General features: G+C 42.7%; 2 protein-coding genes across 2 annotated transcripts; both read right to left on the reverse strand.

The window, feature by feature from the left end:
• Positions 1-6962: 6962 nt before the first annotated feature.
• rasgef1ba (RasGEF domain family, member 1Ba) lies at positions 6963-45187 on the reverse strand. Its single transcript, XM_084054748.1, has 14 exons — positions 44921-45187; positions 34738-34935; positions 34276-34398; positions 33784-33921; positions 25300-25515; positions 24166-24240; positions 21454-21549; positions 21148-21250; positions 17929-18008; positions 16108-16203; positions 12185-12280; positions 11534-11657; positions 9710-9782; positions 6963-9407 (listed from the first exon to the last, which is right to left on the reverse strand). Exons 2-14 carry the CDS (start codon positions 34927-34929, stop codon positions 9383-9385), a joined length of 1437 nt encoding a protein of 478 aa, XP_083910874.1. The 5' UTR covers positions 34930-34935; positions 44921-45187; the 3' UTR covers positions 6963-9382.
• A 3731-nt stretch (positions 45188-48918) lies between these two features.
• LOC311043387 (uncharacterized protein) lies at positions 48919-58458 on the reverse strand. Its single transcript, XM_084054614.1, has 5 exons — positions 58312-58458; positions 55301-55506; positions 54008-54467; positions 53091-53436; positions 48919-51689 (listed from the first exon to the last, which is right to left on the reverse strand). The coding sequence occupies exons 1-5, from the start codon at positions 58370-58372 to the stop codon at positions 51494-51496; spliced, it is 1269 nt and encodes a 422-aa protein (XP_083910740.1). The 5' UTR covers positions 58373-58458; the 3' UTR covers positions 48919-51493.
• Positions 58459-72089: the final 13631 nt, after the last annotated feature.

Consider the following 72089-nt stretch of genomic DNA (forward strand, 5'->3'; position numbering starts at 1 on the left):
CAACGGATAAATTGACTGGTATCCTTAGTGATGCTTCCCTTTGCAGACTAACTTCTAGAAAAACAAGTTAATTCTAGAAAAACAAGTTAAAACCACCAGGAAACCTTTAACTCTCAGCCAACAGCATAGCTCAACTGGTAGAGCGTCTGACGGAGTGGGGCCCAGAGTTGGCTGAGAGTTACAGGTTTCCTGGTGGTTTTAACTTGTTTTTCTAGAATTAACTTGTTTTTCTAGAAGTTAGTCTGCAAAGGGAAGCATCACTAAGGATACCAGTCAATTTATCCGTTGCCCCAAGTTACCGGGGACACTTGACTCGAGTGGGAATCGAACCCACTCAAGTCAAGTCAAGTCATGTTATTGGACAGACGCTCTACCAGTTGAGCTATGTTGTTGGCTGAGAGTTACAGGTTTCCTGGTGGTTTTAACTTGTTTTTCTAGAATTAACTTGTTTTTCTAGAAGTTAGTCTGCAAAGGGAAGCATCACTAAGGATATCAGTCAATTTATCCGTTGCCCCAAGTTACCGGGGACACTTGACTCGAGTGGGAATCGAACCCAGTCAAGTCAAGTCAAGTCAAGTCATGTTATTGGACAGACGCTCTACCAGTTGAGCTATGCTGTTGGCTGAGTTACAGGTTTCCTGGTGGTTTTAACTTGTTTTTCTAGAAGTTAGTCTGCAAAGGGAAGCATCACTAAGGATACCAGTCAATTTATCCATTGCCCCAAGTTACCGGGGACACTTGACTCGAGTGGGAATCTAACTCACTCAAGTCAAGTCATGTTATTGGACAGACGCTCTACCAGTTGAGCTAAGCTGTTGGCTGAGAGTTAAAGGTTTCCTGGTGGTTTTAACTTTTTTTTCTAGAAGTTAGTCTGCAAAGGGAAGCATCACTAAGGATATCAATCAATTTATCCGTTGCCCCAAGTTACCGGGGACACTTGACTTGAGTGGGAATCGAACCCACTCAAGTCAAGTCATGTCATTGGACATATACTCTACCAGTTGAGCTAAGCTGTTGGCTGAGAGTTACAGGTTTCCTGGTGGTTTTAACTTGTTTTTCTAGAGGTTAGTCTGCAAAGGGAAGCATCACAGTAAAGACACCAGTGGGATTTGAACTCATGGCCTCTGGATCATGAATACTGCGTCTCAACCCATTGAGCTAACTGTTGGCCAAGAAATACAGCCTTCCTGGTGCTTTGACTTGAACAACAAACAAGACAAATACATTCATTTTTTCACCATTGTGTCACTAGACAATTTAGAGTTGATTGGTAATTTTCGTTTCGGTAAAATGTATTTTACCGAAACGAAAATTACCAATCAACTCTAAATTGCCTGAAACGTACTCCTAACAGGTTTTTGGGGGGACGATTTTGGCCTCCACACTTAGTGATTTTTTCGGATTTAACTTTCGTTTCGGTATTGACAAACTTTCGTTTCAGTATTGATACAATGGTGAAAAAATAAATTTACTAAGTCCAGAGCTCGATGACTGTTAGGGACCAAAAAAAGTCACTACAAAGTACTACCAATCAACTCTAAATTGCCTAAAACATACTCCTAACAGGTTTTTGGGGGGACGATTTTGGCCTGCACACTTAGTGATTTTTTCGGATTTAACTTTCGTTTCGGTAAAATAAATTTTACCGAAACAAAAATTACCAATCAACTCTAAATTGCCTGAAACGTACTCCTAACAGGTTTTTGGGGGGACGATTTTGGCCTCCACACTTAGTGATTTTTTCGGATTTAACTTTCGTTTCGGTAGTGACAAACTTTCGTTTCGGTAGTGACACAATGGTGAAAAAATACATTTACTAAGTCCAGAGCTCGATGAATGTTAGGGACCAAAAAAAGTCACTACAAAGTACTACCAATCAACTCTAAATTGCCTGAAACGTACTCCTAACAGGTTTTTGGGGGGGACGATTTTGGCCTCCACACTTAGTGATTTTTTCGGATTTAACTTTCGTTTCGGTAGTGACAAACTTTCGTTTCGGTACTGACACAATGGTGAAAAAATAAATTTACTAAGTCCAGAGCTCGATGACTGTTAGGGACAAAAAAAGTCACTACAAAGTACTACCAATCAACTCTAAATTGTCTAAAACGTACTCCTAACAGGTTTTTGGGGGGACGATTTTGGCCTGCACACTTAGTGATTTTTTCGGATTTAACTTTCGTTTCGGTAAAATAAATTTTACCGAAACGAAAATTACCAATCAACTCTAAATTGCCTGAAACGTACTCCTAACAGGTTTTTGGGGGGACGATTTTGGCCTCCACACTAGTGATTTTTTTGGATTTAACTTTCGTTTTGGTAAAATAAATTTTACCGAAACGAAAATTACCAATCAACTCTAAATTGCCTGAAACGTACTCCTAACAGGTTTTTGGGGGGACGATTTTGGCCTCCACAATTAGTGATTTTTTCGGATTTAACTTTCGTTTCGGTAGTGACAAACTTTCGTTTCGGTAGTGACACAATGGTGAAAAAATACATTTACTAAGTCCAGAGCTCGATGAATGTTAGGGACCAAAAAAATTCACTACAAAGTACTACCAATCAACTCTAAATTTCCTGAAACGTACTCCTAACAGGTTTTTGGGGGGACGATTTTGGCCTCCACACTTAGTGATTTTTTCGCATTTAACTTCCTAAATTGCCTGAAACGTACTCCTAACAGGTTTTTGGGGGGACGATTTTGGCCTCCACACTTAGTGATTTTTTCGCATTTAACTTTCGTTTCGGTAAAATAAATGTACCAATCAACTCTAAATTGCCTGAAACGTACTCCTAACAGGTTTTTGGGGGGACGATTTTGGCCTCCACACTAGTGATTTTTTTGGATTTAACTTTCGTTTCGGTAAAATAAATTTTACCGAAACGAAAATTACCAATCAACTCTAAATTGCCTGAAACGTACTCCTAACAGGTTTTTGGGGGGACGATTTTGGCCTCCACAATTAGTGATTTTTTTCGGATTTAACTTTCGTTTCGGTAGTGACAAACTTTCGTTTCGGTAGTGACACAATGGTGAAAAAATACATTTACTAAGTCCAGAGCTCGATGAATGTTAGGGACCAAAAAAAGTCACTACAAAGTACTACCAATCAACTCTAAATTTCCTGAAACGTACTCCTAACAGGTTTTTGGGGCGACGATTTTGGCCTCCACACTTAGTGATTTTTTCGGATTTAACTTTCGTTTCGGTAAAATAAATTTTACCGAAACGAAAATTACCAATCAACTCTAAATTGCCTGAAACGTACTCCTTTTTGGGGGGACGATTTTGGCCTCCACACTTAGTGATTTTTTCGCATTTAACTTTCGTTTCGGTAAAATAAATTTTACCGAAACGAAAATTACCAATCAACTCTAAATTGCCCGAAACGTACTCCTAACAGGTTTTTGGGGGGACGATTATGGCCTCCACACTTAGTGATTATTTCGGATTTAACTTTCGTTTTGGTAAAATAAATTTTACCGAAACGAAAATTACCAATCAACTCTAAATTGCCTGAAACGTACTCCTAACAGTTTTTTGGGGGGACGATTTTGGCCTCCACAATTAGTGATTTTTTCGGATTTAACTTTCGTTTCGGTAGTGACAAACTTTCGTTTCGGTAGTGACACAATGGTGAAAAAATACATTTACTAAGTCCAGAGCTCGATGAATGTTAGGGACCAAAAAAAGTCACTACAAAGTACTACCAATCAACTCTAAATTTCCTGAAACGTACTCCTAACAGGTTTTTGGGGGGACGATTTTGGCCTCCACACTTAGTGATTTTTTCGGATTTAACTTTCGTTTCGGTAAAATAAATTTTACCGAAACGAAAATTACCAATCAACTCTAAATTGCCTGAAACGTACTCCTAACAGGTTTTTGGGGGGACGATTTTGGCCTCCACACTTAGTGATTTTTTCTCATTTAACTTTCGTTTCGGTAAAATAAATTTTACCGAAACGAAAATTACCAATCAACTCTAAATTGCCCGAAACGTACTCCTAACAGGTTTTTGGGGGGACGATTTTGGCCTCCACACTTAGTGATTATTTCGGATTTAACTTTCGTTTTGGTAAAATAAATTTTACCGAAACGAAACATTTTCCTGATTTTTTTGGGTAGGCTAGAAAATTGAACTATGAAAAAAAAACTATTTTGAGCTTTTCTCAGTGTCAGTCCCAAATCAAAAGAAGCCAAAATACTAAGCAGAATATCAGAAAAATTGAGCATTTTCCTGATTTTTGGTGGGATAGAAAATTGAAAAAATGAAGCAATACGATACGATACGATACGATACGATACAACTTTATTGTCAGCTTTCACCGAAATTTGCTTTGTGTCCATGACGTCACCGTTCAAGATACAGGCAGGACATACACAATACATTACACAAAGTACATTACAGGACATACATCACAGAAGCAGACAGAAACAAGCAATGTTTTATTTAGGTTCTGAAACGAAAATCAGTAAGATAGACTTCGAATTGAATCTCAGATAAAGAAAAACATCACATGGATGCAACTGGGACGTATCATCAGTGTTGTAGCCTGGGGTCATAGGGTGTTTCGGGTCTCGCAACATACAACATACACCCTCGCCCAGGTGACCCAGCCAGGGTTGATCAAGCCCCGACTTACGTCCCAGTAGCACCCACGGTCAGTCCTATAGGGAAAGACAGGGCAGTCCGCTTCTCTGGAAGTACTCTGCCGGGACTCGGGGAGGCTCTGGCACGTGGAGGGACTAGGCTCTGTGGGTTGTCTCCTGGCCGGGCTCCTCCTTCGTCTCACCAGGTCCAGGACCTGAGCGCTGCGCCAGATCAGGTGCACCGCCCCGATCCAAACATTTCCTTCTGGCGTGATGGTTCCTTGGGCCGATACCACTAGATTGGGCTGTCTAATGGTATTAGCTCTGCTTGCGGTACGCTGGAATGGCCCTCCTAAAGGCCTAACCGCGGGTTTGTTGGGTTTCTTCCTCACGGAAGACACAGCATGGGGCGCTAACCCATACTGCTCCCGGGGTGCCGTCTACATTCCGGCTGTCAACAGTCTCTCCTGTGGTCACCAGACTATTCCTGGTTGTCACGTAGTCAGATTATACTAAGATACCTTCACAGGGGCCCGGGGGATCTTAGTATAATCTGAGCTTCAAATTGGAAGTGAATATTTGAAAAATTGAGCGATATCTAATTTGGGGTCTGAAAGGAAAATCAGTAAAATAATTGTTTAAAAAGTGAATTGGACTGAAATGTGAGATTATACTAAGATCCCCTGACCCATGTCCACAGTAAGGTGGAATTTTTGAACTGTGAATGGAGTTTCTAGGTGAAAGTGTTTTTTTGATGTCCCAAAATCATCCATCGACCTCCATTATAAATCTCTGAACTTTTAAAGGAGTACTATTCTAAAACAATGAAACATTTCAAAGATAACCACTGCTCCACCATGGTTAATACTTTTTTTTGGGGCTCTTGCACGTTCTTCAGTGAAAGATTACATAAAGGTGCAAGAGTCAGGTAAAATTGGAAAAATGTCCTGATTGGTTTTGAACTGGGAACCTTCTGGTTACAAGCCCTGTATCTAAACCACTGCACAACAGTGGTTCTTACTTTATCAGTTCACTTGTGTGGTCTTCAATGAAAGATTAGATAAAGGTAAAAGCCAAAGTTTGTACTTTCCCCCAGTTTAAATGTCCATTGCCATTGACAATGCATTGGGCGCTTAAAGTTAAATATTTCAAAAACTACAGATCATTTTAAAGTAAAACATCTCAAGGATGCATGTCCACAGTAAGGTGGAATCTTTGAACTGTGAATGGAGTTTCTAGGTGAAAGTGTTTTTTCCATCGACCTCCATTATAAATCTCTGACCTTTTTAAAGGAGTACAATTCTAAAACTATGAAACATTTCAAAGATTTGTTTTCAGGCAAACATGTTCACAGTAAGATGAACATTTTAAAGTTTGACTGGGGTTTCTAGGGGGAAGAAGTAGGACTAGTAGCGTGCCAAGGTTTGTCCTTCTTTTTTTTTAATTGCAAGTGAATATGATGCCAATGCCCGAACTCTTTTGCAAAATTGAATGTCCCCCTCTCAGGTATCCAACAATACAGCAATACAGCAGAAGGACAAGACTCAGCGAGTCCAGAGATGTCAACAATGACCACTTAAAATGTATTTCTGTAAAACTTCAGCTGGGAAGAGTTCTCTCAGATATAATTTTAACTGTGAATGGAGTTTCTAGGTTGGTTGTTTTATTCATCAGCTCCTGTTAGGGTTGAGGTGTGAGTTGAGTTCAAACCAACAACTTTGGTCCAGCAAGGTGTGCAACGGAAAGACCAGGGCGCCCCCAGGTAGTGAAACAATGACAACATGACAGGTGCCTAGGAAAGATGTGGCTGTAGAATCAGAAAGCAAATGGCCTGTTTCACACAGTTCTTTGAAAACTTGTGAGAAAAACAGCACATTCACCTACTAATACAGTCCCCCCACCATCACCAGCACCACACACACACGCGCACGCGCACGCACACGCACACGCACACGCACACGCACGGATCTGTCTTTTTTATTACTACTTTATTTCAAATTGGCTTCATAGACAATTAGGTGAAGAGCTGATTGTTCTCTGAAGATGGACATGTTTTGGAGGAGTGGTGGGACGTGGTACATTTACTCAAGTATGCCCATATCATGTTATTGGACTATAAGATATTAATTTGATCAGACACGCCCCCTTCCTATACAAACCCATTGTAAACATGATAGATTTATTGAAAACACATGTCCTTGGTTCTAGTGACTGATATTGTCTATCTAATGCCTGAGAGGGCCGCGTTTTTTCAATTACTTTTCATTTATATACTATACTATACTAAATAAATAAGATAAAACATAGACAACTGTCTTCACTAAAACAAAGAAACAGTCAGTCGGTCAACTTCGGCATTCTTTTATTCAACTTTTGTCTTTCAAAACACAACTAATGCACTTATAAACAGTCTTCATCTAATCCTTATTAAAGTGAAAATACAAAGGAACAAACATATTTACATTGAACCAGAACAGCTGTCTGTGTTGGGGGGGGGGGCAAGCTGGACATCAGTTAAACCATTTAACTTCATAGTGTATGCTGTTACCCTGAACATTAACCACTTAAACCCTCTATTCTTAGTTAAAACGAGTTACAATTGAACTTCTTTCCAGCCTCACACCAGAATAGGGATGATGGGGTTCAAGGGGCCAAACCACTTAAAGAGAAAAGAAAAGGGCGAAAAAACAACAAAACATAGATTTATAAATAAAACAAATAGAGGGGGACAAATCTATATAATCTATATATTTATGACAAAACAAACTTAACATAAAGAGAACATTGTTCGGCACAGGCGTGTGTGTGTGAGTGTGAGTGTGAGTGTGAGTGTGAGTGTGAGTGTGTGTGTGTGTGTGTGTGTGTGGAATCATCTGCAGCCTTCACCATTCACTTCTAGATATCGACCACAAGGTGGCAGTGCCAGCATACGTTTCTGTAGTGGAGCAGACATTGAGGAAAATAGGATACAGCTAGAGATGGTTAAACCAGTGGTTCTCAAAGTGGGGAACGGGGACCCCCAGGGGTCCTTGAGAGGGTTCCACGGGGTCCCCATAAAGACGAAAATTTGTAATAATTAGACATCTCTTGCAAATGGGAGTCCGCCCCCAAATACGTTATCAACGTGGGGGTCCTTGACATGGAAAGGTTTGAGAACCAGTGGGTTAAGTCCCTCAGCAGATGGCTGAAGCCTGAGTGCCTGAACCTCTCGCTGTGCCATCACGACATGGAGCTATTTTAACACTGATTATCACTAACACACAGTGGTGGACAAAGTACTCAATCGCAGTACTTGAGTCAAAGTATAGATACTCCTGGTCAAATATTACTAGAGTTTTTTTTTTTTTACTTGAGTTAAGTATTCAAAAGTAAAAATCACAAAGTACATATTGTTTTTAATATCAATGAGTTGCTATATTGAAATTTAGAAAGCAAGAAAATCTGAAATCTTCGAAAATTGTGAAAATAGCCGATCTACATGCTCACAAAGCGCCACATTACTACACAGTGTGAGCTTGTAGATCAATTCTGTTCACTATTTTTTAAATAGGGAATGGTTCATTCATAATGTACTTTTGTAAGTTTGGGTCCCAGGGGTCCCTTCCTAGCAATGTAGTGGAGTCAAAAGTACAATATTTGTCGTAGTGTAGGCTAATGTAGTGGGAAGGAAACAACTAAGTACTGAAGTACAGATCGTACTCAATACTCAAAACAAAAATGTACTCAAGTACAGTACTCAATCAAGTACGTGTACTTAGCCATTGTCCACCACTGATTATCACCAACACACTATCATCACGCCTCCATTTTAAGCACAAGGCCAAGAGTCCCATTGATAAAGAACAAGGGGTCTGTTTCCTGATGAGGCTTTACACATACATACACCAAAAAAACATGACATCATGTTCAAATGCAGCCAGTGCATTTTACACAGCACAAAATATAACTTCTGCAGAGAAATACAAAGGGTGGCTGACCACCACACACGGGCCAAAGACATTTTCGCCATACATAAACGAGGAGAAATGCATATATAAGAGAAACTACAAAAAGGCTAGCTTTTATAATCGAACAACAGTGTTGCAGGTTAAGGTTTTGACTTTGAGAGGAGTTTCTCGGTTCTGAGAATGCTGGCATTTTGAGACAAAGAGAATCTTTTTTGTTTGTTTGTTTGTTTTTGTTCTACCCGTTCGGAATGAGTTAGCTGACCCGCAGCTAACTTTTAGCTTCAGTGGATAATACATGTTGAAGATGGCCGAGGAACCACTGACCCCCCAGCCATACACTAAACGTCTACTGTAATGCTAAATTTGTATGCGGTCGTATGACGGTATCCTGCGGCAAAAACGGCAGATCTACAAGCTCATAGCGCGTCGCGTCTGCTTTTTTTCCGGCATTGGGACACCAATGTGAGATGACATATAAATCAGACCCACAGCTTTGGAGAAGAAAAATACCTCCCTTGGCTATTACGGTGATGGTCATATAGCACTGTTTTCAAGACTTAATACAAATTCATACAAAGAGATGAAAAAACAGCTGTCCCAAAATATACAGCACAAAAGAGTTAAGTAAAAACTCAGTACGGCTCTATAGAAATCTTGACGCCGGAGGAATGAAAAAACAGAAAAGAAAAAAACAGTCCTCTTCAGCCGGAGTGGAGATTGTCGTTTCCCTTTCAAAACGGGGATACTTCATTTTGGACAAAGACAACAATGACTGGGCACTGGGCGCTTTGCTTGTCTAGAGGATTCAGCTTCACTGTGCTTTCTTCACGTCACTACGTTACACCCTGCTTAGCAGAGTGGACCTGTGGACAGAAGAGGTGGCTATTAGAAACAGAAAGAAGTACTATGATTTGTACTCAACCCATTAAAACTGGGAAAGCATGTGTGTCGTTTAAAATTTGCGTTGGCTATTCAAAAATAGCAGATATACAAGCATTTTGGGAAAATCTTCAAAGTGTGAGAACTATTGATTTATAAGGCATTTCTAGAATTATCATTATTATTTTAGTTTTACATAAACTAATAGAAGTCAAATAAAACTTTCAGTATGTGTAGTCAGCAAGCATATACTATGTAAGACGAGACTGTGAATGAGTCTACACACCTCAGAGACTTCCACCTGTCCTTCTCCATGTTGTTTTCAGGGCCTTCACTCTCATACGATGCCAGGCTCAGCGCTGTGGGGAAGAACACAAGACACAACGCTTAGTTTTTAACCAGGCCGACTGTCGAGAGTCAAAGGAGCACTTCACCTATGTAAGCTTCGTCCTATGCTTGTTGCTAGGACGACACAATTTCTGTCATCTCACTGGTGGGATATGGACAATTCAGACCCAGTGCCTATACATCATCGAAGGGGATTCCAAGCTAATAGAAACTACAGCCTTTCTCTTCCTGGAAAGTTAGCATGCTGAAATAGAAGCCTTTATTCTGGCAGCAATAAAACATACTTTTTAAAAAATCTTCTTTGAAATGTCCAAACCTGCCTACCAATGATGTCACTGGTAGGCATATTTATCGGAACAATAGAAATACTCTGTTACAAGTAAAAGTCCGGAATTCAAAATTTACTTGAGTAAAAGTACAAAAGTCTCGGTATCAAAATCACGACCCATTGTGAGCTTGTAGATCGGCTATTTTCAAATGGCCGAAATGCATTTAGGGCTGAAGTGGTTAATGTAAGTTTTGTAATAATAATCAAAATCCACAAAGTAAATAGTTACTAAAGTTTTCAAATAATTGTAGTGGAGTAAAAGTACAATATTTGCCTCTGAGATGTGGTGGAGTAAAAGTACTGAAAATTGGATATACTCCAGTAAACTAAAGATTCCTCAAAAATTTACAAAGTACAGTACTTGAGTAGATGTACTTAGTTACTTTACACCACTGAGCATAGCAGTAACACAATGGAATGGCTGGGTGATGACATCACCATAATGCAGCAGTGGACAGAGTAAAGTGCAGACCCAGACAGACAGGGTGTGTGCTGTTATTTCTTTAATCTGTGTGTAGCCAGGCCAGGCTAATCTGAATGTGATCCTATCTCTCTATGTCTGAGGAACAGCAGGGTGGTGGAGGCATCTCTCCTGGTGCTTATAGCATCAAGAAGATTACCCACACACCGACCCCAGTCTAGCCCCGCCATACGTTGAGTGACAAGGCCCGGCGGCCAATGGCGGTGCTTTGACGAGGATAAAAAGGGAGTGTCGGTGTGAGATTACATGCTCCTATATGTGCTACTGGTGCCCAAGTATAGGGAGAGGAAAGGGGCGGAGTGTGTGATTTTACTTTTAACTTAAACCCTATTTAAAACTTTCGCCCCCAAAGAATTGCCAATCTACAAGCTCACAGCGTACCAAGTACAAAGCCGTTACCGGTGAACTAAGTATTAGTGTACTAAGTATCGAGAGTTTAAGCTCAGTTTACACTCCATCGAGGAAATAACAGATCTTCAAGCTAACAAAGCGTCACTTCGCAAAGCTTGAGGAGCAGTTCTTGTTGGCAAGCGACGCGTGATGTGCTGCAAATGTTTTTTTAGCTCGAGAAGAGACATTTTATCTCCCCGGGACAGTGAAAATTGCCAATCTGCAAGCTCACAATACGTCACATCGCGACACATTGTGAGCTTGTAGATCAGCTATTTTCAGTGCTTCTTAAACATTTAAAAGAAAATCTACAATTTATGAAATTGCAAACATTTTTTATTTATTTATTATTAATATTTTAAATGTGTTTTTAATTTATTAAATAAATGCAATATTGGGGGGCTTTTTTGAAAATCTTTTGAAATAATAATAATTCAAAACTAAATGTAGGAAACTAAAAATAAAGGGATGTATACTCGCGCTAACCCATGAAAAACGGGTCTGCGACCCACAAAGGGGCCCGAACCACTGCTTAGGAAACACTGCGTTGGGCGCGTACGTACCGTCCTCGCTGAACACGGGAGCGGTCAGCAGGTACTGCAGGATCCGGCGGTCCTTCTCAAAGGGACATTCCACTTTCTTCCAGGTCATGAACTCACTCACTTGCTTGGCCAGCTCCCAGAATTTCTGAAACACGATCAGAGAGAAGATAACATTCAGTCAGTGCCAGGAAACATCCAGCTCTCAATGGAGATACAAGCTCACAATGAGCTTGGGGGCTTGTGAGCTTGTAGGTGGTCGGTTATTTCCAGCGAAGATATTTAGCGTGGAGAGTGAAAACTGAAAAGTCACTAGTACAGAGCCCTGGGGGACTCTACTGAACAAAGTATGGGTTTAAGTGGTTAAGAAATGCGTATAGAAAGTCAAATCACAAAATAAAGGAGGATGAACAGAAATATTTGGAAAATGACAAATTATGAAAAATGTCCATATATTGAGTATTGAATACTGCAATATTTTAATATTACATTATTTAATTTTGAGGATTTTACAGTGTAGATTGGCGTATTATTACATAAAGAATGTATCAACTGAATGGTGTCAAGAGGGCAATTCTTCAAGACCCTTTTGGGAAATACGATCCGGTGCAGCAACTAATAAACAGGTCAGTCGGGAAATGCCTGTGTCCCAAATGTGACATTCCACTGGCTCACCTCAAAGTTGACCTGTCCACTCTGTAGCCGGTTGGTACAGCCCTCGTTGAGGAAGTAGATGTCTTTGATCAAGAGGCTGAAGAACGGGATGACGATCTGCAAGACAAAGCCGGAGACGGAGGGGGGGGGGTTTGATTTAATTGAAACCATAAACGGTATATATGGTGCATTTACATTCACCCATTCACACACACACACACACACACACTCTACAAACCGACAGCAGCTAACCAATGCAAGGCACCGACCTGCTCATTGGGAGCAGTTAGGGGTTTTAAGAAGAGTCTTGCTCAAGGGCACTGTGTGACCCACAGCCAGGAGAAGCCGGGGATCGAACCCGGGAACCTTACGATTTCAGGACTCTTACCTCCTCCGACAACTATAATGAAAAACTCGGCAACTGGTAAAAATCTGTAGTCATGAATCCCTTCATGCACGCACACACAGTCCTCTAGTCTACTCCATTGGTTCTCAAACTTTTTTGTGTCAAGGACCCACAAATTGACACACATTAGCCTGTGGACCCCCATTTGAAAAGATATGCCAGGGACCCCAATAAGAGAAGACTTTTACAGCTATAGTAGTAATTCTCGACCATTTCAATTTCAAGGATCCCTGGTGTGATATGCATGAGGCCATGGACCCCCATTTTCTTTATTATCTCTGGGACCCCCAATCTAAAATCAGTGTTAATGTAACTCTTGAGAGTGTACAAATGGAACCAAATAGAGTTGGTTCCATTTGCACACTCTCAGAGTTACAGACCCATATAGGGTCCATTTGGTTCCTAACTATATATATCATTTAGCTAGGGACCCCCTGGAACCCCCTCAAGCACCCCTAGAGGTCCCCGGACCCCACTTTGATCACCACTGCTCTATTCTAGTCTGCATACAGATAAACAGTCTCCGGAGTGTCCCAACTCTGTCCACAGTAGCTCAGGTCAGAGTTTTAACGGTCGGCATGTCAGACAGAAGGCCCAGCTAGGCTACAGTATGTCTGGAATGTTCCATTCATTATCCAAATGGGCTCCGTTCTGTCAGGAGCAGACAGGAGAAAGCAACTGAATACAACATGTACTGTACTGTAATGGGAACATCTTTGTTTTGGACACTAGCACGCCTAGTTTAGGCTCTGTTCTTACAGAGATAGGATGTACTATTTTCTATCATATCTATGATATGGATGTATAAGTGTGTATATATATTTATATTAGGATATGTATTTTGATATATAATTGAATATAAGTTTTACTTCATCTCACTCACTCCTTTTCGGATATGTTTAGATTACTTTCTCTTTTTTTCTTCTTTTTTGCCTATATTTTAACTGATATTCATTTTATTGTTTTTCTTTGTGATTTCGAATTGAAAAAATGTTTCTGTTTTAATTAACATATTCGAAATAAACATGACTAAACTAAACTAAACTACACTACTTAAGTAAACTTAAGTAAAATTTGTAGGTACCTTTTTTTGCCTTATTTGAGTATCTACAAGATCTACAAGCTCACAATGTGTCACATTGTGAGCTTGAATTTGGGTCCCGGGGAGACACTACATTTTTCTGCGGTTTGGGAGCCCCTGCTCTAAATTGGGAGGTGAAAAGTGTTTGGAAGAAGAACATTTTGCATAAATAGCATGTCCAGTGTCGGGTTCAACCGCTGCTTGGACAAAATAAGACGCCTATCTGCTGGTACGAAGAGAAGATCCATGAACAGTTCCCCCCAGAAAGAAGAGGTCAGAGCGAAAACATTCCAGAATGTCTGGGGAACATTCTGTTTCATGACCCCGTTTTTCTCTGCTTGTTTGCATTAGTGGGCCCGGCCCTCTCCTCACAAAACCACCGACTTGGCGAGATGCAATTCTCACGGTAGACTTTCAGCAAAACACACTCCTATTACACTGTCCTCCACATCATTACACTGAGACACGAGTTGCCAAACTTTTCAATGCGTCGAAGGACACCCGAATAGCCATATCTCGAGCACCGCCCAACCAATCAATTTCAAACTTGAATTCGGTAGGACCAGCGGGCATTGTACCCACCAGCATCGCCCCTAAAAAGCTACAAAAGCTGAGCTTGTCGATGTTTGGACAACAATGACGTGCCTAAATTAGGGAAGCATTTTTGGAAGGAGTTGAACTGGCACAACAATCTTATAAATGTACTGTAATTTAATTTCAATAAAAAGAAATGAAAAAAACAATATGTATACATTATTTATGATTATGATGATTATGATTTTCATCTCCTTTCCAATTCTCCCTCTTGGCACCCTCGGGCAGCCCCCACTTTTGAAAACCACCGCGCTAGACGAATTCAACCTCTAATGTCTGGCTAACCACGGAACTCTGGACCGGAGGAGAAGCGCTCCAGCGCGGTCGGGGGCCCTCGAGGAGCGGCGCAGCACTCTATGTCAGTGGTTTTCAACCCTTTTCATATCAAGGTCCATTATTTATTCGGCATTTGAGCCACGGACCACCGTTTGATGAGATTTAACCTCTCAGACCCAAAATGTAGAATACTTTGTCATCGTTGGATAGGATTTTGTTGATTTGTTAATTTTTTTTGTACTCTCTTGGTGTTTTGATGTATGCGGGGATTATCTTGCGCATGTATCTATTATGAAAGACAAATTGTATCATGAGTAAAACAGTTAGTCCTTGGGCCAGACCAGATATTGGTACCATTTGAGTGGGCAAACCCTTACCTATACTAAATTGTTTATACTATAAACAACATAAACTGTATAGGGTCATTATAAGTCAATTAATTTATGATAGCCTTTCCATAGGAGTAGCTTTTTATATTTTTGGGACATTTTGTTATTTTCCTACATAAGCGGATTTTCCTTATTTCCAGAAAGAACACAAACAGCCAATAGCACATTCAAAGTTATGTAATCCTGAACCTAAACGAGGCAGTGACTAGGGGCGTCGCCAAGTTGAAGTTACTACGATCCGGTGGGAAAGCAGGGGTCGCGTACAGAACATATTTTTGACATGGAGGGGAGGAAACGCGGGCCCTCCTCCTGTCTGCATGTGAAGCAGCGCTCGGCATGCATGACCCACTTTATGACGCCCTGACCTCTGCAGCGCCTAACATCCTCATGCCTGGTTATGCAACGTATTTTGTCCGCTCTCGAAACCAAGGGCCCCTTGAGTCTGCTGTGTACAGCGTAAACAAGAGGGGAACGCCACTCGTGGACGATAACAAGGCCACAAATGAGTGGTTGCACGGAAGGCATGTTTTTGTACCGGGGGGTGGGGGGGGGGGCAATGTTTTTCAAGTAAAGTCCACATCACAAATATGTCCACATCCCACGCTTGTTTCCAGATTGTTCTCTCAATACATGAAAGAGGCCTGGGGCTTTCGATAGTGATCTCGACTTTTTTACATAACTGCTTTTTTTCTTTAATCTGCTTATCTTCTGGTAGTAGGACAGAGCGGTTGGTAAGTGCTGTCAAGTGGACTACAAAGTGCGTCACAAAAAACACTTCAAAAACGGAACTTTTTTCTACACACATGTGAGAGGAACAATCTGGAAGGCAGATGTTGGGCATCTTGCACCGCTTACATAAATTTGAGGTTACCGGACCTCACAGACCACGAGATGCGTTCTCGAGAACATCTTGCACATCAAGTGCTACCGTCTCCACTGCACAAGAAACCCCATAGCTCAGCAAAAAAAGAAATGTAATGCTTTTTTTTGTTAAAAAGCTAAACCTCTATATTCTGATAATAATCATTGCTATATACTGTGTGTGTTCAGTAACAGAGCTCTTTAGTAAACAGAAAATACATGTTCAGGTCAGGATACCAATTGCATCCAATCAGGGAAGAGAACTCATACATGCAGGGTACAGGATAAACAAGTGAAACTGGAGGTGATTTCTCAACGACGGTGGTTTTATCCTCACCTTCTCTCTACTGCTGTTGGCTGTGAGGGACCGCTGGGTGGCTCCCCGCAGCGATGTTCTGTAGTTGTAGAAATTGCTGGAAGGATCCATCTGGTGCTAAAAAACAACAAGAGAGAAAACAACAAAGCGTTGGTTTGGACTGAAGGCGAATTCCTCCACCAACCTGAAGATAGAAGCTCTTCCTGGCTTCACATCCTCAGAGAGGAAAAAAAGCCTGTTTAGATCTATCATGTCATAAACTATGCAAGTGGATTCATATGGGAGTCATGAATATTCATACACGGCTACTGCTAACAGTATCATTATGAGTCATCTGACAGGCGCCCGAGCTTTATTCTACCCCCCAGCACGCACACACGGGGGCGCGCGCACACGCGCACACACACACACACACACACACACACACGCACACACACGCACACTCATGAATAAACAGCTTGAATGAAATTACAAGCGATGCCTTTGGCTGAACCCTTGTGTTTTATGAACAGAAGCAAGGATTGATGCCTTCACTTCCATGAGCTGACAAAGAAAGCCTATTGCCTAATTTATATATACATCAGTGTCTCTGCTGATAAGAGCAGAATTCCAAGCTAAGTTAGCTTGACGTTCTGTTATTTTTGGCAAAGCGAGCATAAATTGGGCTTAATGGGGCTGAGCTGAGGAGAACATCCTAATATCCTGTAACACACTCGCGCGGGGGAGTCAAAGTCATGTCCAAATTAATTCCTCCCACTGCCGTTGTACCCTACTGGCCCATCTTCCGGTGAGGAGCCCCCACCGGGAGGACATAGTTTGTATAGATGCTCGGCCAAACCGGATGCACGGCGGTGGATTTGAACCCCTAGATTAGAAGACCATTGGTTCTCTAAGTGGGGTCCGGGGACCCCCAGGGGTCCCTGAGGGAGCCCCCAGTTAAATGATGGATAGTTAGGAACCAAATGGACCCTTATGGGTCTGTAACTCAGAGAGTGTACAAATGGAACCAAATTAACCCTATCGGGTCCATTTGGTTCCATTTGTACACGCTCAGAGTTAAATTAACATTGATTTTTACAATATAAATTGGGGTCCCAGAGATAGAAATGTCGTTAAATGGGGGTCCGTAGCCTAATGCATGTCAAACTGGGGGTCCTTGAAATTAACATGGTTGAGAATCACTGCTAGAGCCGTAAAAATCTTCTCTTATGGGGGTCCCTGGCATATCTTCTCAAATGGGGGTCCGTGGGCTAATAAGTGTCAATTTGGGGTTCCTTGACATGAAAAAGTTGGAGAACCACTGCCCTAGACTCCACGGTGGGGTTGGCAGTTACTTTACCCATGCGCCAACCCACACTCACTATATCTCTCTATAATGGTGAAGTCGAAACATTCAAGTCACGAGAAAGACGGATGCAGAGAGAGAACATCTGATGGCTCGGGAGACCCCATCAGCTTTATCCTGTTAGATCTGTGCTGCCACCTGTGATCTCCAGAGCTGAGGGGGCTGGTCGGTGGATGTACGTGACGTGACAGCCTGGTTGGGGCTTTGCCCGCTCGCTTCACGTGTCTGGGGTCCTTCCACAGGTGCTGAGGGGGAACTGTGTTTGATCTAAACCACGGGTGGATTTCACCATCTGGGCTAATAGCAGCCCTTGGGATGCCACTCCCCCCCCACCACCACACAGATACACACCCATGGAGCTATACAGTGGTGGACAGTAACGAAGTACTACCGTACTTCGTTACTTACTGTACACACACACACACACACACACACACGCACGCACGCACACACACACCACCCCTTTGAACCCCTTCAAAATGCACGCAGATGCTTACCTCCAAGATGTCAAACTTGGCGGTTTTTACTTTGGCCCAGGTCTTCTTTAGTCGAGACACAGGACTCATGTTCATCCCAGCTGCAGGAGCGAACCAAAGAGAGCAAAACGACAAAAGTTAGATGAGACAGAAATTCTTGGACACACAGTAAAATGCTCATTATTCATTCGGTCGGTGTATAAATGGAACCAAAAGTCAATTTGGTTCCATTTACCCACTCTCAGAGTTAAAGGTGCGACAGACAACATTCAGTCACTAGATGTCATACTCTCAACACCTCTGTTGCATAAGGTTCCTTATTTCCCAGACTTATGTCTGTAAGGCACCAATTATGCAGTTTGAAACATTGTAATGTGGCAGCTGCATCCAACTTTTGCCCATTTAGGGGGGAATAAGTACCTTTCCGAATGAGAACAGAAGCATAGATATTGGCAGCGGTCAGCTTACAAAGGTAAACAAAAACAATCATTTTGGACCTAACAAAATTATTAAAACGATTATTTCCCAATAATAATATATTTTACACTCTGTGGACAACAAATTTTCTTTTTGTTATTTGCCTACATTTTCTTTCTTCTGCACTGAAATTGTACTCTGTTCAAATATCCTTTTATAATGTGTTTATTATGCTCCGTGCCTTGATGTCTGAATGCTTGTTGTTTTATGTAAAGCACTTTGAATTGCCTTGTTATTGAAATGTGCGATACAAACACATTAGTCTTGCCTCTCGCCTTGCATAAATAACTATCATCATTATGACCTTTAAATTGACACACGCGTGAACAACATAGCATTTTGTCTCATCCAGCCAGATGCACATCCCCCCAAACATCCCCCCAACATCCCCGACCTTCAGTCAAACCCCCCCTACCCCCACACCACCCCACCCCCACCCTGTCACTGTTCTTCAGAAGCAGCGAGGGAAAGGCCAGAGGGAACAATGGAGTTAACCACTTAAGTTTAAAACCCTATATTATTTGTAAAAAAACGGACCTGTACTTGGGTCGCTTTTTCCAGTCTACACCAAATCTCTTTGCCAAAAAATAGCAGATCTACAAGCGTACAACGCGTCGCAACACGACGCGTTGTACGCTTGTAGATCTGCTATTTTGGACGAATCTTCCCCCCAGATTAGTAACTACACACGCCTGGCTTCCCCTCCCTAACCTCTGCTTCCCATATGGTAATCCTCTCCTCTGTGTGTGTGTGTGTGTGTGTGTGTGTGTGTGTGTGTGTGTGTGTGTGTGTGTGTGTGTGTGTGTGTGTGTGTGTGTGTGGGTGTGCGTGTGCGTGTGCGTATTGACAGTCGGTACCAGAGCAGAACTCTCTCTCTCCGCAAAACACAAACACACACATCCACCGCTCAAATAAACAAAAGGCGAAAGTCTGCTCGCTCTACAGAATAGCGAGCCAGCGCTCAAACCCGGTGAACCGCGTCCTTTTCGGGAGCCAAACGTTCCTCGCTGTAGCCACACCATCATTCTCCACGTTCTCAGACTTACAGTCTTACACCGTTTTTAAAGTCTGAGAGTGCACAGAATGTGGGAAAGTTACTTTTTTTTCACCACTGAATAAATGCTTGGGTGTAGCTTAGTGGGTAGAGAGGCCGTTCGTTAATCAGAAGGTCACCGGTTCGCCTTATGGAAGTTGCGGGAGTCTCCCGGAAATTAGCGTCTGCTCCCGGACACCTGCGAGTGGTAATAAATCTACCGCAAAGGCCGGATCCAGTCTAGAGCCCGTCTACTAAATATATGAACATATATGCCAATATATGGCAATTATATGTAGAATATATGCTGCATATATGCCATATTAAGGTTCATATATGTGGATTTATAGGAAATATATGTGTAATATAGCTCATATATATCCACATATATGTTAAACATATATGTGGATATATATAAGAAAAATATATATGTTCATATATTTTCTTGACCTCCCTGAAATAAAGATTTCCAGGGTGGGATGTCTGATGTCGTCTATTGCACTTTTAACTCTTAGAGTTACAAATGGATAAATTAACACTGAGGATTTCACTGCTGTACTATCTTTGGTGCCTGAATTCTCCCCAGCGGGACCAATAAAGGTCTTATCTGGTCTTATCCGTCTTATCTCATCTTCCCTGTGTAGCTATGCAAATGCTGTGTGAAGGAGCGCATGCGTCTCATTTGGGGGACAAAATGGCTCCGTCTCTGAAGACAAAAGAGACAGGTGTTTGGTGGCAACGCTATGGTCGTGCCTTTGGGGCGCCCGCTGCTTTCATTCCGACATTAACAACAACTCGTCCCTGTCACGCACTGACACGGAGACATTTTAAAGGGGAGAAAGGAACAGACACCGGAGGTCAGGCGTAATGGGGACACAGGAGGCTCTTTCCCATCATCTGCATTGGTCTAACTTTAATCATCACACTAATATGCCATCTTCCCATGACGGTCCCCAGAGTGGGCCTCTTCCTCCCTCCTTTGCCTGCCTGTGTGTGTGTGTGTGTGTGTGTGTGTGTGTGTGTGTGTGTGTGTGTGTGTGTGTGTGTGTGTGTGTGTGTGTGTGTGTGTGTGTGTGTCTCTCTCTCTCTCTCTCTTCCTCTGTGCCTCCCTCTCGCTCTCCCTCTGCCCCAGGGGAGAACGACGGGCACAAAAAGGAAAGGACAGCTGGCACTCCGATATAGTCATCTACTACCCTCTCCGTCACACGCCCAAATCCCTCCTTTTCGGCCCCTCCCCCCCAACACTTACCGAAAATGCTCTCTCTATCCGTCTTTAATAGCCCCCTCCCCCCCCCCCCCCCCCCTCCTCCCTCCAACTCTCTCTCTCTCTCTCTCTGGCCACAGATGACCATCTGCCCGGATGGCCTGGATGAGTTGTTGTTTGTCCCTTCCCGGGCTGCCCCCCGTCCCCCCACCCCCCCAGTGCCGTGGGGCTGATAAGCCTGACCAGATGCACTCTTCCCCCGGCCACTTAAGACCTCGGACATCTCTTCTGAATCCCATCGGCTGAACGAACCAAAAATCTCGAGCTCTACTTATGAAGATCGGCTATTTCCGTATGAATCTGGCTTTAGCTGACGAGGCTGGTCAATATCACTGGAGTCAAGTGTGTGAAAAGTCAATTCATTTTGGGTAATTCAGCTGGTTTCCAATGAAACAACCAACTAACCACCCAACCAACCGACTCTCGCCAACAGAAACAGCACACAGAGTAAACAGTAAACACTTACAGATGATGGCCATGAGGGAGTTGAAGTTTCCGATGTTGAAACATTCACGGGCCACGTCGATGTAGAACTCGATGACTCGGGCTCTGTGCTTCTTCTTGACGGGCTGTTGGGGGGGAAAAAAACATAGAATAGGCTCAAATTAATCGTCCTTCATATTGATCGTGACCTAAATTCTATAATTCTACAAAAAATAGCGTGTCACACATTATGAGCTTGTAGACTTTTTAAGCCATCCTTGCTATTGTTTTTAAACATTTTCTGACATCTTTTTACAATCGATTGGTCGGATCAAGTGTTGCAGCTCACCATGCAGATCTCTGTAGCCACCAGGAAGCTCAGTCTGTTGAACCAGTCCACGTACGCCTCCAGGTTGCTGGCCTTCTTGTGATCGCTGAAGCAACTCTAAAAAAAATACCACACTTTACCATTAATACAAATACCACAATTCACAATGAATTACAAATGCTGAAATGACAGTGCTTAACGGTCAAAATAAAGCTTGCTAAATGACTAATGTTATTTTCACCAAGCTGTATGGCTGAAATAACTGATTAAATGTGTATTCATTATTAATATTAACCCACAATGTATATACAATTTTACTCTCTTCATACTTATACTGCTTATTGGACATTGATATCGTTGCATTTCATGTCTGAGCCATTCAAAAACAGTAGGTACACAGATCACTGATGTCAGGCGGTCATGTTTAGCTTGCTGATACTACTGACATTAGCCATATCATATGCACGGCATGGAATGCATTTCACTTTCATGGCCGAACGTCCCAAAACAAAGTACAAAGCACATGGCCAGTAGTAACAGCGCTCATGCGACATAAAAGCTGATGGCTTCACAGGGTACAATTCACACAATGAACGCCGGTCGTCTCGTCCTTTGTGTTCATTCTAATTCCTCGCATTCCTCCGGCCTTACGCCACTCTCTCCCCCATACAGACAGTGTTCGCGCCATGCGCTCACCTCTCAACCCCACCCCCCATGCCCCGGTCTGTCTGTCTCTCTCTCTCTGTCTCTCTCACACACACACACACACACACACACACACACACATTAAATGTATTACTATGCTTGTGAGGTCAACATTTTATAGCGTTAATTTGCCACTTCAAATCTTTATTATTGTTAAAAAAACATCCCTAACCTTAACGGGGCTTATCCTAAGCTGAAAATAGCCGATCTACAAACTCACAATGTGTTGTGAGATTCTACATCGGCTATTTTCGGTGCGCAATACCGGAGGGCAACTATGTAATTCTAAGCGTAATTCGAAACCCAACCCCTGAATCTGACCTCTAAACGCCTAACTCTAACCTCAATCTTTTCCTAAATGTAAGCCTAATTTTTTTTGACCATTTCTCTTGTGAGGAGGACACAGGAAAATTGTCCTCACAATGTCTGTTTGGCCCTCACAAGTATGGTAATACACACACACACACACACACACACACACACACACACACACACACACACACACACACACACACACACACACACACACACACACACACACACACGCCTTTGGATTGTGTGGGCTGAATGGGTGGGGGCTGGTAGGAAGCAAAGTGGCCCGAGGCACAAAAGAAAAAGCGAGTGAACCCCCCCCTCACACTGCCTCCCAAAAAATAAAATAACAAACCTTGTTGCCGAGCAGCAGAACACACGCGCACACGCACACACACACACACACACACACACACACACACACACACACACACACACCTCTCAGACCGAGCCTTCAGCAGCTCAACTGGTTGCTAGGAGATAAGGCCTGATGCAGAGGAAATGGCTCAACGTTTGTAAGTGTGTGTGTGTGTGTGTGTGTGTGTGTGTGTGTGTGTGTGTGTGTGTGTGTGTGTGTGTGTGTGTCTGGGATGGATCGACTGTCTCCTAAAACAGTGTCCTTACATTGACCCTCAAGAGACTAGCTTGCTGGCCTACAACTGTCTGGAGAGGAAATATGGGCCATCCCCAAAAAAATCTAAGACTGAGACGTTAGCTCTGAGGGCAGAGGGCCAGACAACACCATTACACAACAAGGCTTTTAAGCCCATGTATGGGGCTGTGTCCAGAGAAAGCGGTTAGTTTTTTTTTGAGCTGCCAGCGCCTGACTGCCAGGCATGTCTATGGTTAAAGACGCGCTTGGAGGAGCGCTGCTCTTCCCCGCGGCCGAGCATCGCGTTTCAGCGATCTCGGCGTCCAGAGTTTAGTTTTTTGCCGGAGCACTTTGGTCGCCTCAAGCTGAAAGTATAGTTCAACTTTTGGGAGAGGGTTAGATCACACATACGCCTTAGAACAGGGATCTTCAACGTTTCTCAGGCCAAGGACCCCCTATCTGAGAGAGAGATAAAGCAGGGACCCCCTCTATATTGTATAAAATTGTGTTTCAGATTAAACTTTTTTCTTTTTTACTTGGTCTGCTCTTTTTTCCCCTATGCCTCTTTGCCAAAAATAGCCAATCTACAAGTGTTTGGCTAAAGTTCTCCTCAGAATAGGGATGCTAGGGATCAAGTGGTTAATGAAAGAAATATATATCATATCACACAATGATTTGGCGGCCCCCCTGTAGTAAATCTGAGGACCCCCTAGGGGTCCCAGACCCCCTGTTGAAGACCCCTGCCTTAGAAGCTTCGGTGTCCCGTTCACTTGCAACAAACATCCATTCGTTCGATTCCCGGGCCCGGTGTACTTTGCTGCATGTCACTCCCTGGACTTTCTCTCACCGTTTCCTGTCTCTCTACTCTGTGACTATTAGGCTAGAAAAGCCAGAAAAAGATAATAACAACAAAAAAAAGTGCATAGTTAACCCCACTTGGCAGGAATTTCAGTTCTTTCAGCGAGTGAGCAAACCACAATATATCAAAAAAGAAAAAAAATGGATGTGTCTGACGCCTCGGCATGCGCCGGGTACAAACGCCTCCGACATAGATAGCGTGACCGTGTCCTAATTTAGGCATTATGCAGCCGATTTATTTAGTAGAACAAGCATGCAGACATTACCTTATCGTTATCCAGCGGGTCTTTCTGGACGAAGGCTTGGACGAATTCCTCAGGACCGATGTAACTGAGTCGCTCCTGTGAAGGCAAGGACACCGTGTTTGTATAGCATGTTTCACGCATGAAGAGCATTCAGTTGCATCGCCTCTAAACATGGCTTTGGTTTTTCATGGTCAAGCTGTACTCTGTACGGATATTAAGTGGTTCAAATGCCACTGACGGTTCAAGATGTGACCTTGTAGATAAGCTATTTTTGCTGAACGTTTGCCCCAGTTTGCTAGGGGTCCGTGTGGTTAAAGGACCACCTCACCCATTTTCAACCTGTATTCATATAAACGGTCCTCATGGGCTGTGGACAGTTCAGAAACCTGTCACTAAGCAGTCTTTTCTTTTCTTTTTTAACTAATTCAAGAACAATGGCTTCTATTTCAGCATGCTAACCTTCAAGGAAGAGAAAGGTTTTAGTTTCTATTAGCCTGGAATCCCCGTCGATGATGTCACGGGTAGGCAGGTTTCTGAACTGTCCACAGCCAAACCAATGAGACCCAGAGTGAGTGGACGGGAAATTGTGCCATCTCATGATGACCAATTATATGAAGATACGGTTGCAAATGGGTGAAGTGCTCCTTTAAGGCTGGTTGGTCTTAGGGCTTCATGTAATCATGGCCCTCTCTCTCACCAGCAGTGGTGGAAAAAGTACTCGGATATTTTACTTAAGTAAAAGTAGCAATACCACAATATAAAAATACTCTGTTACAAGTAAAAGGCCTGTGTTCAAAATGTTACTTGAGTAAAAGTATTGGCTTCAAAATATACTTAAAGTACTAAAAGTACTAAAATGTTTGAAAATAGCAGATCTACAAGCTCACAACGCACCGCGGTGTGACGCGCTGTGAGCTTGTAGATCGGCTATTTTCAAATAGCCTATATGACATAATGTAATAATTTATACCTGCAAAGTAACTAGTAACTGAAGTTTTAAAATAATTGTAGTCGAGTAAAAGTACAATATTTGCCACTGAGATGTAGTGGAGTAGAAGTAAAACTATTGAAATTGGAAAGTAAAAATACCTCAAAATTGTACTTAAGAACAGTACCTGAGTAAATGTACTTAAGTTACATAACACCACTGCTCACCAGTTCTATGTGTGTGAGCTGCTGGGCCACGGTGAACGGGTCGTTGCAGATGGACAGCAGGTCCCTCTGGATGGACGCCTGGGGCTTGGCCTTGACGGTCGCCAGGCGCTCCGCCGCCGTGGCGTTGATCTTGACCAGCGCCTCCTCGTATTGGCTGAGCACCGTCAGCCTCCGGATGAGACCCTGGCTCATCTGACCCACCGCCTTCCTGTACACCTGGAGAGAGAGACGGAGGAGGAGGAGGAGGAGGAGGAGGGGGGATGGAGAGATGGAAAGAAAAAGGAGAGGAAAGGGAGAAAGGTGAGTCTATTTTAAGGTGCAGTCCGGAACTTGTTTTCGTGAATAACAGGTTGTTTTTGTTTTCTTCCAGGAATAGCCTCGCAGCACTAAAGGTTAACTAGAAATACAGCATCGTGGTTGTATATGCCTCCTGCCAACCGGTTGCCGTTTACATCCGTGTCTGTTCACTCTCATATATGTAGTTAATTGAAGGCATTTAAAAGGGATAGTTCTCCCAAAAAAATACTTTTTTCTATTGATTAGTCACTTTTTTAGTTTTTGTCGCATTCCTAAACCAATAATTTGGTGACCGGCAGCGGTTCCGGTAGGAGACACAAAGAGTCTCCTTTGTGTCTCCTACCGGTCCACTGGTCATCAAATTGTTGGCTTAGGAATGCGACAAAAACAAAAAAATATCCATGAATTCAAGTCTCCATGGGGTGACTAATCGATACAATTACAAGTAATTTTGGGGGTGAACTACCCCTTTAATGAATTTAATATGTGTTTTGTGAGGTCAACCCTAACACTTGACCTTTTGACCACCAACTTCCGTTCAGTTCACTCTTTGAGTCCAAGTGGATGTTTGTGCCAAGTTCTGGACATAATGCTCGTACGGACAACAAAATGCCATAAAAAACATTTGAATAGAAAGTGAATGTACAGTCCAGTCTATAGGATACATGCACAAGTGCCGCTGTATGCATTTCAGATTCATACTTCACCACAGCTACTATACTGTATACAGTATATGCCAGAGAGTGATACCAATCTCGATGGAATTTACAACACAGACACATACTGCATTGTCAGCACAAACGTCTGCCAAGCCGCTGTCAACGACCGACACCGAAAAGCACGGCTAATAATCTGACACCTCCGTGTTGTGCAACACGATGTTCTTGTGTGTTCCCAAACAAAGCTTCCTCTTGTGGCGATGCCGCCGCCTGTGAACTGTGGCGGGCGGTCATTCCTCGTTATGCAAGACCCTCTCTTCCTGCCCGACCTAATAAAAGACCTCAGCGCAGGCAGCTAGAACAGCAGGCCGGACCCTCGCTCGGGCCCCATGGGCTTTCATGCCTTTCCCTAATTTGATACAGACCACTTATATTAGATAACCGGGGGCCCTCCTCTCTGACACACTTTGGAACAGTTGCATAACTTGGAATTGTCCCAAAAGGGAACAAGGGCTCCCTCCTATATCATTGCGTGTGCGCGCATGCAGGCGAGATATATCAATATCTGCTATTGTGACACTATTTGTCCTCATATCTCCGGCACTTTTAGTAAACAGAAAATGCATTTTCAGTTTTGGAATACCAATTTTATCCAATCAGTGAGAGAACCCGTACGGGATACAGGGGTAAACAAGTGAAGAAGATGGAATTGAAGTTGATACATGATGTTTGTGGGGTTCTCTCTCCTGGTTGAATAAAAGTTGGTGTCTCGACCTGAAAATGTATGATACTTTAGAGCTGAAAAAATCGGGAGACCCCTGCTACTGAGTGTTTAGCAATGATTACTATCAGAATATAGAGCTTTAACCCATTAAGCGAGCGGGAACGCTTCCGCGTCATTTTAGATTTCTTTGGCTATTCAAAAATAGCAGATATACAAGCTCATAGCGCGGCACCGAGTTATGAGCTTGTAGATCTGCTATTTTAAAAAAAACGTGAAAATTTGTGCAAATCTTTGAATATATTGTTTTTAAAGCGAACGTAACTCAAATCTTCGCTTCTGGGGGTCCCTGGAACATATTTCTATTTCGTATATTTCTTTCAAAAAACGTTTTTAGAAGGTTAACTAAAAAACAACGACAACCATAAACTAAAAGAACTAAAATAAAAACTTTAAAACATCACATACGCCGCCTTTAAAATGAACACTGAGGATTTTAACTGTGTGTACAGTTGGACAACAATCACACGAGAAGCCTCGTCAAAAATCCACCACCTGCCACTACTCCTGTCCCCACTCCAAACAGAGGGCAGGCTACGGCTATATATAGCCCACACTTCTTTCAGATGACAGCATGCCTAGCATTTCTGAGGCAGTGGGGGTACCGCTTGTTCAACGCCACAATTGGTGATGGAATGGAATTATTTTTTTTTGGGGGGGGGCATCCTGGCACTGTCTGAGCTGGCAGGTGGGTTCTTGGTGCGAGTCAGTTCCTGGTTGGTCCGCGGCTGCCACCCGCTTGGCACCTTGTTTTTGGTTCGTTTCTTGGCTACGCGACAGCACTTCTTGCAAGAGCTTCCAACTAACCCATGCCAAAGGGTACGCTGTGTTTGTTCTGCAAGTCAAGCATCTCAAAGATCACGACGCTTCGATTGCCTCCGCAGTGAGCAATGATCCGCGGACCCCCCAGAGGACATGGAGGGAGTTACAGGGGGGGTACGACAACTAAATGATTGATAGCTAGGAACTAAATGAACCCTTTATGAGTTTGTAACTCTGAGAGTGTACAAATGGAACCGTTGCATTTGTATACTCAGTTAAAGGAGTAGTTCACCCAAAACAATTACTTATTTTCCATCAATTACAGTCTCCTTTGTGTAGGAGACACAAAGGAGACTCTTTGTGTCTCCTACCGGAGAGACCGCCGGTTATCAAATTATTGGCTCAGGAATGCGATAAAAAAAATAATCTCGGGGTGTGTAATTGATAGAAAATAAGTAATATTTTGGGTGAACTACTCCTTTAAATTACAGTGTAGATTGGGGTCCCAGAGATTTAAAAAAAAGAGTATCAAATGGGGGTCTGTGGCCTAATGCACATCAAATTCAATGAATTATTCTCTGCATTGAAATGTTGCAGGATGAGAACTATAGACATTTGGATGGAAGGCTACAACTCCCAGCGCTAAAACGAGGTCAGATCCAGATCACATGCGGCGCTTGTTTATGTCTTGACTTTTCTCTCCTTATATATCCAACCCACATCCAAAATGATGGCCTAGTGCAGGGAGATCAAGGCCCGGAATGTTGGACTGTGGTCTGGGTCTGGACCCGACTGGGAGCAGATGTTCAGGGCATCTATTCTGGAAGCGCTGTGGTTCGGCGCTCTGCAGGGCTCGGCATCAAACTCCAGTGTATCACTAAAGTGCAAAACACATCGGCGGGAAAGGGAGCGCATCAAAACAGCCGCTCCGATTATTGCCTACAACCCCCCCCCACTGGCAGCGCTAGACACGCGCCAGCGCTTGTCGACGTGCCACCCAGTGACCCTTCGTGCCACTGTCACTGAAAAAAGGGGATTTTCTTGTATGTGTCCGTGTACCGGTGGGCCTGGCAACCCTTCAACTCTTCTTCCCTAGCAGATTCCCAACTTGCAGACTATAGTCCCAATCTGTTGTTGTCGAGGCACAATGGACGAGGAGAGACTGATCGTTGGAAATATCCAGAGTTGAATGGCACACAATCCCGTCATTATAAAACGATTCCCCCAAAAGAGAGAATGCCTGGTGAGCCTTAGCTCTGGAGATTGGCTATTCAGGTGAGGAATCGAGTTGCCTGCAATACTCAGGACACAACAAATGTCCCGCACCATGTGTGTTCTCCAGTGGTGTAAAGTAACTAAGTACATTTACTCAAGTACTGTACTTAAGTACAATTCTGAGGTATTTTTCTTACCTTACTGGAGTATTTCCAGTACTTTTACTTCTACTACGCTACATCTCAGAGGCAAATATTGTACTCCACTATAATTATTTGAAAACTTAAGTTACTAGTTACTTTGTAGATTTTGATTATTATTACAAAACATACATTAACTACTTTAGCCCTATTTAAACTTTGGCTATTTGAAAATAGACGATCTACAAGATCACAATACGTCGCGAAGCGACGTATTGTGAGCTTGTAGATCTGCTATTTTCAAAAGATTTTATACATTTGAAAAATTGTGAAATGGGACATTCTGCATAATGAGTACTTTCTACTTATGGTACTTTAAGTACATTTTGATACCAATACCTTTGTACTTTTACTCAAATACATTTTGAATTCCAGACTTTCAATCGTAACAGAGTATTTACATTGCAGTATCGATACTTTTATTTAAGTAAAACATTTGAGTACTTTTTCCACCACTGTCTGGGAATCAAGTTGCCTGCAATACACAAAACAAATCCCGCAGCGTGTGTGTTCTCAATAGTGTTCTCCCTGCAGAGCACGGCACTTCCTGTCGGCGCTACAGGCCGGCACTTCACGCGCGCCAATGGCGCGTGGCGGCGCTGCACACAGGCAGTGTGTTTTTTGCACTTAAAAAACTCCAAAGGCTGAAGCCACACACTTAAACTCTGCGTTGGGTCTTCATAAACAGCTGCAGGCGTCTAGGAGTAATTGCATGTGCTGATCACCGAAACGACTTCCTCCACTTTAACGGTTAGATTCTTTGAAATGGCTCAGCGGTGATGGCTTCCAAGTTGCCGAGAGAGGAAGGCGAAAGTATATAGTTCTCGCTCACACCATTGCACAGTGTGTTCTGGAGTTCGATGGCCAATGATGGCCAATGAAGGCCATATTTTAGTCATCTTAAATTGTCTAGTCTTAGTCTTAATCAAAATTAAATGAAAACTGGCATTAAATACATGCATTATCTTTTGGGAAATGTAAGCTGTCTGATATGTTAGATAATTTCTCTGCTAATATCACAATTTCAAAATGTAATTAAAATGGGTACCACATTAACCCTTGCCCCTATTGTGGGCAAATCGTCACAAGTCAAGCATTGTAAAAAGAAATCTTTTATGTGCTCTGGTTCCAACCCTGCAGCTTTGAAGCACTTGCAGACAAATCTGCAGCCAGATGATCTCGATCTCGGTTTTGTAATGGCTTCCTTAGCAATATTCTGTTTCCTTATCTGTCTTTTTAGGCACACAATCGTGTGACTTTGTACTGTTTGCTGCATAATGCATTAATGTTTGTCTTATGTTTTTTTTTGCAACACTGTAATGTAATGCAACACCGTCTATAGGTAAAACACATCATGACCCGGTCACCTGCTGCACAACAAGAAACCATCCAAACGCCCATTCCTTAGGGAAAACAACTGTGCCACACTGCACTGGAGATAAATATAGCAATCACATTTATGAATATGGCTATCATGTTTTTATGAATATGGCTATCATGTTGTTATGAATAAGGCTATCATGTCCATGAGCGTGACGATCGTGTGTATGCATCTGAAGGGACTGTGTGCTTTGTAAATAAAAAAAGATGGCGTAATTACTGAGTTACACCACTGATAGGATCTGTCACAGAACGTATCATTTGGTGCTGCCTCACCCGGGAACATCTTGTCCCGTTTAGACACATCACATCTGCAGGGAACGGTTACACAGGAGGACATGTGCAAAACAAATAAACATGTCCTGCAGAACTGATTTCAGCAGTTTTGAAATGTGCAGCCTTTCTCATATCTTTATACTTTGCCCCTCACCTTTTTTCCATCTACACCAAATCTCTTCACTGAAAATAGCCGTTGTGAGCATGTAGATCGGCTTATTTTCCAAATGTTCTCAACATTGGTTTCAACGGACCTTGTGTGTGCGCGACGTGTGTGTGTGTGTGTGTGTGTGTGTGTGTGTGTGTGTGTGTGTGTGTGTGTGTGTGTGTGTGTGTGTGTGTGTGTGTGTACTGCAGCTGAACCTTTGACATAAGCTGTTTTGTCTCCACGCAAACATCACCCATTAGTCAGAGCAGCGTGAGAGATTTCTGTGAGGATACACACATTACACACAGTACACACTGACACGCACTGATGGAAATCTGTAAGCAACCCTGTGTGTGTGTGTGTGTGTGTGTGTGTGTGTGTGTGTGTGTGTGTGTGTGTGTGTGTGTGTGTGTGTGTGTGTGTGTGTGTGTGTGTGTGTGTGTGTGTGTGTGTGTGTGTGTGTGTGTGTGTGTGTGTGTGTGTGTGTGTGTGTGTGTGTCATGTTGAGTGAAATGTATTGACTTGTAGATTTAGACCAGGATCAATATTGACGTTTGGCACTATATTGACGAGTGGTGTGGAACCTGAATGAATGGAGGATGGTAGGTGGTCTTTTTCTGGTGTCGACTCATCCATCAGAACAGACACAGGGTGTGTGTGTGTGTGTGTGTGTGTGTGTGTGTGTGTGTGTGTGTGTGTGTGTGTGTGTGTGTGTGTGTGTGTGTGTGTGTGTGTGTATTATTACACTTGTGAGGGCCTGGTGTTGCGCACCAAAAACAGTCTGTCTTCATCATCAGGGTTAAGGTTAAAAGTGGCAATAAAAATAAAAATGTTAAAAATCCTATGTTGATGTCCTCACAAGTATAGTAATACAACTGTGTGTGTGTGTGTGTGTGTGTGTGTGTGTGTGTGTGTGTGTGTGTGTGTGTGTGTGTGTGTGTGTGTGTGTGTGTGTGTGTGTGTGTGTGTGTGTGTGTGTGTCAATAAAACCCCCTGCTGCCTATCGTTAACTTCCCTTCCTCCACCCAAGCACAGCATCGCGCGCGCGCGTGTGTGTGTGTGTGTGTGTGTGTGTGTGTGTGTGTGTGTGTGTGTGTGTGTGTGTGTGTGTGTGTGTGTGTGTGTGTGTGTGTGTGTGTGTGTGTGTGTAGCATAGCATGCTAATATGCATGTGAAGTCCCACTGGTTCACAGTGAATGCACCGGCCTTTAGTGAAACGAGGGACACAGATATTATGCTAAATAAATTGGCGTGGGAAGAGACACTGACCTGAATTCTTAAGGTCCTTGCAACACCGGGAGCTATTTCTGTTGGTCTGTGACATTAATTTGACTGAAAATGTATATTTTTAGTGTCAAGTGGTGTTTGTGTCACGAGTGCATCCACACAGAACGCAGAACGAGGTCAATTCTTCACCGCGAATAAAAGCGTCAACCTGTGTGAATGAGGAATCAACTATATAATCTGCGGAATATTTGCAAACACATTTTGTGTTCACCCCTGGAATATGTAAACACCTTCTAGCCTAATCTATTCTTCGTTATGCGACGGTATCGCTTGCTGAAAATAGTCGACCTAAAAGCTCACAAACGCGCCGCATCACAACGCGTTGTAAGCTTGTAGATTTGCCTGTTTTCAGCGCCTGTCAGAGAGCTGGTTTCAAAATACTGCTTACAAAGCGCTGAATGGTTTAACTTTAGGGCCGTCCAGGCCATCTCGGACAGGTCTTGCGTCCTGAAACCATAATCTAAACAAACTAACTAAACTAAAGCAGCGTTCAGTTTTTATGCACCACATTATGTGGAATAAACTCCAAGTTCTTTTAAATCAAAGCTAAACACCTCTCTGTTTGCCAGCGCCTTTCACCGAGGTGTTTCAAATAATTCTTTAATTATTTTATCTTCTTGTTTTTTTGTTTTATTTTAAGTTATTCTTATTTTTGTATTATATTAAAACATGTGCTTCTTAAGTTTTCTGTTTTCTGATTCATGTTTTGTGTAAAGCACTTTGAATTCCCTTGTTGTTGAAATGTGCTATAAAATAAATAAATAAAAAAGCGTGCTTGCCTTGACTGAGGGCAGAGTACACCAGACATGACAACTACACCCTCTGAGCCCGCGAACAATAGCACTATTCTCTGAAATCGGCCAGGCTCAAAAACATGCATTATGGTCAGAGAATAACGTCTCCCCCCCCCCCACACACACACACACACACCACCACCACTCCTAGCCCCCAAAACCCTTCACAACACGGTAGCTAAACAAAATGTGACCTTTTTTTGACCACTTACAATGTCGTCTATAATGAAATGCCCAAAACTGGGACGCCAGGGTAACATTATGCATATTTTTACAGCGTGGCCCTGAAACAGGTAGCAGTCTATAAGAGGGTCTGTGTGTCTGTCTTGTCTTGTCCGTGCACATTTTCACTAGGTTAACTTAGAATCCAACAATATTTTGCTCACATAATGTTCTATACTTAAATATTTACTCACTTTTATAATGGAAGTAAATGGGGCTTGGATTCTCCAAATTTGGCACAGATGACCTCACCCATTATTAAAGTGGATGAAATGTGTTAAGTGTTATTGTGTGTCTTATTGTGTCCTGTGTATTGATGGTCTTTGTTCTGCTGAGTTGCCCTGATTTTTGTACAGAAAAAATCTATACTTTTGATAAGCTTTATTGATCCCCGTGGGAAATCTGTTGTTTGCTTTAGACTCATCCCAACTATTAGGAGCAGTGGGCAGTCGGGGGGACAAACCTCGTCTCCGCTGGCCAGCCGTTGGGTCAGTTCCTTCAGGCTTCGCATCAGCCTCTCATCTCTGAAGTCGTACGGGAAGGTCTCCGTCCATTCTGTCAGCAGCTGCAGGATCTTGGGTGCAATGTTTCTGATTCTCATCTGAAAGATGACGTTCACACACAAATTGTCAAGAGCTGGAGGGCAAACGCTAATTAGTTGCTGTGACACAAAACAAATTGAACAGGGTGTAAATATATTGTTCTTGAATAATAATTAAAAACCTCTATATCCATTGTAATCATAGCTATATAGTGCTTGTTCAGTAATAGGGGTCTCCCCGTATCTTCAGCTCTTCAGCTCTAAAGTGTGTTGTTGTTGTTGTAGGAAACGTAAAAAAGGGCATATTTTATGTACTCACAACCCATAAAAATTGGTTCATGGCCCCAAAATGGGGGAAACCCCATTGTTAGGGAACCCCTGGTTTAGAAGGTCGGAGGTTGTTGTGTACTGTACCTTATCGGCCTGGGGGTCGCTGAGTCGCTGGTGCTCTATACACAGGTGACACACCTTGGACATGAGCTCATGTGGCCGGATGAAAAGACGAGAGCTTAGCAAGAAGGTGAAGATGTACGTCCTCTGTTGGCCCGACAAAGAGACAAAACGAGAAATATATTAAAGCCAGCACACTGTGAAATCCTCAGTGATAATGTGCCCATTTGTAACTCGGAGCGTCAGCGTACAAATGGAACCAAATTGCCTCGTAAGGGTCCATTTGGTTCACTGCAGATGTACTAGTTATATTTAATATACTCTCTACCATACAGATTGGTTTAAAATTAATTAATTAATTAAATTAATTACTTACTGTTTTCATAGTTTTACTATTGCTGTTGCTATTGTTTGTACCCCCCCCCCCCCCCCATTGTAATGACTGTCTGTGTGTGTGTACGTATGTATTATATAAGGCTAACTCACATCAGGATAATAGTCCACAGTGGGAACCAGGTGGTGGACGAGAGCCTCCAACGACCCGGACACCAGGTGGTTGTCATGGTAATACAGGCCTGCGTAGCCCTCGTCCTTGGTCTGGTTCTGGTATAGGTTCTTGTTGTAGACGCCGACGCCGGAACCAAAGCTCTGACCCGAGAACGGTGGAGTCTGAGGCATGGTGCCCTATAGGAGAGAGAGAGAGAGAGAGAGAGAGATTCAATGTACTGTACATACAGCAACTACCTTTAAATACATTTGAAAGATTTGCTGCCATTTGTCCCAAAGGTTTTATACAAAGTGAATGCAAAACACTGAAATACTGCTGTTATTTGTTTCAAAGGTTTATCCCAAGCTAACCTTTCCTATGTGGACGTATAACTATTTCTGACAACTAAAGGCGCAATACTTATGGTTTTGTAAGATAGTTTACACATTTCTTCATTCCCCAGTTAATTGTACAACCCAACCATTGTTTTGTTTTGATTGTTTTGCTCCACTTTTGATTTGTCATGTAAACGTATGTTTTCTCATGAGAATAAAGCCCCTTTGAATTGAATTGAATTGAATTGATTAGCTTAAATTAGACTTTATTGTCCCAGAGGGATACTTGGTTTCACAGGCTGTTAAACACATTAGGAACATTAACATACTACACAACAACATACAGTAAACATGATACGTAGAATCTCCATAAAGTACATCCATTCCTAACACACAACAACATGTCAGCGAGGCAGTTTGTTTTAATGCTGCAATGGCTGAGTGGACAAAACTCCTGAAGCAACCTTTTTCCCATCTCAAAGTTCTATATCTCCGTCCAGATGACATTAATGTGAAGTAACGATTGGGGGGATCAGTGTCATTTGCTATTGTGAGTGCCATAGGCTCTATTTCGGAGGTAGTATGAGTCAGTACATTTGTTTTAGTTGAAGATGGTCAGTACAGTGTAAAAGCATTGGGAAAAGTACAACAGGATGGGTTTGATTATGTTTTGTAACAACAAGAGGTGAGGGGCAACAGACTGTGCTCTGGGCTTATGGGTAACACAGCTGAGCTTACGGAACACAACATTGTTCAACAGCGGTGCTTTCTGGGTTTTTTTTCCTCCTGTATTTTTCTTCTTTACAGCTGTTTGACCACAAAAGCCAAGATGGCACATCAGCTGAAGTTAAACAAATCCAAAATAGCCCCGGGACATTTCCTCAGACGCAAACACAGACACACTGTGTTTGTTTGGGAAATGGTTTGGTCAGTGAACACCCTTCCTGCACCATTCCTTCAGGCCATTTAAAGACGGGAGTCTTACGAGAGGTTCCGCAACAATGATGTAGACACACGCCTCTGAAACAGGCCTAATTAGTATAGCTTCCTAAAGCAAATGGTGCATGTATAAAGTGCCTTTACCCAAAGCATTTATATAGTGCCTTTACCCAGAGCATTTATATAGTGCCTTTCCCCAAAGCACTTCACAATGTGCATTACCATGCAAGGCACCAACCTGCTCATATAGGGAGCAGTTAGGGGTTCAGTGTTTTGCTCAAGGACACTTTGAAACTATCCCAGGGGTAGTCTGGGAACAAACCAAGAACCTTTCTATTCCACATCCTGAGCCACTGCCACCCCTGAGTTAAGCAGCCAGAATTATACTTGGTTGGGCACTGGACGGTGTTGAGCACCAAAAATAGCCGATCTACAATATCACAACGCATGAACGCATCGCAACTTGTTGTGAGCTTGCATATTGGCTATCTTTGGCACGCGACAGCAGTGCGCAAACAAATCATCCATAATACTTCAAAGCAAAACTGTGCAGTTGGATGCAATGCATTTTCTAATAACAAAATAGCCTCCTGCCAAGGCTGCAGACTCATGGAAAACACACACACACTCGCACACACACAACACAGTATATATTTTGACAGAGGGGAACTACACTATCGCTGCAAAGACAGGCCCAAGCATCCATTTAAAACGCTGACGCATAAAGAGTTCCGTTTACAAATAAGCCCATATGAAAGCAAGCAACACCGATTACATGTGGAATCTTGTGACAGATTGAGAGGACTCTTTGTCTATGGAACAGACTACGGAATGCCCCGCCAGTACCTGAGGATATCAAGTGTGCTAAATCGGTGCCAGACACCTTTTAAATCACTCCTCGAAACACACCTGTTTAATGATGCTTTCAAGTCTGATTCTTTTTTTTTTCTTCTTTGCTAATTTTATTGGTTTGCACAACGGGAAACAATATTTATAAACATAATCTTTCATAGGAAAGAGAGAGGACAAAAAAATAGAGAGTTGTGCTGTTGAGGTAGGAAGGAAACCCGAGGGTGGTTTATAATGAAGCCAGTTTTACTGTAGAGATTATGATTCACAATTAATAACATAGTTGTTGTTCACGGATTTGAACTAAGTGGGTTAATATCTGTAATTTGCTCATAAAATCTTGCCTTTGTACTTGTTTCCCTCCTCTGTTTTTCTGTATGTAAAGCACTTTGTAAACTCTGTTTTGAAACGTGCTGTATAAATAAAGTTACTGTTATGGTTATTTGTGTGCGGGCAACAGGCTGCTCTGTGGGATGTAATGTTACTCATTTCACCCGCCGGAACATTCAGCCCACATTGCCCACACACTCACACCCCCTCCCATGTGTTCCTACCACGAAAACGCCTGATCAGCTCTGTCTGTGTGTGAGTGTGTGTGTGTGAGTGTGTTGGAGCCAAAATGTGACGGAGGGGGGCAGAGAGAGACAGAGAGACAGAGAAAGAGACAGAGAGAAAGAGAGAGTAGGTGTATGTTTGTGCAAGCCTGTGGGCACTCAACATGATTGCACAGTTACTTTGTGTAGGCTTATACAAGTCCCACACAGAGACGTGAATCATGGTGTGTGTGTGTGTGTGTGTGTGTGTGTGTGTGTGTGTGTGTGTGTGTGTGTGTGTGTGTGTGTGTGTGTGTGTTACTATACATGTATGGCCAAATTTCCCCACAAATACAGAAATAGACATTTTCCTGGTCTTCACAAAGAGAAACAGTAGTTTTATGGTTTAAAAAGATCTTTATAGTTATAGTTACAATTAGGAAAAAAACTGGTTGAGGTTAGGGTTAGGTATTTAGAGGTTAGGTGTAGGGGTTAAGGTTGGAGTTATGCATGATTTATACTTGGGTGTCACACACCGGAAATAGCAGATCTACAAGGTCACAAGGTGCTGCGCTGCAAGGCTTGTAGATCCGCTATTTTTGGTGCTAGGTTTAGGGGTTGGAGTTATGCCTGATTTATACTTAGTCATGCATGTTGTGAGATTGTAGATCTTCTACTTCCACCACAAAAAAAAAATGTGTGTATTAAAAGGTTGATTAAAACCAGGACAAGACAACACTTATGATATTACACACACACACACACACACACACACACACACACACACACACACACACACACACACACACACACACACACACACACACACACACACACACACACACACACACACACACACACACACACACACACACACACACACACACACACACACACACACACACACACACACGTCAAGTCTCCCAGGCTGGCACGTTGGCTCCAATGCCAATCACACTTATGCCTGCCTTAGGGAGAAGGCTAATAAATATCTCTCTCCCTCAGTGGCCCTCCAGTATATAGGGACCTCACAATGGGGCCCTTTCTTTCACGCATGGGGCCGGGGCACGGGTGCTGGACACCCGCCCCGCCTCCGGACAATGAGCCGGACGATGGATGGCCCGGCCGTCTGCCTAATAAAGTGGTCTTTTAGGCTGATCAGCTGCAGCGCTGCCAAGGGACCCATAGCAGAGTGGGACAGGAATGCCAAGAGGTATATATCTCACACACTCACACACACACACACACACACACACACACACACACACACACACACACACACACACACACACACACACACACACACACACACACACACACACACACACACACACACACACACACACACACACACACACACACACACACTCACAAATTCACACACACGCTGTCCCATAATGCAGTGGTTCTCAAACATTTGCATTTGTACAACATTTGGTTCCATTTGTACACTCTCAGAGTTATGGGAAATGAAAAATCTGAGAACCACTGTGCTACACTTAATGGAACAGAGCCTTCAATTAGTATCATTGGTAACACCTGTGAAGGAAGTGATAATATGGCTGCTGTGCATAGAGCCATTCTGCAAGCTCACAACGTGTCGCATAGAGCGGCTATTTTCGAATAACCCCCCAAAAAATTGAAGTGTGTTTCTCATTTTGCCCCCTCAAAGACCCCCTGTGGTGGGGGGTCCCCTGAACCCAGTTTGAGAACCAGCGCTGTATACAACGCCAACATGCATACACACACACCAGAACATGCCGTCCCATAATGCAAGCACACACACACGCCAAACCATCGCTATTATTCAGCCAGACAACCATAGCCATTTCCATAAGAATGGCGAGCGTGTGGAGTCAGTGGCATGCAGCCTGTGCATCTGTTGCGCCATGTGGGTCCGTCCCCCCCTAGTGAGGGGAGGAGAGGGCAGGGAGATTCATGGACCCCCGTGATGAAGGAGAGAGCCACGCGGGGGTCCGCACAACTTGTCACGCCCCCGTCACGGAGGTCACCAAGTGAGCGTATACATCTTCACGGCATCAATTATGTAACGTGCCAAGACGTTGTACCAGGAGGCAGGTGGGATTTGCTTCTCTTCTGAACGAACGTCATGAAACGAATCAACCTTTTAAGCCCCGTTTCATTGGTTCTCAAAGTGGGGTCCAGGGGGTCCCCAGCAAAAGTAACCCTTTATAGCTTTTATACGTTGGCTATTCAAAAGATATAGCAGTTATACAAGCTCATAGCGCGGCTTGTATATCTGCTATTTTTCAAAAATCTTGAACATTAGTGCTTCTGGGGTCCCTGGCACAACATATTTTCAGATGGGGGTTGGCAGCCAAATATTGATCAATTTGGAGGTCCTGCATGCGAAACAGTTTGAGAATCACTGCCCTATTCAATAGTGAAAATAGCCAATCTACAAGCTCACAAGCTTGTAGATTGGCTATTTTCGAACAGACTAAACAAAAAATAGAGCTTAGTCTGTGTTTAAACTGTTTCTCATTTTGGTTGGGGACTCAAGAACCATTGGGGGTCCCTCCCTGCACCCCACGTTGAGGACCACTGCCCTACAAATCTAGGTATTTACAAAGAAAGCTGAATGTGTTGTGTTGAGGGATCCATCTCTACAATGTGACACTCACTACTAGCACACATAAAAACTAAGTATGGATATATTATATCCATACTTAGTTTGTATGTGTACTAGCAGTGAGTGTCTAGTATGTGTCGCTATAGGAAAGATTAGAGCCAGAGCTGTGAACGCGGTCCAAGGTCAAATAATGCTAATTAGTGAGCAGGTTTGGTAGCAGGGGTGGGGGGCAGCTTCCACCACTAAACCTCCCCCCCTCTGTCCAGACCCCCTCATCCGCGCAGCTGCGGCCTGGGCTGGCAGTAGACATAATCGTATAAAAGTGTAAAAGACAGTGCAGTGGATGGTTAGTTACAGACGGGGGGCCATTTGGCTTCCAGGTGTCCGGTGGGATATAGCGGCGAGGTGGGGGGGAGGAGCACATGTCAGGTCCTCGCACCCGGGCAAAAACAAACTTTAGCACTCTGCTGTTGGTTTTAGGCTGGCTGTTGGCCACCCGGGTGGGTGGTATAACTGAAGTATAAACAAACAAAAAACCCACCGCCACTCCATCCGTCCCCACTCCCCAACCACTAGTTTTTTGGTTGTGGGTTGTTGCATGGTTTTAATTATAGCCTTGCTGGCTTGAGGTGCCATCTGCTCAGACGTATTAAGATCAACGTTTCAGGCTCAAGTTGAACACAAAGACCCTCGTATTTCTAGTGTCCGAATATCGGACTTGAAAAGAGCTCCTTGCTGAAATTGACATGAAAACTTTAGAGCCCGACGATGCCAGATTCTTGGGTCTGATACGATCCCAATTATGGAGAGTCCTACGCCACAGTTTACCAATGTTTTGACCAATATTTTGTGGAGCAAAGAATACTGTTCTAACCTATTTGAAACATTCAGATTTGATTGAAGTTGTTCAAAAACAGAGAATTCTAAAATAGCCGACCTACAAGCTCAAAACTCGGAACCGTGTGTAGCTCTGCTGTTTTTTAAAATGCTTTTTTCACCTACGATGACATGCCCGAAATAGGGACGCCAGGTTGAAAGTGGTTACAAATCGGGTCACATTGGCTGCATAGGCTAGTTGCCAATCTCCAATGTCATCAAAAAAGTAAAATAATGAAAACTCACATCACCGCAGCAGGCTGTGTTTACTCTAAAAAAAAAAGAGTGTGTTTTCTCTAGCATGGTTCAGCTCTGCAACGGCCACTGAGCTCGCCCACAGACAGAGCATCACATGGTGAGCAATGTCTCAGATGACTGCCTGTATGGGTGAGAAGTTTACGTAAGGTTGTCTTGTGCTTAGTCTCATGCCAGGGACTTTCTCTGTCGTGATCCCAGGAGAGGTGATGCTCTCTCACAACAAAAGTTCTTTAGAAACGAAACTGCCTCTTTCTTTTTTGGAACGAAACAAAACTGCCTCTTTCTTTTCTGGAACAAAACAAAAAGTGCCTATTTTTAGAAATGAAACTGCCTTTTTCAAATGCTCACGGGGGAAAACCGGTTGTCGAAATGTCAAAGAACGTAGACCACGGTCTGGCTTTTTTTTTAACCACACAGGGAACCTTTTGAACACAGCTGAAGGGACACAGATTTTCCAAGGGAAACAGTCGTATACATACATATAACACCTTTGTTTCCGTAATATCACCTTTGTTTCCGTAAAATCACTTTTACAGTGGGCCGACTCTGTGATGATTTAAACCTCACAGCCAGGAGCTTCCCCAGGGGGCCACGCTCACTCGCAAAACGACAGTAATGGAAAGTAATTTAGTACATTTACTCAGGTACTGCACTTACAATTCTGACTGAGGTACTTTCATTTTTAAAGACAAGGACATTTTTTTGAACACAGCTTGTATGGTAACAGAGTACTTCTACATTGTGGTCTTGCTACTGTACGCAATTAAAACAAACCGGAAGTACTTCTTCCACCACTGAGCCCTGTGTGGCCCGGAGCTTCCCCCCCAGGGGGGCCATGAACGAACGCCGTTTCTCACTCCCAAAAATGAGAGAGGCCATAGAACAAGCACACCCCGCACACACAGCTTCCTCCTGCCCTGCCAAGACGGGGGTGTTAACAACAGCTCGTGATAACAGCCCCAGCAAGCAGTAGGGGAGCGCAAACCATTTCCCAAGGTCCTCTACACACACACACACACACACAGGCACCCTGGCAGCTTTTTTAGAGCATCTAAATCAAACACACACACACACACACACACACACACACACCCTCCATCTCACTCATCCATGACCAGGAGGAAATGAGGTTGCGAGATAGAGCTAACTGCTCGCGCCTCTGAAGCAGGGGCCTTGTGTATAGAGGGTTGTGCTGAGGCTGGCGGGAGCGGCAAGGGAGCAACTAGGGCAGAAACGGGCCCACAGTGCAAGTAGCGTAAATAGTAATTTAGGGGAAGCAGGGGAGTCAGTGTGGGCAAAAAAAAGTATGCGCTTGAATCCACCTCACTCGCTGGTCATGATAGTAGGCTGCAGCATGAACAGCTAAAGCCTGCATATCTGCACTTATATTCTATATACTTAGTAAGTTGACCGGAGAACCCCAGGGGTCTATACAAGGCCTCTACACCAGTGCTTCTCAAACGTTTTGATTTCAAGGACCCCCATAACTCTGAGAGTGTACAAATGGAACCAAATGGACCCTTCCGGGTCCCTTCCGACCTGCAAAGGGCCCGTTTGGAACTACCCTCAGGTAACCACTGCAGACTCTACACTTAATTATCGTCGATCTACAAGCTCCCAGCAAGTCGCAACGCAACACGTTGTGAGCTTGTAGATCAGCTACTATTGCAGAATCTTCGTGCCCTGCAGAATGGGGCAGCCGGGGTTCATGTGGTTAAACTCCGCTTGTGCTTCTTTATCTCCTGACAGTGCCGACCCCATGTGACACTGAAACATCAATAAACAGCTTAAATAAGATGCATTATATAAGAGTGGAGGTGAGTGTGAAGGCTCTCTAACCAGAGCTTGTCCAGACCAGCATATATATATATACCGCCTCCGTATGACACCTGACGTACATTAAGTCTGATTTATACTTGGCTGGCGCCACACACGGCACGCATGCCAAGTGTAAAATCACCCTTTGGTTTAACCATAACAGAGCATACCATACCCATCCATTATCACTGTCATGCAAGGTCAGTGTGTCACAACACACACACCCGGCCTCAGCCTTGTTCACCACACTACCCAAACACCAAACAACATCCTAAACACACACATATGCGTGCGCACACGCACGCACACACACACACACACACACACACACACACACACACACACACACACACACACACACACACACACACACACACACACACACACACACACACACACACACTCACACACACACACACACACACACACACACACACACACACACACACACACACACACACACACACACACACACACACACACACACACACACACACACACAGCAAAACCCTCACTCCTTCTGTACTTTGGCCAAGAGTCTTCCAAGATAACATGGTTTAAATCAATGAGTCTCAACCCTTTTTCTCATTTCAAGGACCCCCAGTTTGATATGCATCAGGCCATTTTTTTAATCTCTCGGGCCCCAATCGACACTGTAAAATCCTCTGTTCGTTTAATGAATTAATCTGTTAATTTAACTCTGAGTGCACAAATGTGGTTCCATTTGTACACTCACAGAGTTACAGACCACTAGGACCCCTGGTGGTCCCCGGACCAGAAATTGAGAAGCAGTGATACAGATTAATGTGATAATATAGTGTCATGGGACCCTAGTATTCTAAAGCAGCCCCCATTGTTTGCACCCCCAGGTCAGGCTACTGTGACAATATTGGCTTTTTCTGATAGGACTGAATGCATCTCTCTCTCTCTCTACCTCCCTCTCTCTCTCTGCATTCATTCATGGCCACAAAGCTCCTAAAAAATACTACCATCTCCTCTGAAAGAATGGCACTAATTCTCGGATTAACTAATAAACGGATTCAACTTGTCAGCACATCCTGGGTTTGCTTTGCTCACAGAAGGCTACAGTGCAAAGGCTGGTGGTCTGGTAGTAGAATGGATATCTGGGATTACCTTTTTAGCTGATCCTTCACTTGTCTTGTAAGGGGAAGACCAGGGAATCCTCTTAACAAGATAGCCTACAAGTTAAAAATAGCTTTACTACAACGTCTGAAATCCCATTATTGGGGGATATTTGACATGCTTATTTAGGAGGACAAAGACTATAAAAAGGTCAACAACATGCCAGCTCTCCCCAACCTGGCCATGGCATCATTTCAATTGTAAACAATATTAGCCATCAGTATTGCATTCCACTGAATGCAATAATCACATTGTATTTAATGCAATGTGGTGTGGAAACTGTGTAAGTTTACGTGTCAAATTGCCCAGTAGCCATTATGTACATTCATTTGAGCGGACAACTGAATTCCCTGCTGGAGGGGGGGGGGGGGGGGGGGGGTGGAGTGGATGGAGGGATAGATGGATGGAGGGATGGATGGAGGGAGGGAGGGATGAATGGATGGAGCGGTAACAGGATAGGTGGGCCCTAGCGACATCTGGGCACCTCGATGTAAAATTGGCTATTTTGTCTAAAATATATATATATTCGAAAATGTTTTCAAGTACAGAACATGATTAGAACATGCTTAAACATTCGACAATTCCACAATTGCTACAAAACCTGTATATTCAGTCATTTTGGGGCATAAACAAGAAGTTGAAGGATAACATTAAGTCTGATAATGCATGTATCTCTTGTATCCGATGGAACGCACACCGTAGGAAAAGTGGTCAAAGCTGCAAGGTGCGCCTAAAGCAGAGGCGCTCACCGCTCTCTGTAGGCTGTACAATCAAGTCACTGCACAATACATCGTAATTGAATTACATTCACATAATATAAGGCTAGAATATAACTCACCTCAAGATGACCAAGGCAAATCCCAAATGATTATGTATCCTGATCCCTGATCCTTATGAAAGTATTGAAGCAGCGCTGGTTGTGGTCAGAACTCCTCTTGGAATGAATGAATCCGTTAGTCTGCAGCAGATCAGCCTGTTTAACATGCCATTATTCTAATGCAAATCAACCAACAAAACACTTCGGATCGTGTATATTCCAGCTGCGATCCTTCTGGCGACATGAATAATGTTAATAATATGAATAATATTGAATAGGTCCGCTGTGCCTCTCACACACAGAGAGAGAGAGAAAGAGAGCGAGAGAAGCAGAGAAACGCACTCTAGGAGCGCATTGACTTGTATGAGCTTCAGAGCGCCTGCACGACTGTATACTTTAACTGCTCACAGCCAATCAGCGGCGAGAACCACCATAGACCCCTCCTCCCTCTTTAGCTAGTGGTTCTCAAAGTCGGGGCCGAGGACCTGACAGGGGTCCTTGAGGGGGTGTCCCAAGCTAAAATGATTGATAGTTATAGGAGCGGTGGTGGAAAAAGTACTCAAATTGTTTACTTAAGTAAGAGTATCAATACTGCAATGTAGAAATACTCTGTGACAAGTAACAGTCAGGAATTCTAAATTTACTTCAGTAAAAGTACAAAAGCATTAGTATAAAAATGTACTTAAAGTACCAACATTAGAAAGTACTCATTATGCAGAATGTCCCATTTCATAAGTTTTCAAATGTATAAAATGTAAAAAAAAATCGTTTGAAAATAGCAAATCTACAATGCGTCGCAATGCGACACATTGTGAACTTGTAGATCGGCTATTTTTAAATGTATATAGGGCTGAACTGGGCAAAATCTACAAAGTAACTATGACTTATGTTTTCAAATAATTGTAGTGGAGTAAAATATAATATTTGCCTCTGAGATGTAGTGGAGTAGAAGTAAAAGTACTGAAAACACTCCAATAAAGTAAAAAAAATACCTCAAAATTGTAATCAAGTACAGTACTTGAGTACATGTACTTAGTTACTTTGCACCACTGAACTCTATGTTCAGTGGTGACCCCCATGGGCCAGGGGTCTATATTTGGCCCTTCCATTTTCCATCTGCATCAAATCTCTTCATCGAAAAATAGCAATCTACAAGCTTGCGATGCGTTTCAAGCTTGTAGATCTGCTATTTACACAGAACGTTCATCTCCTTATGACATGCATGCCCATAATAGGAACACTATGGTTATATATAGCATACAACACCCGGATAAGTAAAGATAACCTATAATAAAAATAGCAAAAATATTCCATTCCATTTCCCCCGCTCTTCCACTTCCCCATTCTCTTCAGTGCTGTCCGTTTCCCTCTCTCGACGCACACTATCAGGGGATTTCATAATGTGACGCTATTGTAGGCCTATTGTTTCTCTACACACAACCTTCATTGAGTCAGAGAGAGCAGTAGTGACATGCTATTAACTGACTAGGTAATTGAAGGTGACAGCTAGGTGCCAAAGCAATGGAAATGGATGCAATCTTGTTGCTGGAAAAGGAGCCTGGCTTGCAAGATTCAGAATAAAGGGCAATCAATCTGCTCATCTGTGACTTTGGATAAAATTAAACTAATATAATGAATATTCAGTGATTGCGGTCCATATACTTGAGCCATATACTGTAGTTTGTTGTCAAACAGTGGTGGAAAAGGTACATTTTTACATAAAAGTATCAATACTGCAATCTAGAAATGCTCTGTCACAAGTAAAAGTCCAGAATTCAAAATGTACTTGAGTACAAGTAAAAAAGTGTTGGCATCAAAATGTACTTAAAGTACCAAAAGTAAAAGTACTCATTATGCAGACTGTCCCATTTCAAGTTTTAAAATGTATACAAATCTTTTGAAAATAGCCGATCTACAAGCTCACTGAGCTTGTAAATCTGCTATTTTCAAAAGGCCAAAATGTATGTAGGGCTGAAGTGGTTAATGTATGTTTTCTAATAATAATCTAAATCTACAGAGTAACTAGTGACTGAAGTTTTCAAATGAATGTAGTGGAGTAAAAGTACAATATTTGGATTTCAGATGTAGTGGAGTAGAAGTAAAAGTATTGGAAGTTTACTCAAGTAAAGCACAAACACCTCAAAATTGTACTTAAGTAAATGTACTTAGTTACAAATTTCCACCACTGCTGTCAAACTAGTTACATAAGGAGGCCTTTCACGAAATGCTTAGAATGTCCATTCATCCTACAGTATATGTTGTGAGAAACGACGGTTGTCGTATGTGCAAAACAACAGCTGCTGTGTGTTGATAAATGAGCTATATAACAAGATAAATGTAATAACTTGGTGTCTAGTGCAGTGTTTTTTGTCAAACTTTTTAATTTCAAGGACCCCGCATAACTCTCAGAATTTAAGACTTGTGAAGGGTCCATTTGGAACCCCCTTTAAGGAACCCTGAGGGTCCCTGAACTCCCCACTGAACCACTGGTCTAGTCTAGTGGATCTTATGAACAAGTCACAGTGAGTGGAACAGTCATTTCATGCTTTTCAAATGGACATTTTCTTTTGAAAGCGGTTACCAATGGTTACATGCAGCCGTTCTGGAAGAAAGAGGGGGATAATTACTGGCGAAGGCATGAGCTTCAGGCCCAGCCTTCCACTTTACATAGCCAGATGCACAATTTGACATTCACCGTCACGTTCTATCAATGGTGGAAGAAGATGTTTTACTTAAGTAGCAATACCGCAATGTAGAAATACTGTGTTACAAGTAAAAGTCAGGTATTTGAACATTTACCATTGAAAAAGTACAAAATATGGCATCAAATATTGCCTTCAAAATGTACACAGTACCAAAAGTAAACATACTGATTATGAAGGGCTCACAATTTTTTTTCACAAAAGGTTTAGACAATAGCAGATCTACAAACTCACAATGTGTCGCATCGTGACACATTGTGAGCTTGTACTCCTGCTGTTTTCAAATAGCGGAAATATAAAATAGGGATTAAGTGGTAAATGTATGTATGTTTTTGAAATACCGGTAAGCTAAGTCGGCAAAGTATCTAGTAACTAAAGTTTTCAAATAATTGTAGTGGAGTAAAAAAGTACAACATTTGCCCCTGAGATGTAGTGGAGTAGAACGTATAAAGTATTGAAAAAAGGAAATACAGTGAAAGCACCTGAAAATTCTACTACAGTACTTGAGTAAATGTACTTAGGTTACTTTCCACCACTGCCTATGACAGAAGACGAGCAGCAGAAACATCTTATAACTTGTTTACATGTTGCTCGTATTGGAAAATGGGAGCAGTAGGAACAGGCAAGGTACCTGGTGTTTCAGTAGCAAAAAAACAATGGGGTATTTTCCATTCCAAACAGTTAACACTTCATTCCTTCAGGGCAGCCAGAAGGTGAATAGCTAACATATCTAGTTCAGCATATGAAAAGAAACCCATGCGGCAGACAGACAGCATCGTTCACACCTGGTCTTCCTAGAGAAATGCCCCCCCATTGATAGTTCACTAAACATTCCCCAAAACACTGCAATGTGTAACCAAATGACCCTATACATAACATGTAGATAATGTCGCAATGTGACATAACTCTGCTTAACACAATGCTGTACCCCCTCCAACTGTACATACTTTACCCATTTTTTCTTAAATTGTTTTTATTATGTTTTGACACTTATACCACAAGGGAAGGTATATGTAAATTCCCATCGATCGGAGGTGTCATTCACTGCCGCCGTTTTTCCCTTTTCTCCTTTGTATATAGTGTTTGTATTTGTTGACATGTATTATCGTGTTAATTTTTTACGCTATGTTGATGAATTGAAATACATAGGACCACAATGGAAACAAGTCCCCGGGACTTTTTTTGTGTTATCCTTTAAGTGTTATCCTTCATTTCTTACTGTACCACACGTGCCTGGGCATGTCAAAATAGGCAAACATTCGGTACAAAAAAATAGCAAATCTACAAGTTTTCAACGTGTTGCAATGAGCCTGTAGATCTTCTGTTGTTGGGAGGAAATGAGTTAGCGTAGAGGGGAAAAACAAAGGCGTGTGCCCAAGGATGGACCCCTGGGGGACCCCGGTCGGTCAGTGAAGTATAATAGGGGTTTAAGTGGTTAGAATAGTTCACTGTGTTTTTTTCCTTGTTTGTGTTAAGGGTCTGTTATGTGAGCACAGATTCCAGACCACTGTGGTGGAGGAAATACTGTTCTGGGAAAATAAACTTCCCAGAAGAGTTCGGACAACCACAACACGTTATACAACACGAACAATATATTCTATTGACTGACCTGACCTTTTGTATTAAGGGAGTTGAATCTATGTGATATGAAGGCTCATAGCCGAAACGCGTAAGCGTTCGTTTATTGGTGAGTGGCAATACAAAAAAATTGGACATTTTGGATGTGCAACCTTTTTGGGATTTTTCCAATTCCTGCTTTTGATAAATATATTCTATTCCCCATGTATTCCCCAAATATACCAGTTAGGAACACTCACATAGTGTCCCAGAGCATAGTTTTCTATTTTTGTATACCCCTGTAGCGCGACGGGTTCTTTTTGATAGGAGTGGACAAGGACACGGACACACACACACACACACACACACACACACACACCTAAAGATAAACCCTATATCCTTAGTTGACTGGGGTCCCCCAAGGCTCTATACTAGGTACACTAGAATTTCCCTTGCCAAAAATAGCCTATCTACAAAGCTCACGTTGCGACGCATTGTGAGCTTGTAGATCGGATATCTTCGCTGAATGCCTGCCAGGCAGGCATCGTCACATCTGTACACTGATCCACCAGAGCTGCCCCTGGCACCAACCAAGACCAGAAAAACACATGGAAACATTAAATATCACTTTTATTTATATAAAAGTGCAGACAGTACTAACATTAGCAGAGTTTTAGCTTAAAGGAGCACCTCACTCATTTTCAACCATAACTTCATAGAATCGGTGTGCATCATATAAGATGGCTCAATTTCCATCTACTAACTCTGCATCTCATTGGTGGACTTATGGACAGTTCTGAAACCTGCCTAAAAATGGCATGATCGATGGGGATTCCAAGCTAATGGAAACTACACAGACTTTCTCTTCCTGGAAAGTTAACATGCCGAAAATAGAAGCCATTGTTCTTGCATTAATACAAAAATAGTGTGAAATCTTGTTTGAAATGACCAAACCTTCCAACTGACGATGCCACTGGTAGGCAGGTTTGTGAACCGTCCACAGCCCCTCCTCTGAGACACACAGTGAGTAGACAGAAATGATGCCATCTTGCCAATTACACGAAGATCGGTTGAAAATGTTGAAAATTAAGAAATTCCCTCACAGATATGGCCACAAAGTGCATGGTTGAGAAGATCACAATCACCTAGCTCAGTCATTTTCAATGTGGGGGGCCACCAGGGGGTGCGGGGTGGGTGGGGGGGGGGGGTTTAAAAAAATATTATTACAAATAAATAAAGCCCATGCTTGCACCAAATATGTTCCTCTTTTCCCGTCGAGTGAAATAGCCCAGGACTACAGTCAGCTGCCGTTTCCGAGCATTGTGGGTAGTCTGCGTAGTCTGCTTGGCTTGTGCGTGTTAAAAAATAAAGACACGGTGGCGACTTTCCTATGCTTCAAAACACATGGCGAACCTATCTTCTGGTTATGGAGTGTTGAAATAAGCTTCATCATTTTGGAATTAAGAGAATGAAGATTGACCAGTGCCTCTTCTGCAGAGAGGATGCCACTTCATAATAAGTCAGAATGGCCCTACAGTGACAAAATAGTTACAGGTAGTTTAAATAGAGGAGGCTCCTGCAAGTTTGTGTCGGTTTAAATCCCGATGTGTTCTGGTAATAATGTACACTTTCATTCCTGATCAACCACATTAACTCTCTTGCTTACTCACGTATGTTGGGGAAATAAAAATTAAAACATTTTTAAAAATAGCGTTAATAGCCAATCTACAAGCTCCCAACACGTTGCATCAGGAAGCGTTGAGACCTTGTAGATTGGCTATTTTCGCTATGGTTCTTCTGACAGAGTATAATAGGGCTTAAGTTGTTAATGAATGCAAACGAGGAGGTGAAATATGTCCGTTGAGGGCAAATATTTCTTGCCGTCTGTCAACCCGTACGTACCACAGTGACCATTGCTGCTGTCGAGCGACATGTATGCTGCCCTGCCAAGGTAAAGTGCAGTAACTACGTTTTTGGACACACCGACTTATTTGTGTATCCCAAAGGTCAAATTAGCCTTTGTGATTTTGGGGAATAAACAATTACCTCAAGAACAGATGTAAAATTAGTTACTGCACTTTACCGTGGCAGAGCAGTATGGGCATTTGCAGTTTTATAATGCGAGGCGAGAGTGCGGACTAGCCGACACCAACGTAGGTGGTGCGCCTCTTTCACTCCTAGCTGCGCTTTGGGTCAGCTCCCACAGTCAGTTTATAATGAACTGCCCCCCCCCCCCCCCCCCCCCCCCCCACACACACACACACACACACATGCTTTGAGCGGTTCCTACACCAGCTGTCATTTTCAGAAAGTGTGTGTGTGTGTCTCTTAGGATTCAGTTTTCAGTGTTATGATTGGGAGCGCTCGTCGGCTCCGCCACAGTGTGCCCGTCAGCGCTGCACCTGCAGCGATGTTCCGTCCCGGCCGCCCTCTGCTGCACCGCCAGGCCCGTGAGCAGCTCCAGAACCTTGATCTCGTGCTCCATGCGGGCCTTCTCCCGGCGCTCCTCCCTGTCGGCCGCCTCCCGCTGCCTGCGTTTAGGGGTGCGACAGTTAATTGAACAGATCGCTTTAATCGATTATGAAAAATAATCGATAATCGGCTTCTAAACCAGTAGTTCTTTCAAGATTTTTCAAAAATGTTCAAAAATGAGACAGATACTTTCCCGGTTTTAATGGGTTAATAAAATAATCGATTCATTAATCGATCCCTGTTTTGGGCATGCCGTTATATGCGGAAATCCCAATTAAAATAAATAAATAGTGAAAATAGCCTATCTACAACTCACAACGCATCGCATCGCTGTGCGACAAAGTACAAAATAATCCTTAACTCATTCACTGCCAAGAACGACTTCTGACGAGACGTCGTCCGAACGCCCACACTGCTGAGGCCGACTTATCACGACTTTCAGTTTTTTGCTCCGCAGCCTGTGAATGATCCAAGCACCACCGAGTGTTTTTCAAAAAACAAGCCACATTCAAACGGCCATAGCTCTGGCATGGAGGATCGCGGCCGGACAATTTTTTTCTCCCCGATTCTACAGGACCCCTGTGCGTGTAATGAGCCGATCTCCGTGAGGAAGGAGGTCACCGAGAATATTCCATGATGTTTTTTTATAGGTACAGTAAAATCGCCGTTTTCGCTGGCAAGGGGGACGGTGGACGATGTTTTAACTCTGGCAGTCAATGAGTCAAGTGGTTAATCGATTTGTTGATATATAGATATTTCTTAACCCATTGAGACCTGAAGCCGATTCTACATGTCTCCTAAATCTCAACAGTATTCTGAAAAACGTATGTTTCTATATCAGTGGTTCTCAATCTTTTTCATGTCAAGGACCCCCAAAATTATATGTATTTGGCCACAGACCCCCATCAAAATATTTTTTTCCAGGGACCCCCCAGAAGCAAATATTTGAGTTAAAAATGTTCGCTTTAAAAATATAGATATTCAAAGATTTGCACACATTTTCACGAATTTTCAAAAATAGCAGATATACAAGCTCATAGCGCGGCACCGAGTGCCGCGCTATGAGCTTGTATATCTGCTATTTTTGAATAGCCCAAAGTGTAAAATAATGCTTTTTAGCTCAAATCTAAAAATGACACAGTTCCAGGTCTTAACTCATTGAGTGCCAGAACTTTTTTTTTTTTTTTTACGTTTTGTTTATTTGTTTTTGTTCTTTTACATACTCATAGGTAGTACAATTGAGTGCCATAATTGCCAGATTTTTTAAAATATTATTTTGTCCCAGTGCCAGAGTTGTGCTTAGTGCTTAGGAAGCGAGATAGAGCCTTTTTCAGTTCTAAGTTAAACAAGGAGATTTTTTGTTTTGTTTTTTTATGCTAATTTTTCAAAAACACGTGAAACACGTTAATGGCACTCAGTGAGTTAATGGGTTAAAAGTTTAAAAAAAACGCGGCCCATACCTGCGTTCCTCTCTCTCCAGCCAGTGGGCCAGCAGGTCCTGGTGCCAGCGGGCCTGCTCCTGCCGCTGGCCCTCCAGCTGCACCAGCAGGCCCCGCGTCTCCGACACCAGGCGCTGGAAGCACTCCGACAGGTGACTGAGCGTGGGCTCCAGGGGTTGGCTAGGAGCGGAGGAGGCACAAACACTACTAGGGCCCCCCGGGATGGGGGGGTGGTGGTGGTGGTCCGGGGGTGGTGGAGGTAGAGTAAACCCAGGCTGGGCGGGGGGGAGAAGGAGAGGAGGCGGAGGCGGTGGTGGAGGAGGTTCGAGCGGAGAGGGAGTGCTGAGGTCGTCTTCCTGAGGATTACCTGGAACGCAAGGATTCACCCGTTAAAACCGGGAACGCATCCGTGTAACCACTTACTTAACCATTATTTTTATACTTTGGCTATTTTTGAACATTTTTGAATACTTGTGCAAATCTTTGAATATATATGTTTTGTAAAGGGAAATTCTTTAACTCAAATCTTGGGGGTGGAGGGGGGGGACAACACATTTTGAGATGGGGGTCCACGGCAAAAAATACATATCATTTTGGGGGTCCTTGACATGAAATAGTTTTGTTCCAGGGACCCCCAGAAACAAAGATTTGATTTGAGTTAAAAATGTAGTTTAAAAAATATATATTAAAACAATCTACAAGCTCATAGCGCGGCACTCGGTAACGAGCTACAGTATGAGCTTGTATATCTGCTATTTTTGAATAGCCAAAGTATAAAATAATGGTAAATAGGATATAGCTAAAACTCTAAAATGACACAGATGCATTCCCGGATTGAGTGGGTTAAAACACCGACCACTGGGGTTAGCAACAGCAACAGGAAAACACACACAGATGAAATATAATAAATATCATACATCATCATACACAGTACGTACCGCCAGGCTCATGGTGCATAGTTGACTCTAGAAAAGCATCGTGGCATCTGTCTCGGAGGGGCTGGGACATGCCCGTGTCGCTGTACTCAAACTCCTCCGTGGAATCCTCTCTGTCGTCCTCCAGCTTCACCTCCGAGTTCAGCGGCCACGAGTAGCGCCCTCCTTTGTCCTCTGAAGAACTCAAATGCTGTCGCCCGTTTGTCCCCAGCGAGCCAAAATGGCCGCCTCTCATGTCTATCCTGGGGCTGGCGTCTGAGCCTAGGCTTCCGGTCCTTTCCGCGGAGCTCACGACGTGACACGCCACCAAGCCTCCCATGATGGGACCGGGGTGACGCCCGGGTCCCCCCCCCGCCTCCGACGACCTCCTCCCCAGCACGGCGTCCATCTCGGCGAAGTACTTGAAGGCGCAGGGCTGCGAGCTGTCCACGCTCTGCTGGAGCTTGGCCCGCACATAGTTGGCCTTTGAAAGACAGAGCAGATCATTTTAAACGCTGGAAAAATCTAATAACGTGAAAAACAGTACGTGTATTATAGTCTGGCTTTCTCATTTTGGTGTTTTGAACAGCTAAATATGCCCCGCCCCCAACACTCAGAAAACATCCAGTAAATAAGATTGTGTGACGTCAGGAGTGGAAGAGTTCCACCATGGTAAACCCTAAACTCCCTATAAAAATATACAAGGACACTTACTGCATATAAAACAATATATTTAACAGCATAAACCGTACCAGAGCATTGCAAACATAACTGGTTTTGAATGCTACAGTAGACATTTACAATGTACAATTATAGGCCAATATTATACCAAGTACAGACTATACAGTATGTACAACTAGCAACTTAATTATTCATACGTGGACAGCTGCTTTTTCAGTAGTTACAGAGAACCTTTCAATCATTTTAGCGATAGTTCACCCCAAAAATTACTTTTTTTCTATTGATTAGTCATCCCATGGAGTTCACTTCATGGATATTTTTAGTTTTTGTCGCATTCCTAAGCCAATAATTTGATGACCAGCAGACCGGTAGGCAGCGGTTCCGGTAGGAGACACAAAGGAGACTCTTTGTGTCTCCTACCGGAACCACTGCCAGTCATCAAACTATTGGCTCAGGAATGCGACAAAAACAATATAATATCCATGGAGTGACTAATCGATAGGAAAAAAAAGTAATTTTGGGGGTGAACTATCCCTTTTCCATATGATTATATTTCAATTACAAATCATATCGTTGACCTACATATGGACTAAGTATGTCAATACCTGAAGCTGACCCCATTATCCGTTGGCCTACCTTTAAGGTTTTGACACGGAGCCTGCACTGGTGCGGGCTCCGGGAGAAGCCCAGCTCGCACATGCGGGCCGAGAGGTGCTTGAAGACGTGCCGGTTGCGCAGGTTCTCCGCCAGGCTCTTCTGGATGCGCTCGTCGCTCCACGCGCACAGCAGCACCTGGGTCTCCTCCATGGTCCAGTTCACCGAGCGTTCCGCCTCACGTTTCCCTGCGTTTGGCGTGACAACAGACAGATTGAGACGGGCCTTTATTGAGCCCCGTGGGGGAAAATGCAGGTGTCATCATCACAGTCATAAGCATGAAAACACACGATAGAGGTAAGAATAGGGTTACTGGGTTAATGTAATGAGTAAACTACTAGCCCATGTAGAGGCCGATTCTACAAATGCCTTCTAAACCAGTGGTTCTCAAACGTTTTCGTGCCAAGGACAAGGTCGGACTCCCAAAATGATATGTACAGTATTTGGCCGCGGACCCCCCCCCCCCCCCATCTGAAAATGTTTTGTGTGCCAGGGATCATTTGGGTTAAAAAATTCAAAGATTTTTCCAAAAATAGCAGATGTGCAAGCTCGCAGCATGGCACAAAGTTCTAAACCACAGCTGTTCTAAACCAGTTCTAAATCCTAAGAGCTTTCTGAATAGAAAAGATATAAAATGACACAGATGCTTTCCCGGTTTTAATGGGTTAATAAATAATATAGTTGTAAGTATAATGTAAAATCTATCACCTGTAATATGAACACATCTTTGGTCAATGAATTGATATGCATGTACAGGCTACTAGGCTATTGACAATGCATGAGGCCGATATAAGCAGTGTCGCCCAGCCTACACAGTGTGTTATTAAATGGATAATGTGTGTCAATCCATAGCAACAAGGTATAATGACCAATATGCCATCTATCAGCAGTAGAAACATTCATTCACAGTAGTTAACTCAACCTATAGGCAGGCCTCTGTCCAGGTGCTTTTAGTCAACAGACACAATGGAAGCACTAGGGGTGCATGAGCATCTATTTAGGGGTGTTCAGACAAGCACCCCTAAATGTCACGTCAGCACCCCTAGAAATTATAGATTGGCTGCAAGTTTGTGGTTTAAGCTCACACATTAGGGAAGGATACTTTCATTTTCATTCTGCCCGCTTTCAACAGTTTGGAATGTGGATCACAGTCGAAGATATGTTTTTTTGGTCTGGGTTTTGTAACTTAACACCAGCGTTTCAGGTGTCCTCCGTAAAATTTAATTTCCCAACGGTAGTTTCGTTTTGATACTTGCACAATTAAAAAAAAGCCCCTTTCATTTCATTGTCTCTCCTTGGGTGTGGAATGGATCAGTTTATAATATCCATAAACATTTCCCATAAATACTGTTTTCTTTTTGAGACACTTTCATTTTCTAACTCTCCTTAATGGGGGGCAGCAGGGGCTCAGAAGGTAAAAGCTTAAACATTTTGGGGGTCCTTGACATGAAAATGTTTGAGAACCACCCATCTCAAAATATTCTGTTCCAGGGACCCCCAGAAGCAAAGATTTGAGTTCAAAATGTTCGCTTTAAAAAAAGATTTGCACAAATTTGCCCAATTCTTCAAAAATATCAGATCTAGTTCATAGCGCAGCACAAAGTGATGAGCTATGAGCTTGTACATTTGGTATTTAAAGGTCCTAGAGTCGCCCCTGCGTGAGACTTAAAAGAAAGAGGATATTTCGGTGGGTTTTCCCCCACCTAAAGGACAGTTTAATACAGAGGAAGCTGAGGTTAGGGGGGGGGGGGGGGCTTCTCAGATGGTGTGACGTGAATCATCACACAAACAGGTTTCCAAGTAACAAGGAATAGACCCATCAACCAGGGGATTTTGCAGTTATGTGGGCCTGCACCCTGGCAAGCCCCCCAAACCGTGACGTTATACGAGACACTGACTGAATAATATCAATGTTTGGTTCATAGATATGAGAAGAACACAGCTATACTCTCTATTAAGGTCTATTGTCTGTATGACAGCAGTGATATTAATGACTTGTCATTTTGTCACTCAGAAAGTCAGTCTACAAATTAAACTGGGGGGGGGGGGGGATTAATGATGGGGACCCCCCCACCCCCAGGTCCTTGAGGTGATTCCATAGGGCTGTGGGGTGGGGGGGTCCCCAGATGACGGTGAAGTGACATTTTGTGGACTTTTAAGACCTTTTTAATACCCAAAAAAAGAAGGGGAAAAAATAGACCATTACTGCATGGAAAGTAATCAACAAACTATACAATAAAAACTGTCCGAACAAACATTGGCCAAATTGTCAAATAATAATAGAAAGAGGAAACTTTGTGAACATAGCAGATCTACGCCTGGCGTTGCCCGTCTTTGCCTTTGTGAGCTTGTAGATCTGCTATTTTCACAATATTTATCTGTGGAACAAAGAGTCAAACTAAATGTAATAACACAAAACTCCTACAATTCCAACAAGTGCTTGTCAGGGTGGGGGGAGAGCCACTGTCATATAGGGTCCACTGCTAAATGAGTTTTTTTTTTATAAACATAGCCTCAAAATCTGTTTAACCACTTCAAACCCATTATATATTTTGTCTATTTAAAAAATATATATTATTATTAAAGATAAAAAATAAAGTATATATATATATATATATATATATATATATATATATATATATATATATATATATATATATACACACACACATATATCTAAGGATTTTGAATAATTTGGAGAAAGAAAACGACAACACAAATTCTTCTCTTATGGGGTCCCCCTCCTTGGCAGATCAGATCATGGGGGTCCCCTCCCTGGCAAATCATGGGGGTCCACGGCCATAATCAACTTGACAACATGTTTCCAGAACCACACTGACTGACTGACTGGCTGACTGTATCTGTGTTGTTGTTAGCCGTTAGCAGCATGGCTAACGGTAGTGTGTCATGGCTTGTTGTTGTGTGAGACTCTCAACAACACACACACAGAGTGAAAGAAAGAAGAGACGCTTGGTGTTGTTGAACGTCCTTACGTTTAGAAGAGGTCGACACGGAGTTGTTGTTGTAGCTGTTGGAGGTCGGAGGAGGATTCATGTTGTTGATGCAGCAGCAGGAGAGACATGTAAATAAATAGAAAGTATATAAACACTCCAAACACGACAAGAGAGCAGTTTACACTGGTCCCTGCTGCTTCCGGGACGTGTACGTGACGTCACCGCGCAGAGAAGCAGAGAGGCGTGCTCCCCTGGTTGCCATGGATACAGCACGTTGTTTGTTGATGGTTCTCACGAGGAGCCAATAGTTTGAATGGATCACACTTCACTTCATCAGTGGTGGAAAAATAACTCTTATTTTTTTTACTTTGTAAAAGTATCAATACTGCATTATAGCAATACTCTGTTACAAGTAAAAGTCCGGATTTCAACAATTTACTTGAGTAAAAGTACAAAAGTATTGGTATCAGAATATACTTAAAGTACCAAAAGTAGAAAGTACTCATTATGCAGAATATCCCATTTCACAAGTTTTCAAAATGAATTAAAAACTTATTTGAAAATAGCAGATCTACAAGGTCAAAATGCTGTCGATCGGCTTATTTCAGTAATTAATATCAGTGATTAATATATGTTTTGTAATAATAATCAAAATCTACAGAAGTAACTATAGTAACAAAAGTTGTCCAATAATTGTAGTGGAGTAAAAGTACAATATTTACCTCTGAGACAGTACTGGAGTAGAAGTAAAAGTACTGAAAACTGGAAATAGTATGGTAAAGTAAAACTACCTCAAAATTGTACTCAAGTACAGTAATGTATAATATATATAAAGTATCATTATACTACAGTATGTGTGATACTTTCGTAGGCCTAATTTAGTTTTTAATTGATGGGTTGAAGTTCTTCTTTGACAACATAAAAAAACATATAACATAATTAAGTAGATACTGTAGATGTGTGCATTGTGCAATCTTCCCAGAAGGCTTGTATGTGTATGTGTATGTGTATGTGTATGTGTATGTGAGTGCGTGCGTGCGTGCGTGTATACAGAAGTTGAGTTAACCACTAAAACCCGACATACTTTGTTAACAGGTGTCACCCAGGGTTTTTATTGATTGATTGAATACTTTATTTAGAAAAGACATGGAAACAGTACATGGAAGTACAATTCACAATACAAGGTCCTCTACTAGGGTAAGACTTTGACAGGGGCCAGTTTGGAATTGCAGCCTCCTGAAGGAGTTTTTTTAGGCCAGTTTTGAAAGTGAGTAGGGTTTTACACTCCTTTACTCCTGGGGCATTCCACATTTTTGTTGCATATATGAGAACGAGTTCATTCCCTTGTTTGTGCCAAATCTGGGTTGGACATGATCAGTGGAGCTGCCTCTGGTGTCATGATTGTGGACGTAATTTACGTTTTTGAACGTTCTACCCTTGGTCCCTGCCCTTTTCCCATCTATACCAAATCTCTTCACCGGAAATAGCCAATCTACAAGCAGAGAGAATGGAATATGCTAGTTAATAAACCTCGCTATTATCCCTCTTTCCCTCAGTAGCACAACCAAGGAAGCACACATTTTTTGTATATTCGTCATAATAAACAGGCTCCCACCACAACAATACAGAGAAAATTATCATATTTTGAGCATGTTTGGTGATTAATCATAATTAACCACAGCTAGCCTGTGATTAATCTGATTACAATGTTTAATCTTTTGACAGCTAGATTGCTGACAAAAGATTATATTGCTGCTGACAGTGTTATTTTTTTAATCAATAAATGCCGATAGAGTCTTTGTGATTGTAAAAACTATGAAACACAAAATGAGAAAAAAACAAACGCACACAAAATAAACACATCTTCGAATAAGAACGGCGGAAGCAAGCGGCTCTGAGGTGCTAATGGCTCATTTGGTGCATTCTTGGACTGTCTGCTGAGAGCATTAAGTCCTGCTGTTCCACTGTTCCATGTCACTGCATCACTGCCCAGGCCTTTCATCCACAAACACACACAGCAATTAGGCCGATTCTACAAATGCCTTCTAAACCAGTAGTTCTTTCAAGATTTTTCAAAAATATTTAAAAAAATAGCAGATGTACAAGCTCGTAGCGCGGCACGAAGTGACGCGCTGTGAGCTTGTAGATCTGCTATGTTTGAATAGCCAACGCTAAAATCTTAAATGACACGGACGCTTTCCCGGTTTTAATGGGAGCTCCACGGTGCTGCTCATGCTGAAAATAGCAGCTCACCCCTTGCAGATCTACGACGTCTCAACGCGTCGGAACTCAGCAACTCAGCAAGCGACACCTACGATTGGAGTATCAAGCTTAAATGCCCCGGTCTGAAACCGACGCCGTCCTAAGCAGCAGTCATCAATGGTTTTACTTATTAAGTAAAAGTATACTAATACCAAAATGATGAAATACTCTGTTACAGGTAAAGGTTCTATATCCCTATTTAAAATGTCACTTGAGTGAAAGTAGCGTACTAAAGTATTGGCATCAAATAGCCTATACTTACAGTGCCAAACATAAAAGTAGTCATTATGCAGAATAGCCCATATTTCACAATCATATTATTGGATTGTAATTAGTAATGCATTAACGTGTTCATCACTTTAACGGTGCACCTGGAACAGGTGGGGTTGATTTAATTAATTAAAATGTGCAGCTGGGTAGCTTAACCTATGTAATCTGGGTAGCTTAACCTGCCGAGTAGCTTAACCTATACATGATTCATCAGTTAATGTATGTTTTGTGAAATAATCTACATCTGGCAACTTTGCAAATAACTAAAGCTGTCAAATGATTGAAGTGGAGTGTGAAGTACAATATTTCCATAATGGGGGGTTAGACCTATGAAGTATCAGAAAATGGAAATACTCGATTAAAGTAAAAGCACCTCAACATTACTTAAGTACTTAAGTGTACAATACACTTGACTCACTTGAGTTAACTTACTTTCTTCCCCCACCAGCCACTTTCTTGTGTCTTTTTGTTTAAAAAACATTCACGTTTGTGGGGAATATATCTCGACAATTAACAGTAACGCGCAGAAACTCATTGAGGCGCCATAAAATACTATGGCCTTGTTGTGACTTTGTCTCCTCAGTAGGTATACCTCCAATCAGTGAGAGGATATATAGACCCTGAAACTGCAAGCTGGGTTCTATTTTATGCAACAATAAGCACAGCGATAATTGCTAGTAAACGCACACACGCACGCGCACATGCATACGGACATGCACACACACACACACACACACACACACACACACAGGAGATGAGCCTGGCACAGCGTAGGTAATTACAGAGGGCGAGATAGTTGACTGGACCTTCAAGTCATTACTCACACACACACACACACACACACACACACACACACACACACACACCTGTGAGCAGTTATTTCTAGACCAATCACATGACACGTCCGACCTGGTGGCGTCACTCTGACACTGATATACAGACACACTGGAAGACCTACGTTCATGCATGTGCACACACACCACAGGGTCCAGACATGATACATTTTTCCTCATTACATCACTGCCTGCCCTAGGCTATCAGCATGTGAGAAAAATAATGGTTCTTTAAAAACTCTATATGGTTCCAAGAACTCACTCAAGTACATTTCGAATACCGGACTTTTACTTGTAGCATCCCTACTCTGCACATGTCTTAAGGCAAACATTTGGTGAAAACAGCAGATCTAATAGCAGACTCCACAGTCAAGTGACAATTTCTTCCTCATTACTGCCTCCAGCTATCAGCGTGATATTAAACGAGAACCCTCATTCTGAGGCCCATGTTTGCACCTTTATTGAGGACAGTGTACCAGAGCATGGAACCGTCTCTGATCCTTACCCATGGAGAGGGTGAATTTACTGATAATGCCAACTCTGAGTGCATTGGACCTGTAAGCAGTGGTATAAAGTAACTAAGTACATTTACTCAAGTAAAATCCTTGTAAAATCCCCTAATAAAAGCTGAGCACTCATAAAATAAGAACAGGAAAACAAATCATCCACAGATCTGTCAGTGTAACAACAAAACATTTCCCCATGGGAACATTGGCACACAAGACATCTACGCCAACTACCAGAGGGAAGAACAAACTGTTGTTCTGTTTAGTGATGGATAGAGATGCTTAAGTACAATTTTGAGCTATTTTTACTTTACTGGAATATTTTTACTTTTTTTTTTTTAACTTTTTTTTTTTTAAACTTTTTTACTTCTACTCCACTACATCTCAGAGGCAAATATTGTACTTTTACTCCACTACAATTATTTGAACACTTTAGTTACTGGTTACTTTGTAGATTTTGATTATTATTACAAAACATACTAACCACTTCAGCACTATATATATTTCGTCCATTTGAAAATAGCTGATCTACAAGCTCACAATGCGTCGCATCGCGACGCATTGTGAGCTTGTAGATCAGCTATTTTAAAAATATTTTTACACATTTTGAACTTGTGAAATGGGACATTCTGCGTAACGAGTACTTTTACTTTTGCGACTTTAAGTACATTTTGATACCAATACTTTCGTTCTTTCACTCAAGTCAATTTGGAATTCCAGACTTTCACTTGTAACAGAGTGTGTCTACATCGCAGTATCGATACTTTTACTTAAGTAAAGAAATTGAGTACTTTTCCCACCACTGCCTGTAAAGGGCCTGAGTTGAATTAACATGTACTGTGTAGTCGTGGATGAAGAAAGATTGCCACTCACTATACTTTCACGGGTACAAGCAGTGAAATGCAAGTGAGTGGGGTCTGCAAGATAGCGTGCAACGTCAACATAACAACAGCGATAATAAAGCTATAAGAAGAGTAAAGGTAAGATAAGATAAAAAGCGAGGGGAAAAAATAAGGATAATAGATAGCAACATCAGCGTGACAACAACAGAGGAGAATTGGCAAACAAGTGAGAATTCCCTAACCGGTGACTGGGTTCTGTAATATATGGCTGCAATAAATGTCAGCCCCGAGGCCTGTAATATCTCCTATATGGCACACTGTGCTCTCCTCTGCTCCTCCCTCTCTCTGAAGTGGAGGCTAGACAAGCTCCCAGATCTTGGGATCTTGTAGTGCGGGAAAGCAGGTCTGTCGTGCCTGTCTGCCTGTCTGTCTGTCTGTCTGTCTGTCTGTCCCTCTCTCTGAAGTGGAGGCAGACAGCTTGGAGATCTTGGGATCTGTAGAGCGGGAAAGCAGGTCTGTCTGTCTGTCTGTCTGTCTGTCTGTCTGTCTGTCTGTCTGTCTGTCTGTCTGTCTGTCTGTCTGTCTGTCCCTCTCTCTGAAGTGGAGGCAGACAGCTTGGAGATCTTGGGATCTGCAATGCGGGAGAGCAGGTTAATGGGCACAAATTTAACCGAGAGACAGTTTTAACAGGGACCTAGCTGAGACTCTGACTGGGGAGTGAGTCTGGGAGAGCTCTGAGTCTAGTCAAAAATATATGTATTTGTACAAGTCTCTTTCTTTTATTGCTAAATGAAACAGATAGAACTCGGAGAACAAACCTTTATTTAGAATTATTTATTTTATAGACAGTGGAAGCGGTTTGCACACATTTTCCACGATTTTCCACAAAATCACAAAAAGATACGCTTGTATGTATCTGCTATTTTTTAATAGCCCAAAGAAATCTAAAACTGACACAGATGCGTTCACGGTTTGAATGGGTTAAAGTAATGCAAAGACAATCCTAAACCTTGGTCTCAGACAAGGGAATCTCTTCAGTGGTGCTCAGTATGTTAGTGCAAGTGTCTGAGGCAGCTCTTCAGTGAAGGCTCTCTCCAGAAGCTTCAGGATAGAGCTGCGGAACACAGCCTTGAAATCCTGACCTATGAACACGTACAGCAGCGGGTTCAGGCAGCTGTTGAGAAGTGCCAGGCCGGCAGCTATGGGAAACCCGATGGTGAGCCCATCATGCAGTGTTTCACTGAACTCTGTTGCCAGGTTATTCACAAAATCAATCAGATGCATGATATGATAGGGGGCCCAGCACAGGAAAAATGCGGTGATAACAGTTGCTGTGATGTTGAAGGGGCGACCTGATTGGCTGGCCAGCAAACGATTATTCCTGAGCCGGTAGATGATGACAGAATAGCAGGAGACGATGACAGTGAAAGGGACCACGAATCCCATGAGGAAGCGAGTGATGGTCAAGACCCCATATCGAAACTCCACCAACTGCCCCACTTCTGGTGTACTGTAGTTACCGGTGAGTGCATAGTTGTTGTAGCACCAGATGATGTCTTTATCATGGTAAGAGGGCTGTGTGTCCCTAAAGACTAAGGAAGGGGAGCTCAGAGCCAAGCCCAGCACCCAGACACCCAGAATCACCCAAGACGCCTTCTTTCAAAAAAATAGCTGATCTACAAGCTCATAGCGCGGCACTCGGTGCCGTGCTATGAGTTGTAGATCTGGGGGGGGGAGTTGTAGATCTGGGGGGGTTCACTGTTTCAGCCCAGCAACCCTATGTAAAGCATAGGTTGCACATAAACTCTGCAGCCGCACTGAGGCCACTGCTGGAAAGCATCCCAGCCCAAACATTAACGTAACTAATAATTGGGCTGTGCGGAAATGACTGTAAAAATCCTAAAACGGGAGCAAAAATATTTTTTGAAAAAAATAAAATAATAATAATGTTTGTTTTTTTTGTTTTTTTTGTGGCCCAGCGGCCCACCGGGCATATGCCCGGTATGCAAAATGGCCAGTCCGCCCCTGACTGTGAGTGGATACAGAGGCCGTCCGGGAATCTATAAGTTGCTGCTTCGACTCCTCCTGGCTCATACCTGTCTACGCACTTGAAGTGCCCCCTGAGCAAGACACTTTAGCCTTTTTTAATGTTTTATTTATTCATTTTGATGTTTTTGTTTTCAACTTATTTCGTTTTTTGGTGTAAAAAATAATATCTGAGCAGCTTTTAAAGCAATTTCCCCTTCCCCAGGAACCAGAAAATACTGACTTTCCTTTCCTTTCCTTTCCTTTCGTAACACGTGGGAGGTGCATGGTTATGATGTCAGCACAGGCTGGAGGTGGAATGCTGGATGCTGGCCTGCACCTTCTGCTGTGGAGAGAGCTGAACATCCACAGCAGCATGTCTATAGGCTGCTTTTCATGTTTCTGGACAACCGGGGAACAGCCTTCAGTCCCTTCTACCATATTATGTAGCCCTACTTTATACACACACACACGGACACACATGTGCAGATACATGCACACTCACGCACACTCTACACCCAGACACACGCACCCACACACACATTGAACTGCACACAGGGTACTTGTTGTTTGTTGTGTCTTATGTTTGATTACTATGTTTAACTTAGTACTTGTTCATTATTTTAGGTGAGAACCTTGTATAAGCCCTATATGGGTTTGGGTTTCCTTTCTCACCTGCATGTATTTCTGTGATGTTTTGATAATGTTACTTTTGTAGGATTTTTTTATTGTGCGAATTAATAAATCAAAATAAATCAGTCCCACATGCCCCCCAAAACCAACCTCCCAACTGCAGAAACATAACAGCATCGCAATCATTTCCAATTCAAATCCAGCCAAATTGGTTCATTTATCTGCAGGAGCACGCGCTCGGGTTCGGCAGAAACCTCTAATATAAGAAGATTCAGTTTGTAATCACAATCCCTCCATAGCATGCAGGAAAATCCTTAGACTCTAAGGCTTAGAAAGGCATGAAACCATGCATGGGCTGATTTTGTAGTTTGTTTTCTGGTTCAGGTTAAAAAAACATGACAGGCTGCATAGGACTGACCTTATAGTAACACCATAATGTAAGCAACGCAGCTGCAGCTAATAAAATTAATAATGGGTGTGTTAGGTGTGCGAATGTGCTAGCATTGACAATACTGTTATTACAGGCTGCGCTTGCACACTAGCACAGTGCACACCTAAATCTAACACACCCATTATTCATTTTATTAGCTGCAGCTGTGTTGCTTACTATGCCATGTTTTTAACCTTTTGCAAAAAACGACAAAATCGGCCTAAGGTTTCATGTCTTCTTTAGTGTTAATGCAACTATGAACTATGATATGGAGTGTACAAATTGTTCCATTATGTACAACCATTTGTAAACTCTCAGACTTACAGACCCGTAGCCGTTTGTAGACTTTGTACACTTTGTTTTGTTTTATTTGCTGGATCACAAATGTTAAGAATGTGATTAAGACAACATGCAGTTTAAACAGATGCTAGGTTCATTGTCTAGTTTATCTGAGGCACTACATTGTTTCTCTGCTCTGCAGTGATTATTTACTTTGTGTTCATGTTTACTCTGCTTGTTCCTTTCTTGCATTTGTAAGTCGCTCTGGATAAGAGTATCCACTAAATGCCTAAATTATAAATTGTAATTGCTGTAAATTGTACTCTTCCTAGTTACATTAACACTATGGTTTGATGGTATAGCGAGCCATCCAGAAAATGTGCACTTTGCCATATCAGTTCTGCAGCTGTGAAACATACGGCCGTGGCGCGGCGTGGGAGGATATAACCACACAAAAAACGTTCAAAAAACACACATGGCCGAACGTCAGCGCATTGCAGGTTATTTATCAGCCAAAAAAAGAGTGGTCTTCTGAGCACTTGTGATGTGGGGATGCGAGGCCTGCCGTCTTCAGAGCAGTCAGCCTTATTTCATGGTCCCTGTGCCCCAATTACAGAACTCTCCGCCCTCTAATTGACTCACACTTTTATTGTAGCCACCAATTTGCTGAGGCCATTTTAACCGACAGCGAACGTATGGCAAACCATTAAGCTCTTCACGGTGCATCCTATAAGCTCCACGTACAGTACCCCTCTGGGAAAAAGCATCCCACGGCCAGAAACACTCAAAAACGCACATGACTTTCAGATGTGAATAACACTACAACAGTGGTTCCCAACCTTCTCTATATCAGGGTCCACTTGCTTGGCATCTCGAGAAGCGTTCGCGGCACACCCATCCGACCACCACGTGTTAAGTGGTCGTCGGTGTGCATTTTCAGAGCATGTTTATTTTAATGATCAATCGATCCATCGTGTTCCGGCTTGGATCAGTGGAACTAACATAGTATACTTTAAGTTCCTATATATTATGGGAACACTGTGAAAACATATTTTTGTTTGGCTTCCTTCAGCAATTAAAGAAAAAAAGGGAAACAAGAGCAAAAGACAGTAGGCTAATACTAATAACCAGGCCTGGAATTTCATCATTTTAGGGGCAACGGCACTTGGCCTTTGGTGTTGTCCATTTTTTGAGGATATAAAGGCCAAATGCCAGGACAACAACGCCATTAAATAAAACAATTGGAAATAATGATCAGTTAACTATCAGTTAAATTCATAAATACGCTGTTTATTTCACAGAATCATTTATTGGTATATTTACAAATGACCAATAAACAAACTCCTGAGTCCAAAGATCATTAAACCCTGCCTTGACCCTGGTCTAATCACTCACTGCACAATGGGGACGGGGAGTCAATCTGGGGGAGTTAAGAATTCAGAATCTCAACAAAAGACACTGGTGTCTAAAAGCTGCGCTAACAGGAAAGAGGCAGAGGTGATGGCGAAATCAGCTGGGGCACTGGGACAGTGTGGGCGGGGGACCAAGGCCACTGTGGCCTCAGGTCGGATCATTTTTTTTAAAGACCAGAAGGCCAAACTGAGGGGGCACGGGGGCTATGGCCTTCATATGGCCTTCATATGGCCTCCATGACATTCCTGCCCTGCTGATAATGAGGGAGTAAGAAAGTCAGCGTATATCGTTCCTGTCGGGCAGAAATTGTGGTCCATTTAGCTATGTTCTTATCAATGATGAACAAAACCTCCTAACTCTTTTGTTTTGTTTAACCCTTAAGACCTGGAACGCATCTGTGTCACTTTAGATTTCTTTGGCTATTCAAAAATAGCAGACATACAAGCTCATAGCGCGGCACCGAGTGCCACGCTATGAGCTTGTATATCTGCTATTTTTGAAAAATCTTGAAAACATTTTTTTTTTTTGATTTTTTTTTCAAAAAACTGTTAGGATTTCGCCTCGCCATTTTTCGAAGAACCGCCTCAGGTCTTAAAGGGTTAAGTCATTTCCTGAAAAATGCACATTTTTGAGTTTCTGCCCGACAGCACAGATATACAATGTATATGCATAGTGTATTTTTCAGCTGACGTTTTTTCACAGGTTTACAGTGTAAAGAAGTGGGTGAAACGTTTTTTTTTTGTACAAGCTACATTGTTTGTAGTTTTCAGGAAAGGGAGGGAGAATAGAGATAGAAAGAAGAGCAAGGGAAATAGAAGCGTTGTTGTTTATCAGAACTGGGACGAGGATCATGAGGGCATGCCTGAATATCTTTGAGAGATTTTTAACACACGCTTGACAGATTGTTATAGCTGCACTGGCAGTAAACAATTATAATTTATCAGCGGCCAATGAGGCCGAGCCATGGAAAGAATGGTGTTTGGTCACACTCAGTGGTAGAAGAAGTACTGAGTACAGATATTTTACTTAAGTAAAAGTACCAATACCACAGTATAAAAATGTACAAGTAAAAGGCCTGTGTTCAAAATGTTACTTGAGTAAAAGAACACAAGTATTGGCATGAAAATATACTTAAAGTACCAAAAGTAAAAGTAATACAATGTTTCAAAATAGCAGATCTACAAGCTCACAACGTGTCGCGGTGCGTTGTGAGCTATTTTCAAATAGCCCAGGTATAAAATAGGGCTAAAGTGGTTAATGTTCATGCAAAGTAACTAGTAACTAAAGTTTTCAAATAAGTGTAGTGGAGTAAAAGTACAACATTTGCCTCTGAGATGTAATGGAGTAGAAGTAAAAGTATTGGAAATTGGAAATACTCAAGTAAAGTACAAATACCTCAATATTGTACTTAAGTACAGTACTTGAGTACATGTACTTAGTTACTTTCCACCACTGGTCACACTGCAGTCACATCATCCCGTGAGCCTTTAAGTGAGTCACAGTCATCATGCAGATCCAGAATTACTGTATACTCATTTCCACCTTGAATTCCTTCTCCTTTGTCTGTGTGGGTGTGGGAGTAGGAAACTCCATCTAAATCTAGAACAAAGGCACGTTATGGATGCCATACTGTACCTCACATTAATTTCTGTCACATACGTTTGAGTAAAAACAAAAACAACCAAAAGTCACATTCCTCAAAGCCAAGGTTCTTGTGTCACCTTACATAAGGTCACACACCCAGCAGCAAATGCAGGAGAAGAGCAACAAACTCAACATGCCGTGGCTTCATTATGCACGAAGGAAAGAGCACGGTCCTCAAAATAAACACAGACTTTACCCCCATCACACTAGAAGTCTAGAAAAATGTGCTCCTCGAAGCACAGGTCTCCGCCAGGCCAGGTTGTAGAAGTCAATCTTAGCCAATCAGGATGAAACATGAAAAATCGGACATGTCTGTCTTGATGACATAACTAGAGAGATAATGTGTACCGATTTGCGTGATGTTTGGACAAAATCTGTAGGAGTACAAATCGGCCTGCTGGTGGCGCTATAACAGGTCAATGTGAAAAATTTAGGCAGAGGTTATGGAGCAAAAACCTGGAGAACAACTGTTAACCACCATGAAGAGAATCTAGACATTTAACAACACTAGACAATAGACATTCTGTGTGGAGTTTGCATGTTCTCCCCGTGCCCCCTAGGGTAGGTACCCTCACAAAAACATGCAGTAATCCTGGTCTCTATACTGCCTCCCCCTGGTCAGCCGGGGCACCTGATGGAGGGGAAAGGAACTGGTTGGAATAACATGTTCTTTCCACGTGCTACGTCCAACCGGGGAAACTCCCCCCTGTCAGGTGATAAGAAAGCTTGTTAGCTCTCACGCATTGAAGGAGGCATGAGCTCGGCTCTGGGCTCTTCCTAGGCTGGCAGGAGGGAGAGTAGCGCCCAGGATTACTTAGACAATTGGCACTGGGTGAAAAAAATGGGGTTGCAAAATCGTGGGATAAAAATGTAAAGTAAAAAAAGAAGAAAAAAAGACATTTAACACACCTGGAACTGTGGCAGCGACCAGACAAGACCGAGGAAGAAATGCTCCAAAGATGCTGGATACGGATTGGTCACACTCTCCGCAAGCCTGCATCTAATATCACAGGATATATACCCGCTTCTTCTGGAACCCACAAGAGAAAAGGAAAAGGGCCAGACCGAGAAACACCTGGCAGAAATTCAATTCAATTCAATTCAATTCAATTTTATTAAAGTGTCAAATCACAACAAGTTGTCTCAAGACACTTTACATGTAGAGAAGAGACCCGACAATCCCACCCTGAACAAGCAATTTTTGCGACAGTGGCAACGAAAAACTCCCTCTTAACTGGAAGAAACGTCAGGCAGACCCTAGGTTCTAGGGCGGCGGCCTTCTGCCTCGACCGTGTCGGGGGAAAGAGGAGAGAGAGAGAGAGAGAGAGAGAGAGAGAGAGAGAGAGAGAGGGAGAGACAGAAAGAGATACAGAGACAGAGGAGAGACAGAAAGAGATACAGTGCAGGTAGTAACAGTAACAATAGTAGCACATATAATAGTGTAAGATATATATGATAGTATAATATAATAATAGAAACACCTGTAAAGAGATCTGGTCATACATGGGGGATCACTTGTTCACGGACTATATGCCCAAAGTTGGGCTAGTAGGCGTAAGTAAAAGTAAGTCATCTGCAAATCCAGATTGACTGTACTCATTTCCACCTTGGATTCCTTCTCCTTTGTCTGTGTGGGCAGAGTAGGAAACTGGAGCTAACTGTAGAACAAAAGGCGCACAAGACTGCTAAATACATCCCATTTCTCTCTGTCACATATCTGTGAGTAGAAACAAAACTAAAAAAAGCCTATAGTTTCCCTGTCCTAAGGTCACATTCCTCAAAGCCAAGTTCCTGACAACCAAAACGAGGTCGTGAATTCTTACGTAAGGGCCACCAGTGATTGTTTACACGGAGGGAATAACGAAATCAGGTCAGTACGGTCTGCTGAGAAATTGCCCAAAGGCTTCTCCATATACACATGAAAAATCCTCAGTGCCAATTCGTCCATTTGTGACTCACAGAGCAAACAAACGGAACCAAATGGACCCTTTGCGGGTCCTAGGGGTCCTTGAGGGGGTTCCAGGGGGAGCTCATGGAAATGATTGATAGTTAGGGAACCAAATGGACCCGCTTTGGGTCAGCTTTGGTTCGTTCAACTCCGAGAGCGTGCAAATGGAACCAAATGGACCCTCACGGGTCCATTTGGTTCCATTTGCACGCTCTCGGAGTTGAACGAACGCTGGGGATTTTTTTTACAGTGTGAGCTGTGCGAGTTTCTCGGGGCCAGCTGGTTATATCACAGGGTCAGCAGTAAGACACGATGTCTCGAACGTTAGATAGAGACTGACTGACGGAGTGAACGAGTTAATGAGAACATCATGAATGAAGCCTTTGTCCTGCGCTGTGTGGACGACCCTCCACAGAGGCTGCACGGAGGCAGATCGCGTCCACACCGCGGTCAGTGACTTTTCTCAAGTGGCCCTGTTAGAGGACTAGAGACTATATTTTCTTTTGACCAGGGTTCGATTTGTGAAAGAAAATGCATAGAAAGGGGACATTTTCTTATCCATACATTATATCTTAAAGCTGCACTGCATGTAACTTTCCTCTTCTACCCCGGATTTGAACCCGGTTTCCTGTGCAAGTGCATTGAGCTAATAACATTGAATCTTGACCTTCAGGTCGAAATTCGTGTCAGATCCTGTGTCTAGGTGAGAAGTGACCTTTGACACAATCTAAA

The sequence above is a fragment of the Gymnoscopelus microlampas genome, assembly GCF_963454915.1.
Source record: "Gymnoscopelus microlampas genome assembly, chromosome: 4".
NCBI classification, from domain to species: Eukaryota; Metazoa; Chordata; class Actinopteri; order Myctophiformes; family Myctophidae; genus Gymnoscopelus; species Gymnoscopelus microlampas.

Bases quoted from the DNA above. Each gene is read 5' to 3' on its own strand.
- rasgef1ba (XM_084054748.1), bottom strand. From the start codon at position 34,929: ATGCCTCAGACTCCACCGTTCTCGGGTCAGAGCTTTGGTTCCGGCGTC. The intron at 24,241-25,299 runs GTGAGCAGTGGT...TTGCCTTCACAG, and splicing joins AGCTCACACACATAGAACTG to GAGCGACTCAGTTACATCGG. The intron at 16,204-17,928 runs GTAAGCATCTGC...GTTGTTTTTTAG, and splicing joins CCAAGTTTGACATCTTGGAG to CACCAGATGGATCCTTCCAG.
- LOC311043387 (XM_084054614.1), bottom strand. From the start codon at position 58,372: ATGAATCCTCCTCCGACCTCCAACAGCTACAACAACAACTCCGTGTCG. The intron at 53,437-54,007 runs GTACGTACTGTG...CTTGCGTTCCAG, and splicing joins TATGCACCATGAGCCTGGCG to GTAATCCTCAGGAAGACGAC. The intron at 51,690-53,090 runs GTATGGGCCGCG...CCCTAAACGCAG, and splicing joins CTGGAGAGAGAGGAACGCAG to GCAGCGGGAGGCGGCCGACA.